The 72,089-nt window shown below is 35.2% G+C and overlaps 2 protein-coding genes across 7 annotated transcripts; one reads left to right on the top strand and one right to left on the bottom strand.

Moving 5' to 3' along the window:
- Window positions 1–11,492: 11,492 nt before the first annotated feature.
- Window positions 11,493–17,462, bottom strand: LOC131145901 (sugar transport protein 13-like). The gene is made up of 5 exons (XM_058095081.1): window positions 17,312–17,462; window positions 16,836–17,161; window positions 13,170–13,294; window positions 12,781–13,072; window positions 11,493–12,628 (listed from the first exon to the last, which is right to left on the bottom strand). Exons 1-5 carry the CDS (start codon window positions 17,460–17,462, stop codon window positions 11,903–11,905), a joined length of 1,620 nt encoding a protein of 539 aa, XP_057951064.1. The 3' UTR covers window positions 11,493–11,902.
- Window positions 17,463–36,495: 19,033 nt separating this feature from the next.
- LOC131145990 (ribosome-recycling factor, chloroplastic) lies at window positions 36,496–64,337 on the top strand. Of its 6 annotated transcripts, none has more exons than XM_058095195.1 (12): window positions 36,496–36,802; window positions 37,411–37,555; window positions 37,757–37,826; window positions 37,966–38,061; window positions 58,748–58,845; window positions 59,493–59,604; window positions 61,271–61,312; window positions 61,808–61,864; window positions 62,039–62,089; window positions 62,793–62,849; window positions 64,039–64,094; window positions 64,223–64,337. In XM_058095195.1, the coding sequence occupies exons 1-11, from the start codon at window positions 36,721–36,723 to the stop codon at window positions 64,054–64,056; spliced, it is 828 nt and encodes a 275-aa protein (XP_057951178.1). In that variant the 5' UTR covers window positions 36,496–36,720; the 3' UTR covers window positions 64,057–64,094; window positions 64,223–64,337. The 6 variants fall into 6 exon arrangements, with proteins under 6 accessions (XP_057951178.1, XP_057951176.1, XP_057951181.1 ...); XM_058095194.1 differs by having other exon boundaries at window positions 36,592–36,802; window positions 64,226–64,337; XM_058095193.1 differs by having other exon boundaries at window positions 64,039–64,337.
- The last annotated feature ends 7,752 nt before the right edge of the window (window positions 64,338–72,089 follow it).

Raw genomic sequence — 72,089 nt, 5'->3', positions numbered from 1 at the left:
AAACAAGCTAGATGAATTATTAGAAGCAGATTATATATTTCTTTCCATGGCATCGTTCAAAGTACTAGTGTTGTTTCAAAGGAAACATGATGGGAGCATAAGATGTGTGTGGACTATCGCATGTTCAACAAGGTGATAGTGTACGCGCAACAACTATCCCGACCATTCCATTAATTATTAATTTATTTGATCAATTAAGTCATGAAAAGTACCTCATTAAACTTGAATTGTGGTCATGCTACTATTAGGTGAGGATATCAAGTGGGGATATATTGAAGATGACTCGTGTGACACGATATAGGGTATATGAACTCTTGGTGATGCCACTCAAGTTGATGAATACGCTTGTGACATTTTGCTCCTTGATGAACCATGTATTTTATTAGTACCTCAAAAAATTTGTCATGGTATACCTGGATGACATTGTCATCTATAGTTTCACTCTATAGGAACACATAAAGGGCATTTATGGAAGGTATTCAACAGGTTAAAGGAGAACAATCATTTTGTGAAGAAAAAGAAGTGTTTTTTTTTTTTTTTGCTCAATAGAGAATCCTCAAATTCCTTGGTTATGTGATTGACCAAGGTCATATTTAGATGGATACGGAGAAGGCAAGAGCTATTGAGGATTTGGAAAATCCCAACAAGAGTGAATGAGTTGCATTCCCTAATTTCTTGAACTTGCCAATTACTATTAGAAGTTCATAGAGGGGTACTCGAGGAGAACTCCCCCTTTAACAGAACTATTAAAGAAGGGTCATTAGTGGAATTGGAGAAAGGAGCGTCAGGGAGCCTTTGATAACTGAAGAAAGTCGTGACGCGAGATCCTGTACTTGCTTTTCCATACATCAGAAAACCCTTAAAGGTATAGATAGACGCTTTAGACTATACCCTTGGAGGAGTCTTGTTATATGATGGGCATCCTTTTTGTTGACTTGATAGGTGATACCCAGTTTTGATCATGACAAACACTCTTGGTATTGATGGTTTGTACTAAGGTTTGCATGTAGGTTCACCCTACGCACGTACTCAAACTGAAAGACATATCATGATGACGTACGGTGTTCGTGCCGATGAATGAAGAAATTTTGTGTTGTATTTATAATTATTTTTCACTTTCTTCATTCTAAGATGTAATATTATTATGGACTGTACACTCATATGACTTGTAATAATTTACACCATGCATGATAGGTAGGTATGCTCAAACAGACCCTAGTTGGACCTTAGGTACCTACACTTAGTACATATAGTTCCCAAACATCACTTATTATATCTAGGAAATTAAATGAAGAAAAATTGGACTTTTAATTTAAAATCTTGAGAGAGCTCGAGTGACCGAACCTGTGGCATTTAAAATGTCTCGGGCGACTGAACCCTAGACAGGTCAACTTGTTGACTTTTTGTTTAGGCGACCGAACCAATTTGAACATATCTTCCTTAATCACCTGAATCCGTGTCAGAACACTTTTCACCAACTTGGGCGCCTGAACCTTTACGTACAAAAAGACCTCGGGCGACCGAACTTGCTAGTTCGGTTAACCTAACTTAGCTTCGGGCACCCGAACCACGGATAGAAACATTCTGACTTTTGTTCAACCAACCGACCCTGACTTTGGGCACCCGAATCTTTAAAAACTGATTTTATGACTAAGTCTATTCGGGCACCCGAACCTCAGATCGGGCACCCGAAACTCGTGGGTTAAATTAATTTTTTACTGAAATTAAAAGGGGTAAACTGGGTTAATTTTTCTAAACTTGTTTTAAACTTTTTCTAATTATCCCCATTGAGTCCCCAATGGTAAAAAATTCCCGCTTGCCTATATATACATGTTCATTTTCTTAGATTAGTAAGGAATAGCAATTTGATTAAGGCCAAAATTCTCTCAAATTCAAAAATCTCTTTTTAGCCTATACTACTCCTAAGCACTCATACACTCCATTTTCTTTAATTTTTTGAGTGTTGTGAGTATTTCTAAAGTGATTGTGCCTAATCTCACTAGCTAGTACTCTCATTTGCTATATTGTTTGATTGATTTTATTTGAGAGTATAACATTAAGTTCTTCCACAAATTTCATTTCATAAATCTTGTGTGGAAAAACTTAGTAGGTTGTGGTTCTTGCATTGTCATTGCAAGTTACCTAAGCCTGTATTTTTGTGTGCAAAAAATATTTTCAAAGTTTGCATTCAAACACTCCTTGTGCGTAGTATATTGAAAACATTTTACTGAATTTGTTTGAATCAACTTGCTAGCATATTTGAAAATTTGATCTGATATTGTGATATTCAAGTATTGTGTTTCAAATCCTGCTTAGATATACACTCTTGATCTAGATTGATTGTCATACCTATTTAAGTGTTTAGCACACATTAAAGGACTAAGCATATTTACATATCATACGTGCTTGCAATATTACTTGAGCTATAATGGTGTACATATCTGCTTATGAAGAAGCGTATTTCTGTGTACAAAAATTTCATATCATTTGTTTTATTCCAGGTGTGAGCCTGAAGAGGGAGACTAGCCCTATGGAATAGTCCCGGTCTGGCTTAGACCCGGTTAGGAAAGTTAGGTGTGCCACCCTGGTAAGACATGTTGTATTAGGTGCCGCTCCACTCTTTTAAATGAGCCATAGTGGAATCCTTATGTTGATGTAGCCAAGGCGGGGACATAGATACTTTGGCCAAACCTCAACAACATATCGCGTGTATCGTTTACTTTTTCCATACTTTACTTTACTGCACGTGTATGTTTATTTATTGATTGCATAAACTAACCATGGGTTGTGTAATATAGTTGTTAAACCGATTGACCTAGGCGATAAAATTTTTAAATACCATTTCAACCCCCCTCTTGGGATTGCACCAAAGTTAAAACTATTGCATACAAGAGTCTTAAGCTTAATGAAGTTGAACAAAGGTACACAACTTAAGAGAAAGAGATACTAGCGATGATACATTGTCTTAGTGTGTGACAATAATGCCTATTTAATTAGGTTGAAGTTTGTGGTGAAAACAAATAATTCGGCTAGTAGTCACTTATTTACAAAGCCAAAGTTATAACCCAAATAAGCTTGTTGGCAAGAATTCTTAGCAAAGTTTGATTCTTTATTTGAGCACATCATAGGGCAGATGAACTAAGCCACAATTGCACTGAGAAAGAAGGCCAAGTTTGCGGCCTTATAGGTGGTAACTCACTTGACAGTAAGGTTATCACGATAATATGGAAGTGCATTAAGGAGAACATTGCCAAAGATCCAATTGCCCAAAACCTCATAAAGTTGACAAAAGAAAAATTATTGATGACACATGGTAACTAAATCTTTATACCTCAAGCTAAATATTTGACAAGTGATCATTCAAGATGGAATCCCACTTTGGCATGACTAAAGTAGAGGTATTACTAGCCACAAACACGTGATGATGAGGTCGAGTATACCCAAACTTATCTCACCTACCAGCAAGATAAGGTGGAGTAAAAGAAAATTATAGGACTACTAGAGCCCCTTCTATTATCAATCAAGACATAGGAGAGTGTCTTATTAGACTTCGTCACCAGTATGCCTATAATGGGAGATATAGGATCTATATTTGTGGTTATAGAAGGTTTTCAAACTAAAGTACTTTCATACCTACACCGAAGTATTATTTGGTAGAGAAGACAATATAGTTGTTTTTTAAACATATTGTGAAGTATTGGGGTGTTCCCAATATATTATCGATGACCAAGACATAAGATTCATTGAGAAATTCTAGTCAAAACTTTTCAAAATCCTTGATTCAAAGCTTGACATCTTTTCAAGTTACCACTAGTAAACATATCATGAATTTATGGAGGGATTCAACAGGCTACTACAAGAGTTCTTGCATCATTTTGTCACTGCCAATCAGAAGAACAATGTGCAACTACTTGATGTGCCTCAATTCTATTTCAACACCCAAAAGATTTCAACAACCAAAAAGATTCCTTTTTTGAGCTTGTTACATGCTAGCAGTCATTGTTACCTCACATAATAGATGAGTTATGCAAAGGAAAAAGTCCAAGAGCAAAGATCTTCACCTAAAAATGGATACATGATGTAGAGATTGCCCAAACCTAACTGGAGAAAGCTTCTAAGTGAGCAAAGAAGTGGACAGATCAAAGTAGAAGATTGTTTCACTTCAACATGGGTTATTTGGTGCTTGTTAATCTCCATACTAAACAAATTAGGTCACTTTAGGGTCGGGATAGGATACTACTTTGCAAATATGACGGTTTAGTCCCCATCGATCTTGGCTAAAATCAAGAAGACATCTCACAAGTTTGATCCTCCTACTTGGAGAAAAATGCTTCCAATGTTTCATGTCAACTACCTTAATCCATTCAACACAAACACTAAATATCCAAGAAGAAGTTAGTCAACCAAAGCACCACTAAAGATAGCACAAGCTAACGGAAGAGAAGTTAAAGTAGACAGAGAGTTCACATCATTAAGGAAAAAGCAACATGAGTACATCATTAAGGTAAAAAGCGACATTAGTTCTTAGTGAAGTGAAAAAAATAAAAAAACCTTGGAGATGAAGAAATTAGCTGGACTTCAGCAAAAGACATGCAACCAATCGTGACCCAAGCTGAAGAGTGCAAGTCTACGAGGACAACGGCCACATAAGTGGAGGAAAATGTCACAAGCCAAGTTTGTTCAGGGCATTATGCTTGCCTATGACTGCTTTTATTGTGTGCATGAGATGGGTTACCATCATGCATGTAAATAATAGTATAGGTTTTATGCTTTAAGTAGGCATAAGACTTTGAGTAAAAAAGGGAGTATGACTCCTCAAAAATTTGATGTTTCATAGTGCTAGAGCTAAAATAGTATATAAAGATCATTAAAGGAGGGTGTAAGTGTTCATCAATCTTATAAAACTCATTAGCATTTGTCATTGGATTTAACCTACTTACCTCTCTCACTAATCACATGTTGTTTATGGAGATGTTTATTAATGAGTTGCATTACTTTAATTTTTTCTACTTGCTTGCCATTTGTTTTCATGAATCACTTAATGCCTCCCTCAGCCCTTGATAACTTGTTTAGTATGTGAGTTTCTAAATTGAGCTCAAGTTGGACTCATTAATTAAATGAATCGAGTTCAATCTTATTCATATTTGACTTATTTATCAATCAAGCTTGAAACAATTGTAAATGAATCAAGCCTGATTTTATTTTAATTTTCTTATCGAATGAGCTTCATAATTAAATATGAAATTATTAATGTAAACAAAAAGAAAAAGACTTAGTTTATAAAAATTAGTTGTCCATTATTTTCAACAATGATTTATGAAAAAAATTTACAAAAATCAGTGGGAATCTTGGAATGTGCTGCACTAATTAAGAAAATTTTTTAAAATGATACATTTTTTTTTAAAGAGAGAGAGAGAGTATAAATGGTTATAAAAGAAGTTATTTCTAAAAGAAGTCTCATACTAGTTGTCTTTCAGCAATTAAAATTTATATTTGAAAAAAAAAAAAAAAAAACTACAAGCAGTTATTAAAGAAATTATTTCCAAAAGAAGCCCCATACTATGTGTCTCACACTGCAAACCATCTCTTCCATATTTGAGTCCAAAACGCCTCCAAAAGTGAGAAAAAAATCTTATTAGTTAAGAAGTGGACCTTTGGGTGAAAGATCTTTGAAGAAGCAAAAGACAATCATTGTTAAACTCCTATACGACTCTCAAAAAATTCAAATTCAATCTCAACCTTTAACAAAAAGAAAAGAGAGGGAACATGTTCAAGTGTTGAAGTGACAGTGATAATATAAATGAAAGGTTTCCCTTATCTATATTGAAAGGTTTTGAAGTTGGCCTTTATCTTACTCCCAGTGGTAAAGTGAGATACATTGATACATTTCCTCAAAAATACATTTTACAACCAAGAATAATAGATTTTAATTTCTTTTAAAATTGTTAAAACTTGATATACATTGTTGGCATGTTATATTACCACTTTACCTAAAAGCTTAAGGTTTTAGGTAAAGTGGTAATCTAACATGGTATCAAAGCTGGTTACTAGGGTTCTAGTCTTGTTGCCTACAATTTAAAAAAAAAATATTGCATTCCTTATTATGGCTGCTATTTATCATGTGTTTATCTTTTCATGGGTTGTCGAGATGCACGTGTGGGCGGGGGAGTTTTAAAACTTGATATACATTGTTGGCCCACAACCTAATAGTTTAAACTTTTAGGTAAAGTGGTAATCTAACAAACATAGTGTTTTTAATATAAAAGAGTTGTTTGAAGCTTATAGATGGGGTAAAACTGCCAGCTTTACTCATCCTTTATTTCACAGGTGTGCGACTATTTTATCTAAATTCAAGACAAGTTGGAGCCCTTACTGTGCCCATACTAAAGTTTTATTCTTTGGCATAAACATGGATGCTGAACTAAAGGATTTTGTGATAGATTTTGAAGTAACTGGTGAAAGCATACATTTTTTTTTTTTATTTTATAAAATTTCAAAGGAAAGAAGGCTCTAAAAGCTATATTTTAGCCCTCTTAGTTTAAACTTGATGCTTCTCTATTGAGTGCTGAAATTAGGTGACCATATTATTATAAATTTTTTATTGCCATGAAAGGGATCTATGTCCATTTTAACTAATACTAATCTCTTGTTTCTTTGGGGAATTAAAAAATAATCAAATTAATCTTCTAATTTTCAAGATAAACCATATGGTAACAATAACTCAAAAGAAATCTACTTCTCTGCCTTATGGTCACTATGTCTAATAAATTGCGTAAGAATATGGATATCGATTTCTGTGCCACTTAACCTGGCCCTTTTAAAACTTTTGTTTACAATAAGCATTCTCTTATTGTAATGAGGTTTGTCAAAACTACTTCTTGTTGGATAAGGAAATAAAAGTCTAAAGGCCTTCCTTTGTACCTCTACTAGACCATCTCTCGAGATACGACTCCATATCTACACCCATATCTAAGATATATAGAACAAGATTTTTTTTAAAACTAAAGGAGGGCGGCACCTCCAATTATTTATTGATATATCCTCACTTTTGTCAGAAGTATACCGTGGCTACAAGACAAGTAATGGGAGATTACAGATAAAATAGACATTAAAGGCCTCCCAAAAATACCACCAATAACCAACCAAGACAAGACTACAAATCCAAACAAAGCTAAATAAGAAACAAATCTAAACAGGCCTAACAAAAAACAAACATAATAAAATAAACTAAAATCAAAAAATTTAAACCAACCAAACAAAAATCGAGAGGATGAACTAATGATGAAGGGAAGTGAGACCCAACCTATCCATCCAAAAGATACCTTTCAGAGAATGTGATAAAAGATGTCGTTCTTCATAGATGACATTGTTTTCCATTTCTCATTCTCTAATAAGAAAATCAGCCGCACTATTGCCTTCCCTATATTGATGGATCACCATGAAGTTCACTCCTTCTATCTCTACCACGAGATCCTCTCAAAAATCCCAAAGATACCACTAGGTACATCTACCTTTTCGAAACCAACTAACAACAATTCTCGAGTCACTTTCAATAATCACATTAAAATAATGAAGTCTTTTGCATAAATGAATTTCTTCTAGGATTGCTTTTAATTCCACACTATTGTTCGTATCATTGTCAAAATAGCTTGAAAAAGCTGTTTTCACCATGCCATGGTAGTACCGAATGATTCCTCCACCTCCCGAAGTACCCGGATTGCCCCTACAGCTCCTATCACAATTAATTTTTATCTACCATGCTAGGGGTTTAACCCACGAGATAATTTTTTCAGGCCTTGCGCAAACTCCCTAATGCTAAATTTGAAACTCTTTCAAAATCGTAATGTCTGATATCTTCAATTTTCGAAAAGAATTAAAGCTCTCAGCTAAAAAACTAACCCAATATCAAACACTTCTCCACATCTGATTTGCTCTTTGGTAAACACCTTCCATTCTTACTTTGCATCTTCAATTCCAGAGGCACACGTAATCAAACACAGAATTAAACCGATTAAAATACCTTTAATAGATTATTTTCGAGCATAGAGGAACCAGTTTGCAATTCTATTTTTCTAGGGACCGTTAGAAAGGAATCCCCAACATCACACTAGCCCTATATCGAACCTCTTAAGCCACCTCGCCTAAAGAAAGAATATGATCAGTGTTTTTCTGTCTTCTCTACATGCAGCAATCACAAGTTGAAGTCATCGATATTCCTTTTGCCTGAATTCTATCATTTACTGTCAAACATCTAAACTAGACTTTCCATAAACACATTGAGATTTTTCTAGGCAATAGAGAATGCAAAAACCAGTCAGTCCACTCAAAATTATCACTTTTTCTCCTCACTGCCACGCATGCCGTTTTTGTAGAGAAATTGCCATCAGGGGCAGGCTTCCAAATGAATATATCCTAACCACTTTTACCAGCTAGCACATTATGTGTATGTGTTATGTACAAGAAATAGGACTAGTTAAATAAATGAGTGGGGAATCTTGAGGCTTCATGTTTCAAAACTATTAAAAACCAAGAGTAGATCCTGGACAAAATGAGAAAATTCTAAGCCCCAACCTCTTTACAAATGCTTCATTTTAATTTCTAGTTTGTCAATTAAAACAATTTCTATGATTGTTTAAACATTTTTATGTTCTGTAAGGTCTTCTTGTTCATATTTTGCTGCTAACAAAAAGGGTAGAAGTTTATATTTTGCTACATTGTAATACTTTGTGCTATTATGATCTAGATATGATAGCTGATTATATCTTGTGATAGAATACTCCATGCTATTGTGCTGTGTTACATTTCTATGCTATTATGATATAGGTATGATGATTGAATATCTCTTGTGATTAAAATATGTTGAATTAGTTTTTGTTATTATGTGAATTGGATTATTTTATCCAGAATGTCATGTATAAATTAAGGGGGTGTTTCTTGAAAAATATAGCATGAACTAAGGGGGAGCATGATATAAGTGTTAAGGTGTTTTCATCATCAAAAAGGGAGAAAATGATAAAGATAGATTTTAATGATTGACAAAACAAGTATTTTATGTCTTAATGTTAATGTTTCACATGATGAAATACTTTAAGGATGTGGTTATAATAAGATTCATAAGAAGTTTGTTAAAAACATTATAAGAGGTTTCATAAAATGTAGTATAAGAAAACTTACAAGAAGCAACTAAAGAAGTCTCACAAGAAGTTTCATAAGAAGTCTCATAAATGATTCTATCAAGTGATATTGAGCAATGATCTGAATGTATCTCTTTTATCTTGGCTAACATTATCTTTTTAAGAGATGATTACTGAACGTATGTGTGATTTAAGCAGTCTTAACCAATGTGTTATATTTGAATTAGGGTTGAATACAACTCAACTATTATGTTCATCTACTAGTTTAGTCTTAGAACTCAAGATATTCTTGAAAATTTATTATTCTCAAAGAAAGATTAAGGTGATGGTTCATTCTCCAATTGGTATGTCCATTGAACATTAATTAAGTATCGTTCAAATGAGATTGAGTTTCATCTATAAATATTAGGGCATGTCTACATCGAAAGAGGATAGAATACAAACACTTGTACAAATAATTCTTTGAATATCCATATACTTCATTTCTTATAGTATTTCTGAATACTTGAGCTCATGGTAAATCATCCTAATAGGCTAAAACATTATTAAGTCTCTCTAGCATTACTGATTCTAATCAAGAATTTTTTAAGCAAGCTAGAAAAGAACCTAAGGATTGCTGATAATTCTTGGCATTTGTGAAAGGGTAGTTTACCAAAATATTTAAAGGCAAGTTGCTTGAGTGCAGTTACAGTACTGTCTTTCAAAAAGTTAGCCAAGAGAGAGATTGAGAGAAATGTGCACAAGACATCTTGTCCTAAGTATATCACGGGGCCATTACCCTCTCCCGAAAAAGGTTTGAGAGAAATGTGCTCAAAACATCTTGTCCTAAGCATATCATGGGCAATTACCCTCTCCCTAGAAAAGTACCTTTTTGGGGAGAGGGTAATGGCCCCATGATATAGTGGTATTAGAGGCAACCCGACTCAATTCGACTCACACCAAGCACCCAAGGGGGTACGTAGGGTGGCCATCAACGATGATCGGGGACATTGCCGGATTGGGTGGGGGAGAATCTCACACCAAGCGCCCAAGAGGGTAGGCAGGGTGACACACCAAGCACTCTGGAGGGGTAGGCAGGGTGCTTTTGTCCCACATTGGAAACAGTTGGTAGATCTTGAGGGCTTATAAGCGTGAACGTTGCACACCCTAACAAGGTACCTTTTGGGGAGAGTGCAATGGCCCCATGAAAGTGTATTTAATTGAACATAGTGAAAATACTCAAGCTAGTCTACTTAAGGAGTGGATGTAGGTTACAATTGAATGAACTACTATAAATTTGTGTGTTCCTCAATCTCTTGCTTGTCGTTTGATTGTATGATTTCATTATCTTGATTCTTATGGTTTAATTAAATTCTCACATAATATGATCTATTCACTGCTTAAGTGTTTGAATATTCTTAAATTTTGATTTGGATTTCATAGTATTTCAAGAATATTTGTTTCTTATCACCCAATTCGCCCCCCACTTTTGTGTGTCGTTATCAAACTAACACCAACAAATTTAATTGTGTGTCATTGTCTTAACCAACTAAGACTTATTTCCATCACAGTGTCAAGGATTAGTGAGAAACCTTAGACCTTTGACAACTGCCATGGTCGTCGCAGTTATGGAGTTGTATTATAACTCTTCCCCTCTCTTACTCTAAACTCTTGCTTTGCCTTACTATGCTCTTTCTAATGTTTTCCTTATCCAAATCTCCTTAGCTCAAAGCTTCTGGTTTGGCTTAAAAAATCTCTAGAATTTAGATCTAGATTTTGATCAAGAATGGGTTCTTATAGGTTTGATTGATTATAATTATCTAGGACTTCCACTTAGGATTTGATTTTCTATGGTTTTGATTTTGTTAGTAGGTAGGCTCATTGATGGAGCTCCTATGCTTTCTCCTTTCTTCCTCTTTCTCTTCTTTGATTTTCAAAGCATGTCCTAGGGGGTAGCACACTAACTCAAGTTTGAGTTAGTTCTACTCCAAAATCCATTCAAGACATTAAGAAAACCATACCAATCGTGCTCAACAGAATATATATATACTAGATGATGCCAAGGATATTGAAAGGGGGAAAGATTAGGACTATTTGTATGTATTGTAACATTTGGGACATTAAATGAATGGAAAACAACTATATATTGACATTTAGGGAAGGCTATATAACCAATCAATAAATAAAATTATTGGACATGGTATAGTAATACTGCTTTTTAGATCCAATTATTTTATTTCAATAGTCTGTTTATTTTGCTTTTATATTTTATAGATCTATAGATTATGCTCCAAACAACATGGGTCAATTTTTTTTTATCATTTTTTTTTTTCTTATGAAATAAGCTTATGTGTAGTAAAAATCAACAACTGTTCAATATAGTACAATGGTTTAGCACGGTACTTTATTTATTCAATGTCTTGTGATCAAACACTCAATTCAAAGTTCTTCCAATAACATTTTCATTAGGATAAACATCAATCCACATTCATATATTACAATTGAGAAATGATATATATATATATATATATATATATATATATTATCACTCTATTATCAGTTATTGTCACTCCAAGATTTTGACAATCTATTTAGAGCACATTTTGACATGAAATAGAGATTTCGTGTGAAGATCTTCGACAATATATATCATATATGAGAGTAAATCATGACAATAGAATAGTTCTTATTACCATTCACACCAGGGAACCAAATAGTGGCATCTTGTACCTTAATTTGTAGTTTAATATGATATAAGTTTTCCAAACCTATTTGCCTCACTTCACACTTCATAGTTGAGTAGAAGCATCAAAGCCATTTATCTTCACATCATCTTTAGCCATTGTTGTGCCTTCAATACTATTGTCTCTGTCCTTGTTGTCTTCGTTGTCATCCATAAATCTCTTCCACAACCAGTGTTGCTTCCACACTCTATCCATCATCTCTTCGATTGGGACATTCTTTGTTTCAGGAAGTAAAAACAACACGAAAAATGACATAACCAAAACCCAACTGCAGAAAAATGCAAAAATGCCGTACTTGAAATGGCAGAGCATCGAGAGGAATGCTTGTGCAATGACGAACGTGAAGAGCAAGTTCACGCAGACTGTGATGCTTTGGCCAGCCGATCGAGTCTCGAGGGGGAAGGTTTCGCTAGGAATCAACCATCCCAGAGGCCCCCACGACCACGCAAAGGCAGAGACGAAGACGCACACCATCACCACCACCAACACTGCATTTCCACTGCTAAGGTCACTGGAATGGTCTTTCACTTTGATCCCCAACACAACGGCTATCACAAACTGGGATAGGAACATTTGGACTCCAGCTTCAAGAAGCAGCATTCTACGGCCTATCTTGTCAACAAAGTAGATTGAGACAACGGTGGATAGGACGTTGACAGCTCCGGTGATCACCGCGGAGTATAGGGACGCATCATTTTCAAACCCAACTGTGTTGAAGAGCACTGGTGCATAGAACATTATGGCATTGATGCCTGTGAATTGCTGGAAAATCTGGTATGCCCAATTCATGTACAGAGAAAATATATAATAGTCAGGAGACTAAATGATTGGGGCTTGGAATTTTTTGAGATAAAAAGGTGAAATGGGAAATATATAGTTTGACCAAAGGGGTAAGATTGAATTGGAACTTGGATGATAAGAACCTGCAGGGCCACAGCAATGACCAGTTGAGGTCTGTTCTTCGGTTTGAGAAGATTTCTGAAGGGGTGCTTCACTTGTTTAGCAACTCTACTCGCCTCGACGAGCTCCATGAACTCCGGTTCGATCTTGTCGGTGCCGCGTATCTTGCTCAACACCTTTCTGCCCTCGTTGTAGTGACCGCGCTCGATGAGGCTGTTAGGGGTGTCCACCACCAAGAAGGCTCCAATGGTCAGCAGGACTGCGGGGATACCAGCAAGCCCGAGTGACACCCTCCATCCCCATCCTCCTTCTATTCTATATATATCGGTTAACGAGGACAAAGGCATGTGGATTAAAATGTGAAGAAATTGCTAAAGAGAAAAATGGCAAGAGTGAAAATTCGGATTACTACTTGTTGGTTCCATAATTGACAAGGTTGGCAAAGAGGATGCCAATGGTGACATTGAGCTGGAAAAGTATGTTCAGCCCTCCCCGGATCCTTGTCGGTGCTATCTCTGATATGAACACAGGAACTGCCTGCACCATCCACCATTCAAAATTTCAAAAGCTTGAAATTATTTATTCATGTAAATTAATTGTACCCAAATTAATCAATTATGTTCAGAGCATGGATTTCGAGTTTCGAATTTGTATTTTTGTATTTAGAAAAAAAAATTAATTTAATTTTTATTATATTTTATGTAAATCTAGACAAATTCAAATTCAAAAACTAAAGTTTAGATAGTTTTTAAAAGTATAAATTTCGAATCTTAATTTTAATTTAATTGAATTTGAACAATAATTATTATACTTTTATATTACATTTTCTTCAAATTCACACCATTCCAAACTTTTCATTAATCTAATATTTGTTAGAAAAGAATATGAATAATTAATAAGCATAAAGCGAGGTTGACTGGCCACCGAACAAGCAATCTGACTGTGTCAGCATTAGCTGGAGAAGAGGAGAAGTTGTGAAACACATAGATTAATTATCATCTACACTTTGTGTTCTTTCTAATTGTACGGAAAAACCTCAGGCCAGTAAAGATAAATAGGCTTTCCATTTGTGCTTCAGAAATAGTGGAGGACAATATGGCATCCCTTAAATCATTAGAATGTGAAAATTGAAATAAATACTCAATTGTGTCTGAAGAAAAATAATGCAGAAACTAAAGAATCTATGCAGTCCACCTCCTTTTTACAACATATATATACAGTCAGATGGCACAAATGGACCAGCAAGGACCCTCATGCCACTACCAGAACAATGCATTTAATTGTGCCCAAATTTCATTCCCATCATCATGTCTCATTCACCATATAATAATGTTTTATTTAGGAATACACAAATTTTTAGATATTTTAATTTTAAATTTATATAGGTTTGAACAAAAGTTAATTTAATATTATAATACATTCTCTCAAATATGATAATCCAATCCTTCAGTTTTCAAAAACTAAAAAAAATGAATAATAAAAAAAAAAACTCCCTAACGTTTAGTTTTATTGACAAAATGAATCTTTCATTAATTGGTTGTTAGTAAATCATGCGTCAAGAATATGTGGGAAAATTTTTTTTTACGCATAAATGATATTTTAAAACGACATCAATTTAATAAAGTTAAATTGAGAAAATGGTCTTTATAATGTCTTCAAAATTGATAAAGTAAATTGAAGACCTAATCTATTCTCAAATTGACGAGTCCAACTAGTCCAATCATTTTGAATCAACCAATGGACATCAATATAACAAAAAAATTTCTATTATTATTTTAAAAAATTTTAAATATATCAAAAATAAAAACTACTAGTAAATTATAAAAAATATCAAGTAATTATAATGCTACAAATGTCTATTAGATATGGTTTTTATAAAAAAATTAGTAATCAAACACATCACAAAACAAGTAAAACATAATTCAATATTTTTAAATTCAAGTAACATGTCAAACAGTGTTAAATAGAAACATAAACTAAAAATTCAAATTATATACTTTACAAATTAAGAATATAAAATTTAAGACTAATTCTTTTGTGTGTGAAATATGTGTGCTAGATGGATAAGGAAAACTTAAATTTATATTAATTGATTGACCTTTTGTTTGAGACAATTTACCTATTTTCCCCAATTTTATTCAAGTTGTTATGTTATTAAATAGGGTAAATAACAAAACTCGGAAAACAAGACGCAATTTGACTAACCGATTGCTTCAAGCTTATTTTTAAATTATATTTTATTTAAAAATGTATATATTTAATCATTTAATTTGCATAAAATTTATAAGTAAATATTATGAATGATTAGAATTTTATATTTTTTTTATATTTTTAAATTTTTTAAAATAATAATTTAATTATGTTGTGATGCTAACTTATGTCAACTAGTAGACTTGAACTAGTCATTTGGTGTTTTATTCACTTATATGCTCGTTTTTCAAGCGTATTGTACTGACCAATTTACTTAATTTAATTATTAGATTAATGTCATTTTCCTAATTTATCTTATCAAAATTGAATTACAGGATAAAATGTCATTTTATCAAGGATAAAATTTTATTTTTTTCACTAGACTTAATGGTTGATTAATAGTCAGCTAAGGGAAAGTTCATTTTGACAATAAGGATAAACCTCTTGGGGGGTTATTTGGTAGTTTTTGAAATCTTATGACGTGGAGTGTCATGTTTAGAAAATTTAGAGGGTATTACTGAATTTTACCCAAAAAAAAACCTCAAATACCCTTTAAAATATACACATTTAACAATTTTAAATAATAACCAACATCAAAATGAAAATAAATATGTAAAATTATATTTTACGAATTTATCTCCTTTCAAGTATATAGGGTGAGCAAACAGTCGATTCGGCCAAATTCGGTTAATTAACTGAAAATTTCGGTTAAAAAATACTGTTAACCGAACCCGACCGAACCGTTTGGCTGAACCGAACCGAATCCAACCGAATTTATTTTTCGGGTAATTCGGTTAACCAATTTTAACCGAAACTAGGAAGGGGGGAAGGTGTATCAGTGTATGTGTATCCAGACTGAAACAAGGGAAGGTGGGGGAAGGTTGAAGCCTTGAAGTCCTGAGTCACTAAGTGTAGATCCATCACCACACCCACGCTAGGGAAAAGCCAATCGAAGAGGGATTCGGGATCGAGACGGGTCACAAACTGGGAAGACTGGAAGAGGGGCTCAGGTGAAGCCGCGAAGCCAGAAGAGGCGATTCGCGTAGAGGGAGAACCGGAGAACTGAGAAGTGGAGATTGATGTGGAGGAAAGGTGGTTGGTTAGGGAGACGATTGGGCTCGAGCGAGCTTGATGCCAGTGAGGAGGAGCCGGGGTGGTTCTCGGTGAACTGCTCTATGCGCAAGACTGTGAAAGAATAAAAATGAGAATGAGAGGGAGCTTGTGTGCTGGTAACGATGGCCAGCGACGACAATGGCGATGGGCGCAGGCAATAGCATCGCCGTCGCGTGAAGATGGTGGTGCGAACTATGTAGGATTGAGCTCGGGTGAGCGAGGGAGAGGCAATGAGGGACAGAGGGAGGGCCTTCTGACTTCTGAGTTTCTGAGAGCACTGAGTCTGAGAGTGTGAGACCGAGAGTGAGAGGGAATAGAAAATTAGAAATATAGATAATAGAATAACAAGATTTTCATTTACTAATTTAAATTTAAAATTTAATTAATTATTAATTCGGTTAATCGGTTAACCAAATTAATGTTTTTTATTCATCGAACCGAAACCCGATTCCCCGAAAAATTGGAATGCATAACCAAACCGACCGAACCAGTTTTTTTAACTGAACTGAACCGACCAATTTCGGTCGGTTAATTCAGTTTTCCCCGAATTATGCCCACCCTTACAAGCATATATACCGGTTTCTAAAATATTTGTCATTTCTTATCGCTAATAAGAAAATAAAAAATAAAAAATTAGTAAGCAAATTTAAAAATTAAATTCTTATAAAAATAAAACTTTAATACAATCAAGTTTACAAGAAAATTTTGAAGTGATGTGAAGAAAAATTATTAGGTTAGGCTCTTCTTAAAGCATATATATATATATATAACAGACCTGATTAGCAAATCCGACTCCACAGCCGAGTAAGATCCTTCCAATGATCAACATGGGGAGGTTTTGAGCAGTGGTGTTGAGCACCACTCCTACAATGAAGAAGATTCTGGCGAGGAGCATGGTGAGGCGGCGGCCAAGGCGGCGGGTGGTGTAGGAAGCAAAGAAGGTGGCGGTGAGGCCAGCCAGGTAGAGAGAAGAGGTGAAGAGCTGCAGCCCTTGATTGTCGTATTTGCAGTAATTGCTGTCGTTGGTTCCTGGCTGCTTAATCCTTCTGTGAACTTCTGGGAAGAATTTCTTTAGAAACGGGTCCATGGATGTCACTCCCCCTGCATGCATATTGTATTTGCCATTTATCAATTAACATGCATGCATTCCCTCCTGCTACATATATGTTTTATGTGCCTCCCTAGCTAGTGTTGCCATGAGCTTTCAATGCACAATATATGATTTAAACGAATTAATAGTAATTAAAGTACCGGAAACACCAACATCATAGCCAAACATAAGGCCACCAGTGGCTGCCATTACGCAGGAAATGATGACGACGGGAGTAATCCGAGCTTCAAACTCTCCTCCGCCTTTCGCCGCCGCCGGAGCTGCAGATGAGAAACCTCCACCACCAGCCATCACTACTTTTAATCACCAAAATGTTTCACTAAGCTTTTTTTTATATACGATGATATATATAGAAAAGCAGTACTATAGCTCTTAATTGCTTTGAATAGAGAGGAATAAGAGCACTAATGATGTCAACATAGAAGAGGCCACGAGTACTGCTGCCACTTTGACAGATAATGCTGCTGCTGTTTTCTTTCTCTCTCTCTTTCTTCGTTTCTACTTATTATTATTATTTTTATATCATGTTCTTCCTCAATCCCATCAAATCATGGGGCAGTGGACGTTAGGAGTGGTTGGATTGTTCTCAAAGGTCTACGTCCTTTTTTTTTTATCTGAAAATTATAATTATAAACCAAATTGATATGTACAGCACCACCACGTATACCTAGGAAAGGATTTGCTAAGTAGACAATCAGAAAGCCTAAAACGGCTGAGAATAACTACTACTCAAAATATCAAAATCTGGGCATCCTCAGGGCAAAAGTCAGGATGACAAAACAATCAAACAAACTCAAACAACCAAAATGGAGCACTCCCCCAAAGCAATCGGCAAGCCAAATAAGGTTAGAATAACTACTACTCAAACAGCAGAACTCATACAACCAGATAGAGAAATTTATCATAAACAACTTTGTAAACGTGGGATTAAATAGAATTGATGAAGGTCTCTAGAAGGATAGCAACTCCCTTAAACTTCCTCTTGTTCCTAGCATGTCAAAGGTTGTAAACCGTAATGGCAAGGCATGTTGTTGGCCTAACAAGGCTTACGACTATTATTTTGATGATAACAAATCAAGATAATTTGATATGTTTCCAAGTTGAAATGTTTCAGGAATCAAACGGTAGAAAGCTCAAGTTCAAGCAAATGAAATAAACAAGTGGTTCAAAGCTAAGCTCAAAGGATGTTAAAGTTCAAAGATTGACATATTCTATGAAAACTTAAAGTTTGAAAAAATATTATGAAGCTCAAAGTATGTTTAAAACTCAAAGAAAGGACTCAAAGTAAGGACATGCATGAAGACTCCAAGAGTTGAAGAATATAGAGTCTTAAGGAAGTTTCCATGTAAGTAATTCAAGTAAAACTCAATATAAAAAGTATTGAAACACTTTTAAGGACAAATTAAAATCTTAAGAAACCATTTTTAAAGATCTTGAAATATGATTTCCAAAGTTATAAATAATGAAGGTCTCAAATGAAAAGAGTTTTCAAAGTCAAATCTTAAAAAACAAATGTTTTTGAAAGCTCAGGCATCTGCCCAACATTCTTAGGCGACTGACCATTTTTGTGTTTTTTAAGAACTGGCAAACAGAAAGGTGTCAGGCACCTAATGATAGCTTGACAGGAGTCTGCCTTGTCATCTGAAGAGCCTGCCTGTGTTTTGACAAGCGACTGCCAGTATTATTACTTTAAAAAAAAAACAGAGACAGACACCTGACTAGTCTTGCCAGGCGACTACCACTCGAGAGATTTTTAAAAATGCTAACGGGAAAATTTTTAAAATTGGTTTCTTGGGCTCCAATCTTTTTGTAAACTTGACCAACACTCCAAGTAAACTTGGGGAGCACGGAAATAAGTTTTTAAACTCTATAAATGGCCCCCAAGACAGGGATTTTAATCACCAAGAAATATTTTCAACAATCTAATACTCCCAAGTGCTCTCAATTCTCAAAAGTTTTCTTGCTCACATCTTGGTGGTATCTTAACTGAGTTCTTGCTAATCATCTCACACAAAATTGTGCTTTCAAGTCTGAATCTTTCAATCAAAGGAAGATTAATTCAATGATAGAATTTCGTTGAGTTTCAATTTCTTTATATTGAATCTACATTGAAGTATATTGTGTTGATTGTTGTACTAACCTACTCTGTCTAAGAGTGTATCTTGTACACAAGTTCTCTTCTTTTTGTTTCTTGTTTCTTGATGGTTTAAGGCTATTGGATCGTTGTAACCAAACGTAGGGTATTGCTTGGAGAGGGATCTCTACCTATAAAAGAGGGAATTGTAAACAGCTTACTCCACCCGAAAAGGAGTGTCTAGTGGAATTCTTTGGTGGTATTGGCCAAAGGGGAGGACGTGGGCTGGGGATAAGCTGAATTTCGTAAAAATCTCGGTGTTCTTCTTTCCCTACACTTTATTTTCAGCACCTTTATATATTGTATTGTGTTGCATGCTAAGTTCAGGTCGTAGAGAACAAAATTGAAATTAAAAGAAGACTCTTAATAAAAAGAAAGTACGTTTTGATTAACACTTTGCGAAAACCCAAAAGGGAGTACGTTGGTTAATCGTTTGCGAAAATCTAAGTTAAGAGAGAGCAAATAATTTCATTCAAATACAAGGCTTGCAATTACTCACAGGATTGCTAAAGCAAAAATTTTCAAAAGCTGAAATTCCACAAGTGCTGCAAATTGTGGTTGATTGAGTATTTTTGATTAGTTATTTTGAGTTATTAGTTGGTTGATTTGTAATGACCTAATTTTCATGCCATTTATTATTATTTTCTTATATATATATATATATATATATATATATATATATATCAAAAAATTAAGCTACCCCGATACCCTGAATAAAATCTATAACATCATCCCAATCTAAGTGGGGACCTTGGAACCTGAACAATCCATATAATTTCCTATGCAGCGGTAAATGTAAAGACATACATCCCCATATACAATACCAGAGTTTTAGTATTCCCAAAATACATACATAGAACGTGAACATCCCCCAAAAATTTTCCATCTGATATCCTAGAGATCACTCAAAATCCATCTTTCTAACAATACTCATCCTATAAACAGGGTAGTACTGCAATCCCTTCTACCTCCGAGCCTGATATGTTTGCCTATCTAGTTCACCTGAAAAGTGATAAATTACTGGGATGATACAACGCTCAGTAAGGCAAAGTATGTTGTTACCAGTGTGTAGCAGCTGAGTTTGTATAACTGTAATATCTGATTAAAAGTACTGTATGCTGTAAACAACTGAGTTTGAAAAAACACACATAAATAAATCACAGTATAACGCACACCTATATTGCTTAACCTAAACTATTTTTTTGAATATTCTATTTAAATACTTTTAATATTTATAAGTATGACTGCAGTTTCTGTAATTCTAGATATAATAATAATATTTGAAAAAATTTCCCTCGATGGATAACTAAAAGTCATGATTTAGCCCCTCATGACAGGGTTGTGCGGCCCGTAGGTGAGACTTAGCACTAGTTGGCCGACCAGGATAAGTCAACTGAACTCTGATAGTCAGATCGACCACTTTAACCCTAACTAACGGGGAGCCTGTCCACAACAAATGCACGATCGACTGCTGAAAATTCACATACTATCTGAGATATGTGGTTGCACTTTGAACTTGAATAGCAATGCTACTGTGCTCTGAAAACTGATCTGGTCCATCAGGGTTTGATACTATAAATATATAACTGATATATCCATATTACTGATTAACCATGATTATGTTTAACTAAAATAACCATAACGAAGTAATAAACTGATCTGAAATATCTGTATGTTATGGTTCTGAATCTGTACATCATGGTTTACTGAAACTGAATTCCATATTTCTGTATAAGCTATAAAAATCGTAAATTTGCATATATCACAATTCTGGCTAATACTGTGTATCGTGTTCTCTATATAAATTGTATAATCATGGTATTGAGAAAACTGAACATTTTAACTGGGTAGAATTACATAAATCCTGATAACATGAAAACTGCATAAATTCTATACTCTACTAATAACTTCTCATGCTACACAATTAATTAAATAATACACATATACTCAAATTTGTAAATCAATATAACTTTTCTTACTCTAAAAACACTCATAATAATATATCATATTTTACTGGTAAATATTTCTAAATTAGCTGGTACAATATATCTCCCTTACCTATCTGACTGGGAGGTTTTCCTCCAATTCCACCCTCACGTCCTCGACGTACCAACCTCAAAATCCTGCAATTCACGTTTTCCCTCAGATTAATTAACTCATTTCCAAAAATAATACCCATATAATCTTCCCTAGGCTCCATATACTCCAAATTAATATTTAAACTAATATTTAACACCCTTACCTAGTTTCCTGAACTATGCCTGTAGGGTCCTGAAATTACACCCACGGCGCGTACCCAAACCCCAAATTCAATAACCCTAGTTCAACCTTAGAATGCCCAATATTCTAATATTTCTAAATCTACATTAATTAAATAATAATTAGCCCCTTAATAATCCCCTTATCCTAATTTTGGGGTTATGCCTACGATGACCCCACGAGAAATCCGCTCCATTATACTTGTAAAGAATCATTCCTAGATTCTAGTGGTGGTGTTTGATCGTCAATTAGGCTTAAGATTTATGAAATATTGAGGTAAGAGGGAGAATTTAGCTTACCCCAAGAGATATGCCTATGCCGCTCCTACGATGAATCCGCTCTAGTAGAAATGTCAGTGGCAGAGAATGGAGTATAGTGGTATTTTCTGATTTTCAATCAGACAAATATCAACCAAGAAATTTAAGAGAGTGAGTGAGAGAGAGAAAGATATGGAGGAACACGCAGGGGGCGCTGCCTTCTGTTGTGAGTGAATTGAAATTGAGCTTTCCATTTGAAATCTCTTCCTTCCTTCAGGAAGGATCCTGAAGGTATATATATTATATTATGTATTTTTATATTATATTATATTATATTATATTAATATATTATTATATTATATTATTTAATTAATAATAATAATAATTTAATTAATTAATTAATTTTATTTATTTATTTATTATTTTTTTGAAATCGCCCCACTAATCTTGTATAACCATTTTTGGGGTTATTACATTCTCCTCTCATAAAAATTTTGTCCTCAAAATTTATATTCATCAGCTTCCCATCCTTAAAGAGAATACTTTCAATTTTATTAATTATCCTCATTTATGATGGAGGAACACCGTGATTACAAAGAGGGTTCTGGAAGATTACAACTATTCAAAATTCTCTCAAAGTCATTCACATCCCAAAACCAAAAACTCTATTTATCCTACGTTACACTATACAAATCCAAATACAACATTATTATTCACTCTTACTCTAACCGGTTCAACTCTAAGCTCCACTGAATAAATGTGGGTGCTTCTGGGCCATCTGTTCTTCTAATTCCCACGAAACTTCTTCTACTACATGATTGCCCCACAGTACCTTTACCAGTGGAATCTTCTTCGTGCGTAACTCCTGTTCCTTCTAGTCTAAAATCTGTAGTGACACCTCTTCATAAGCTAAGGTATCACCTAACTCCAGTGCTTCATAACTGATCACATGGGAGGGGAATGGGACGTATTTCCTTAGCATAGACACGTGGAATACGTCATGAATCCTAGGTAGGACCAGTGGCAATGCCAACCTATAGGCAACTGGACTCACTCGTTCAAGAATCTCGAATGGTCCAATATACTTAGGGCTCAGCTTACCCTTCCTCCCGAACATTATAACTCCCTTCAACGATGTCAATTTCATTAATACATGGTCTCCTATGTCAAACTCCAACTCTCGCCGGCAAGTATCTGCATAACTCTTTTGTCGGCTCTGTGTGTTGTTCTAATCTTGCCTTTGATGAGTCTGACTTTATCCTAAGTTTGTTGTATCAGCTCTGGTCCCCAAAATCTATTTTTCCCCAATCTCCTCCCAGTATAACGAGGATCGGCACCTTCTTCTATATAATGCCTCATACGATACCATCCCAATGTCGGTGTGGTAGTTGTTGTTACATGCAAACTCGACCAGTGGCAAATACTGCATCCAACAACCTCCAAAATCCAACACACATGCTTGCAGCATATCTTCTAGAATCTGTATCATCCTCTCCATTTGCCCATCTGTCTGAGGATAAAAAGTTGTGCTAAACGACAATTGAGAACCCATTGCCCTTACAAACTCTTCCAAAAACGAGATGTGAACCGTGGGTCTCTAATTGATACTACGGATATTGGGATGCCATGGAGTCTAACTATCTCCTAGATATATAACTCATCCAATCTGTCCATGGAGTAGTTAACTCTGATCGACAAAATGTGGGTAGTCTTCGTCAATTGATCCACAACTATCCAAATAACATTCTGTCCATGCAACGTCGGCAATAATCCCGTGATGAAATCCATCGCTATATGCTCCCACTTCCACTCAGGAATATGGAGTGGCTACAATGATCCCGTCGGTCTCTAATGCTCAAATTTTACCTACTGGCATGTCAAACACTGATCCACATATTGGGCTATCTCCCTCTTCACGTTGCTCCACTAGAAAGACTCTTGAAGATCCCTGTACATTTTAGTTCTACCCAGATGTATAGAATACAGGGACTGATGTGCTTCCTCCAAAATAACCCTCTTGATCTCAGGGTCGGTAGGAACGCACAATTTGGAACAGAACCTCAAGGCTCCATCATTTGAGATGCTGAATGCTGTCTCCTGACCATCCTGTACCTTCTCTATAAGCTCTACTAGTTCTGCATCATTCCTCTGAGTTGCTTTAATTCTATCCCGTAGAGTTGGCTAAAAAACCAGGTTAGCAATAAATTCCTAGTGATCACCTTTTATCAGCTCCACATTGAGCCTCTCTAGATCCATCTGGATTTAGTGCTGAATCTCCACTGCAGATACAAATGAATCCATCGATTTTCGGCTCAAAGAATTATCTACCACATTAGCCTTCCCGGGTGATAGCTGATAATGCAATTGTAATCCTTTATCAGCTCCAGCCATCTACTCTGCCTCATATTTATCTTTTATCAAATCTCCCAAAATATTTGTATGAGTAATAGCTTTGAAGACAAGATGCACAAATATCAAATATGATCTTGTTAAAAAGTTTGTCTTGAATATTATAAAGATCTAAATCTATAAGCTTTCTCCCAAATTTTCAATCACAATATGATCTTTGTAATATGCAAATTTATATATATATATATATGTGCGTGTGTGTGTGTGTGTGTGTGTAACAACCCGAAAAATTTTAAATAATTTGAAATTATAAGAAGATAAAAGGGGAGGAGGAATAAGTTGGAAAAGAGTGTGGCAGCAAGCATTCGTTGACGAATGGATTGGTCTCGTCGAAGAATGTTCCACTTAGCTCGTCGATGAGGTTACGTGTCTCGTCGACGAGGAATTACCGAGAAGGATTTTTATAGACTGAAATTCGTCAACGAGTTGGCTATCTCGTCTACGAATTGTGTACAAGACTCGTCAACGAATCCCGGTGTATATAAAGTGGAATTTTTTCATTTTTGAGCAGAATTCTTGTATGCTCATTTTCTCTCTCTAGAAATTCGACCATCCTCCCTTCTCTCTTCGATTTCAGGCCGAATTTTCACCGGTTCGACAATCTAAAGCTACCACGACGCTTTTGGGAGAGTTCTCTACAAATCTGCTGGAGTGGATCATCAGTAGAGTTAGTTGGGGATTCATCCCAGATTTAAGGTAAGACTTTTTATGCAAAATTTGGCTTTACCCTAGTTGTAGGAAATATTATATGCAAAGAAATACTAAAGTTTTGTTTTGGGGGATGTAGATTTCAAGGTGTTGAGCGGGGAACCCTGCGGGTGCAGGACTGATCATTTTAAGGGACTTTTCGGGAATTAGGTAAGGGAAAACATTTTATAATAGCTTTTAGTAATTGTTAAAATGACTAATTGTGGGTAAAAATCCTACATATACAGGTATAATTTTTCTGAACCAAATTGATTTTGAAAATATTGTTTTAATTATATATGTATTAAATTGGGGAAAATTTGTGTGGTTGAGACCATTTTGACAATTAAATGATTATGAGCATAGTGGAATGATGAATTCATTAAGATTGTGAATGTTATTTGGCTATAAATCTTGTTTGGTTGAATATATTGGTTGGATTATGAACTTTGTTTGGCTAAAAATATTGGATGGTTGAGTATACTGTGGTAATTGCGTGGACAAGATTGATTAGTCAGGTGTGTTATTGATCTGTGATGTAGTTCATATAAATGACGATATAATGTTGGCAGTCGTATGAGGAGGTCGTTATATCGTACCTGGTATAACCGTCATATAACGTTGGCAGTGGTATGAGGAGGTCGTTATATGGCCGTTTATACTAGGAGGTAAACATTGACAGTGGTATGAGGAGGTTGTTTACCTATTTACCATGAACGGGTTGGTTGGTTTGTCCTATGTGGACATTGGTGATGTGTGATGATTAGTCCTGTGTGGACACTGATGTTGTGTGTTGATTAGTCTTGTGTGGACACTGATGCTGTGTGATTGGATCCTGAGTAGATTAATTATGATATGAGCGTATGCATGAAATTTTGTGAAGCAATTGTGTTGGCTTTGTACGAATGTTAATAAATTAAGTATTTTGGGTAAAGTAGATTATTCCACCCGAGAGCTTGCTAAGGAAGACGAGTACTTTGGTAGTTATTCATGGATACTAGGGTAAAGGAAAGCCATTTGTATGGGCGAGTGATCTTCCCCATTCTCGATGTCTCTACCTGAATACATAACCCGAGGGCTTACTGAGAAAACTGAGTGCCCTGGTGTTAGCACTAGAGCAGAGGGAACCTACTTGTATGAGTGGGTAGATTTCCCTATTCTCGAAAATTAACAATAAAATATTGATGATTGTGAATATGCGAAAGGATGATAATGACGTTGATTTTGTGTGATTATGGGTATGACATCTGGGTTACTTGTGGACTGTGTACATTTTAGAAGGATATTTTAACTGTATTATAAATACTTCAGCCACACAGTATTATAAACTATTTATTCCTTACTGAGAGGTGTCTCACCCCGATAAATGTTAAATCTTTTCAAGTTATCCAGGTGATCGAGCTTAGATAGCTCCAGGGTGGGATAGTTTTGTGAGTTAAATATAGCAGATCGAACATGTTTTTGTTTATGTTAATTTATATATATCCTGTTTTTGTAATAAGAAGGATTAGGTTGTAATTATTATGGATCAATGTATGTAAATATAGTACTCTAGTATTTTCTTTAGAGGTTATTTATTATTTTTCGCTGCGTGAATGGTATGAGAGACGTGTGTCGGTCTCTTAACGCATCGGGCCCCGTGTGGCGAGTCTAGGGTGTTACAATATATATATATATATATATATATGATGTGATTACCAAAGATCAAAACCTAATATAAGATTTTTCAAAAAAAATCCCTCAATGATATATATATAGTTATGAACTTCTAAGGATATTTAATCAAATGGTTTTGAAGTATCAAAAATATCAAGTCTTTAACTATATACACACTTGAATCAGAACTATTTAATCAATGGCAAAACCTTTCTCAAGTAGTGATCTTGTCAAAACAATCTCTATATGTATATGAACACTCAAGATCAATCTCTCTAATAATATTCAATAATAAATGATGAGATAAGAAACTCTTGAAAATAACAAATGGATTTACCAAGCCTTAATACCAAATAGAAATCAAGATGTGTATATGAAATCCCTTCGTTTTTCTGAGTTGATTTGCCCAAGCTTGATGAGTATAAGTTGGAGTGCAGGCAATCATATAGCAATATGTTCAAGTCTCTCAATTCTATTCCCAAAGGATGGGGCACTAGGATTTAGATGTTGAATATATAGGTACCTTACCCTTAGAATCAATCTTAACCGTTGGATCAAAAAATAGTTCAAATGTTTTCTCATTAAAAATCAAAATTTTAAACTTTCCCGAAGGTTCAGACGACTGAGGGTTAGGGCCCAGATGACTGAACTTCCTTAGAGCTTCAAAAAAATTAACTTGGACATAGGGTCAGATGACTGAAGTTGGGATTCAATCTTCTGAAGTGTTGGGTTCAGACGACTGAAGTCCGAGTTCAGTCTTCTGAAGTGCTTCTGTCAGGTTCTGTGTTTCACCATTAATTCTTCAGATGAATGAACTTAATCTTCAGTCTTCTGAAGAAATTCTTCAGAAGACCGAGCTTAACTTTGGTCTTCTAAAGTTCAATCTTCAGACGACTGAACTTGAAGTTCGGTCTTCTAAACTAAACCTTTCCTGAATTTTTTTCTTTTTAGTTTCAAATATCTATTTTGCTCTATTTCTTTGCTATTTTATAAAAATATTTTCCAGGGTTTTAAAAATATATCTAAATCCATAAATATCCCCTAACAATGTTCATGAGATGCATGAGTCCTAAGATCATTTTAGGGCATATGTTGAGCCTCAAATTAAATCATATGAAATATGCAAATACATTCAGTTCTAAATACTCATTCACATGACATTCTTGAACTTGCCGTTTGCATCTTCATTCTTCTACTCTTTTCATTCCATGGATTGTGCCAAGTTGTGTATGCTTTATTCTTCATGGCTTCCATGACTTGTTATCCTTCTGTACATGCTATATATTGTTCTTACTCGCAATCTCAATGCACAGATCAAATACCAAGTAATTTGTCATTATCAAAACAGGATTGGACTCGTAGAGTCAACAAACAAATTATAGAAAGACGTTTGTATGTTGTCAATTTTCTATTTTTGTTTCTAGCTTTCAACTATTTCTAAAAAAAAATAGAAAATCAAATTTTATGATTTTCAGTTATTCTAACAACCTATTGAATGAAATTTTTATATCCAAGAATAGTTTTTTTTTTAATTAAATCACACATTTTATATACACTTTTTAAATTAAAATTAAATTAAAATAATTATATGAATTTGGATATAATTAAAATAAATACATACATAAATTTTTAAAAATAAAATTATAAAATATTTTTACTATTTTTTAATTATCATGTACAATAAGATTGTTATTGCAAAGTAAAATTTAAAAATATAATGATTAAGTAAAATAATTATAATAATTTTATTTTTATTATAGTATTTATTCAATTTGTATTATTTTATAATTTTATTATTTTAATTATATTTTCATAATATTATTTGACTTAAAGATAAAAATAAGTATTTTTAAATTAAATTATTTTAAAATTTACAAATATTAACTAAATAGATGTTGTTAGAAGAAGTGTAGAAAAATAAATTGAGATGAGATATAAATTTTATGTGGTTCGGCTATGCCTACTCCACGGACGGATGTGATAAAAACAATTTCACTATTTCGGGAGGAATTGCAAGATGATTCGAAATCGGCCTTATACAAAATATCTCTCTTCTTCTCTCATCCTTTTTTAGATGCCTGCTCTCTTCAAATATTTTTTTGTCTATATCAAAATGAGAGAGAGAGAGAGAGAGAGAGAGAGAGAGGACCCTTTTATAGGGCAATAAAGATAGTACATTGTTTATGATGTTGAAAGATGAAGGAGTGGAAGATGAATGAGTAGAAGATGAAGGGGTGATAGTCATTTATATTTTTCATAACACTCCCCCTTGGATGTCACCCATATATTAACTCCTTCTGTTAAGATCTTTAAGATGTCTCATTTTAATGAGATGAACCAATTTCTTGAATGTTGTAGTAGGCAAAATTTTGATAAACAAATCTACTAGATTATCACTTGATTGGATATGCTAAACATCTATATCACCATTCTTCTAGAGTTTATATATATAGAAGAATTTTGGAGAGATATGCTTTGTTTTGTCACCCTTTATGTATCCTCCTCATAGTTGAACTATACATGCAGCGTTGTCTTCATATAAAATTGTTGGAATACCCTTGATTGATTGAAGACCATAATTTGCTTGGATATAAGAAATCATTTATCTAAACCACACACATTCTCTACTAACTTCTTGGATAGCTAGTATTTCAGAATAATTGGAGGATGTTACTGTAACCGTTTGCTTTATTGATTTTTAATATATAACAGTTTTTTCGTAAAGAAATATATATCCAGTTTAAGATTTAACATTGTGAGGATCAGATAGATATGCAACATCTGCATATCATACTAGTTGAGATTTGGAATCAAATGAGTAGAATAAACCCAAAATAGATGTACCTCTCAAATAGCGTAGAATGTGCTTAATTCCATTCTAGTGACGCCGAGTAGGAGTAGAGCTATATCTTGCTAATAGATTTATAGCAAATGCAATGTGGGTCTTGTACAATTGGCCAAATACATCAAAGAGTCGATAGCACTTAAATATGGTACTTGAGGACCAATTAATTCCTCCCCCTCATCATGAGGTCGAAATGGATCCTTATTAACATTAAGTGATCGCACCAACATTGGAGATCCCAAAGGATGAACTTTGTCCATATAGAATTGTCTTAATATCTTTTTGGTATATTTAAATTGATGAACAAGAATTCCACCATTTACATGTTCAATTTGTAGGCCAAGACAATATTTTGTCTTTCCTAAATCTTTCATCTCAAATTTTGTCATTAAATAATTAGCAGCTTTAGTGAGCTCTTGTGGAATCCCAACTAAATTCAAATCATTAACATAAACAGTAATTATAGCAAATCTAGATTCTGATCTTTTAATAAAAACACAAGGACAAATTAGATCATTTATGAATCCTTCTTTCACAAGGTACTCATTTAATCGATTATACCATAATTGCTTTAATCCGTATAAAGAACGTTGAAGTTCAATTCAATATAAATTTATGAATTTTGCTTCATGAAATTTAAATCCTCTAGGATTTTCATATAAATTTCACTATCCAACGATCCATATATATAGGTATGTTGTTACTATGTCCATAAGACGCATGCTCAGTCGTTCAGTAACTACTAGCCCAACTAAGAATCTGAAAGTGATTCCATCCAGTTACGAGAGAATATGTCTCCTCATAATCAATTCCGAGCTTTTTTGAGAAACCTTGTGCCACAAGCCTTGCTTTATATCGAGTAATTTCATTATTTTTATTTCGCTTGCTCACAGATACCCCCTTGTAACAAACATGTTGGACATCTTCTGGTGTATGGACTACAAGTCCAACAATTTCTCCCTTTAATAGAGAGTTTAATTCTGATGTGATAGCCTCTTCCCATTTTGGCCAATCACTTCTATATCGACATTCATTAACAGATTTATGTTCAAGATCCTCATTACTTCTATTAATGTCAGTAGCTGCTGCATATACTGATATGTTATTGACAACAACTTTATTTCTATTCCACATTTTGTCCATGTAATGAATTGAGATCTCATTATTATTTCTAGGTACCTGTCCCTATTCAAGAGATGTCTCTTGAGTAGTTTTCTCTTCAGGAGATTCCTCTTCGGGAGGCTCCATAATAGGGATTTCATTTTCAGGAGAAATGCGTTTGTGAATGTCGAATGGATTATCCACCTTTGTAACCTTTTCTGCAATATTTACAGATTTCAATTTTCTCCTTTTGGAAGTTTTATCTTTAGCACCAACAGGCCTTCCACGCTTAACTTACGGATTAGGTTCATTAGCCGACTGTTGTCCTTTAAGGACATCAATACGTGCTAGAATATTTGCAGCAGATATATGAAATTTTAATATGACCATGGTATCTACAAAAGAATCTGGTAATTGATTTGCAATCCCTTGCAAATGTTTAATCTTTTAAATTTCATGTTCACTTTGATTTGTGCGAGAATCTAAATGAGATAAACTCATAGCATTCTATATGATTTCATGTTGTGCTTCAAGCACTAATTTTGCTCCCCCTAATGTAGGGAATAGTGCTTCATCAAAATGACAATCTTGAAATCGTGTTTTAAACAAATCACTTGTTAAATGTTCAAAATATCTAATAATAAAAGGGGAATCAAAACTAACATAAATACCAAACTTACGTTGAGGACCCATTTTAGTTCTTTAGGGAGGGGCAATAGGAACATATACTGTACAACCAAAAGTTCTTAAATAAGAAATGTCAGGTTATTGCTAGAAATTAATTGCATGGGTGAAAGTTTATTGTAAGCAGTTGGCCTTATGCGAACTAAACATGCAGTATGAAGAATAGCATGTCTCCAAATAGATAAATGCAAATTGATTCTCATAATCATATGTCTAGCAATGAGTTGAAGTCACTTAATAAAAGATTCAACTAAACCATTTTGTGTATGTGTATGAGCAACGAGATGTTTAACATCTATTCCAAGTGACATGCAATAGTTATCAAAACTTTAGGATGTAAATTCACCAGCATTATCCAAATGAATTGATTTAATTGGATAATCGGAAAAATGATCTCATAATTTAATCAGATGAGAAAGAAGTCTAGCGAATGCAATATTATGAGTAGAAAGTAGAGAAACATGTGACCATCTAAAAGACGCATCAATTAAGACCATTAAATATCTAAATGGTCCAAATAATGGATGTATTGATCCGTAAATATCACCATGAATTCTTTGTAAGAAACTAAGAGATTCAAGCAAGTAGTACACATGAACTCACTTGTTAAAAGAATCTTCTGATTCTTTAGTGGATGACCATATGAATTTTCTGTAACGACTTGCTTACATTAATGTAAAACGGAAAAAAAAAAATGGTCAACCCGAAACTGTGGGTATCGGGGACACCTGTCATTCACAGCGGAAACCTAAGCAGCAGTAAGTATAAAATTACAACCATCCAACCATAAAACATAATACTGGAGTCTACTTACGCAAAAATAACATACATATATGATCAATCTCCTATAACATACCAAATACAACTAGGATCTTACAACAAAATAATCTTATTCCTAGTACAAAATCTTACCCTCCTAGTGGGGTAACTCAACAAACTCAAAGATGGCCACGACCCGCCAGTCTCTCAGGGTCTCCTGAAAAGTTAATTAAATTCTGGGGTGAGACACATCTCAGTAAGGGAAAATAAACTAAATACAACTGTGTGACAACATGAACATTTAATGCAATTATATATATATATATATATATATATATATAGTACACTTCATATTTCTGTAAACGTTCATTATATCGTACTGAATAATCATATGCTTTCATATTTGCTAATAAATCATATCGTTCATAAAATGTCTGTTATAACTGATAATATCGAAAACATACTCAGGATGAATAGCTAGCTAGTGTCATGTATTACCCCTCATGACGGGTTATGTAGCCCGAAGGCGGGACTCGACAATGGCTGGCCAACCATTATCGAGTCAAAAATGTCTGTAAGTACGATGGGCCCGCCACATGCTGGTCCGGAATGCTAGGTGGACGTCTACAACTCTACACTAAAAGCCACATCGACTATTCATCTCCCACCCTCTCCTGGGGTGGTTAGCACAAGTTTGAACATAGATATATGATCTATATAGCTACGATACCGAGCTCCTGAAACTAAACTAAACTAAACTAACATCTGAGTTCTGATAACATATAATACATGATATTATAGTATTTTTCATAATTTCATAAATACGGCCTCGTGCCGAAATCATTTCATAAATGCGGCCTTACGTCGAACATTTCATAAATACGGCCTCGTGCCGAAATCATTTCATATATATGGTCTCGCACTAAAATCCTTTCATATATACGGCCTCGCGCCAAACATTTCATAAATACGGCATTGCGCTGAACATTTCATACATATCATGCTGAAAATAATCAATTATCATGTACTTGTCAAAATCATCATAATATACTATATCTTTTCATAGTTCCTGAAAACATGTTTAATTCATAAAATTTGTCATATCATTACTTTTCATAAAAATAACATTCATACCACACAAAATTGAATAATTTCGTACATTTCATTCTAAAATCTCATTTTCTGTATAATAGTAGTATTTTCCTAATAACATACATTTTTTCAATAATATTCAAATATCATGCATATTCCCTGAAAATTTCTTTGCTGATAATAATAATAATAATAATACGTGTGGAAAAATAACTGCTTTAGTTTATTCCTTTACTTGGCAATTAAAAAGCCCATATGTATTTCTGGACTCACACCTATAGGATTTCCTGATCAATACCTTGAAAATGAAAACTCCCAATACTAAACTTCAGTATTTCCACTTAAATATCATTTCCTATAATTATGAAAAGACCAAATTTGGTATAAAAAACCTTACCTCAACTTAGGGATGAATTTTAATGGAGTTCCACCGATGATCCGCTTTGGCAAATATGCAGAGAACTTCTCCAAGAGCGTCGTGGTGGCTTCAGATCCTCGAACCAGCGAAAATCCGACCCAAAATCGAAGAGAGAAGGGAGAGAAACAGAAGGGAGAGAGAGAGAGAGAGAGAGAGAGAGAGTGAGAGTGAGATTTTCTTAATTTTCTGCATTTAAATGCAGGTTTTTGCTATTTATAGGGTCGGATTCGTCAACGAGACACGTCACCTCATCGACGAGTCCTGTAGAAAGTTTGTCGACGAACCTGCACCTTCGTCTTCGTCGATGAATTTCAGACTTCCAAAAATCCTCTCTCGGTATCTTCTCGTCGACGAAACTTGGCTTCGTCGACGAGGCCCTCTTATATCCTCATTGATGAATCCCCTGTGTTCGTTGACAAGGACTTGATTAATTTTCTTGGTTATTCTCCCAAAATACAATGTCGTCGACGAAGTCTGCTGTCTCCTTCTGTTTCTGTTTCCATTTCCCTTCCTCTTTATTTAAATACTATTTTTTATTATTTAGGACATTACATTTTCAATGATTCTTCGCATCATTATATCTCCAAGATGTCCAAGACGATTATGACAAAGTGTTAACTTTGGGTCATTACACTTCTGGTGCAAGACATTATATAATTCAACTGCTTTAATCTTTTTATAATACAATCTAGAAGATAAAGTTGACAATTTTTCTACAATTTGTTTCTTCCCAAAAACAATAGAAGTAATATAAAGGAATTCGTTATTGTCTTCATTTGTAGTTTTAATGTGATATCCACTGCTCAAATATTTAAAGCTTAACAAATTTCTTTTGGATCTATTGGAATATAAGACTTCATTAATTTGAAATCCAGAGCATTCAATCAACTTTGTAAAACTAGATATTGTTTTAACATTTGTTGAAAATATATTCAAGTAATGGAAATATTTTCTATCTCAAAGAATTGTGTGTTGTAACACTGTTAGCTTAAAAAGCTTCTTCCAAAGACATCTTAGAATCAATCAAACCTTAAGACAATTCACACTATAACACATATTTTAAAAACCCATTATTATAATTGATCATAGCGTCAATAAATACGATAATTTATTTATTGAAATCAAAATATAATATTACTTACTTTATATCTTAAAATATTACATCATTATTTTTGTCTTGATTTATAAGGAAATCAACAATATTTAGATAAATAGAGTTGGATGGTCTAGCATCAAGGTCTATTGGAACAACATTATCAGCAAACTTTGTTTCAACTTTTTTTACTCTTTTCCTTTTATTTTATAGAGGTTTGGTATAGTTTTACCAAGTGTCTTGGCGTACAATAGGTACGCAACCAATGACATTTTCCTCTACATCTGTAACATTTATTTTCATGATGTTTGGGTTGTTGATCCTGATCATTATTCTACTTCTGGGGGCCATCCCTCTTCTAGGGTTCATCCCTTTTTTGGGCAATTGCAGCCTCATGTCGATGCCAGTGATTATTTCGACCACGACCACAACCATGCTTGCAGCCTCGTCCTCGATCACGAGATGTATTTATATTCACTTCAGGGAATGAGGTTGAACTATTTGGACGAGTTTGGTGATTTTTCATTAAAAATTCGTTATTTTGCTTAGCAATAAGAAGACATAATATTAGTTCAGAAAATTTAGTAAATTTCCTCTCCCTATATTGCTACTGTAGGAGTACATTAATGAGAAGGAAAGTAGTAAATATCTTTTCAAGCATGTCTTCATTAGTAATATTTTCATCATATAATTTTAGTTTCGAGCTAATCTTGTGCAGAACTGAGTTATATTCACTGATTGTTTTAAAATTTTGCAACCTTAGGTGCAACCATTCATGTCGAGCATTTGGTAAAATCACAATCTTTTGATGGTCAAATCTATCCTTTAAAATTTTCCATAAGATAAGTGCGTCATTTGATAGTGAGGTATTTGGTCTTTAATTTTTCATCAAAATGATGACAAAGGAAAATCATACCTTTTGCGTGATCCTGTAGGGATATAGTATTTCCTTTTAAAATAGTGTTTTCCAAGTTCATTGCATTTAGATAAATATCAACATCAAGTATTCATGATAAATAATTGTTGCCTTTGATATCAAGAGGAACAAATTCAACGTACTTAGGTTAGGCATCTAATAAATTAATAATAATAAGACAATTTAGAAAAATAAAAATATAAAAACTAAAATAAAACTAAGATAATAATAGATATAATAACTTTCACCCTTTCGGGGGTACTTAAATATGTTTCTTTAAGAACTTTTTTTTTTCCCCTCAATTTGTTCTCTTCAAGAGTATGATTTCAATTATAATTTGAAAATGAGTAATAATTTATCACATCTTTCGGAGGTTAAATGTACTACCTCATCTGGAGAATAAACTTCTCACCTCTTCAAGAGGTCGATTTTAACATATCTTTGGGAGGTTAAAAATACACTCTTTAAGAGATAAATAATTATCATATCTTTCGGAAAGTAGATACATAACCTCTTTAGAAAGTTTATTTTTTTGGGAGATTAAATATACAACTTCTTGAGGAGGTCTATCTTACCATCTCTTTTGGAGATTGATACTTTTTAAACTTTAAAAGACATTCTCTTCTAGAGAATATTAGACTCTGTGAAGTAAAATTTATAAGAAATAAATTAAATAGGATTTAAAGAAATATTTCAAAAAGTTAGAGTTTTGTGTTGATAATGTGTTATAAAAAGTGTAGGAAAATAAATAGAGATGAGACAAAAATTTTACGTGTTTCGGTTATGCTTATTTTATGGACGGTTGAGATAAAAAATTTCACTATTTCGGAAGGAATGATAAGATGATTTGAAATCGATCTTATACAAAATATATCTTTTCTCATCATTTTTATATATCTACTTTCTTTAAGTATTTTTTTTTTGTACGTATCAAAATAAGAGAGAGATGACCCTTTTATAAGATAATAAGGATAGTACATTATTTATGGTGGTAAAAAATTAAGGAGTAGAGATGACTGAGTGCAAGATCAACGGATGACATCCATTCATATTTTTCTTAAGAGATATTGAGTTTTGGTTTTTTGTCCCTATATTTTATTTTTTATTTTCGTTTCAAAGCCATACGAGATTCTCAAATACCGAACTTCTCCTTATCCGGTATCCACTTAAAATGGTCCCTCTCCCTCTCTCCTTTGCGTTCTGACTTTTCCGACTAGTTCTACTTCAGCTCCAGTGGCCATGTCGTTCTCTCCTGCAACTCCCATGCCGTCTATCTACCAAGCCCGGACGAACACTCCCACGTGTCTTCTCTCCCTGCGAGGTATCAAGTCCTCACTCGTAAACCTTGCGCCGTTTAATCACATCCCTCTGTCTGTTATCATCACGTCTTTGATTTGGGTTTGGTTTTTTCAAGTATCATACCCATTTGAGTTCATTCAGCATCGTAGAAGCGAAGATTTAACATTTTGGGAACCCTTTTTATGTCCTTAGTTTTAGCTGGACTGAGTCTGGATTGGCTTCGTCATTTCTGTTGTGGGATATGATTTCCAAATTTGAGTTGAATGTGGGTGAATTTAGTGATCGAGTTCATATTTTATAAATAGGTTCATGACTTGTCAATTCACTGTTTGTTTCGAGGGAAAATGTAGTTGAGTTTTCCCTTTTAAGATTTAAGGCATCATTTATCTTGAGGGGCATCTCAAGAATATACATATGTATGAAAAAAAATATTTTTAAAATCAATTTACTCTTGGAATATGTCAATTTCTTTGAAAATATTTCCAGTGCAGGTCAATTCCGTCATAGCAAATGAAGCGAAAATCTCAATTATTGTGTTGGCTGAATTATAGAATTATTTTATTAGCTTGTTAAGGGATCAATGTTAATCTCCTCCTTGTGGACGCCTTTATAATGGAACAATTTTTACAGATTCTTATCACAGAGGACCTGATTGTGCAAAAAGCTACTCTGGTTGTGCTTCATGGAGATCTGCTGCAAATTATGCGGGATTTCAGGAGGGTGGTGGAAAGCTTTCTTTAATGCCCATCATTGTGAAGCAATATTCAGTAAAGAGGCAAGTTCATTGCCCACTATTCAGCATGTTGTATCTTCTATTATCTTGCATACGAGTGGTTATGGTTTTATACAACTGATTCAGTCATACTGTACCTTCTGTTATCATGCATCCAAGCGGTTATGGTCATGCAATTGGATTCAGTCATAGGTTGCTCTGTATGTTGATATTCATGTCACATATTTGTTGATTATTCTTCAGAACAGGAGTTTTTAGGTGTGCAACTATTGAGGAAATTGAAGCTGAGAAATCTTTGATTGAGAAAGATGTGGTGAGTGGGCAGCCAATGCCTAACCTAGTGTAGTCTGTCAGTTTGTGCCTGGGTTGGATTAATGTTAAGGCCCTTGTGGCAGTTTTATTTGTTGAAACCTCTAATAGCAATGTCTTCTCTAATTTTTTTTGTTATTCAGAAAGGAAGGATGGAAAAAACAATTGACACAGTTCGATCTAATTTCAATGCCATGAGGACAGGGAGAGCAAATCCAGCCATGTTGGACCAAATTGAGGTATGAAATCATGCGCATGTTTGCATTATCTTTTTCATAGTTCAATTTCTTTTGTCCTTGTTTCCAAAAGATATCCAAGTAAACTTTATCGAAGCCACCAATGTAAACCATCAAAAAATGTGCACAAAATTGAAACTCCTGCACTCAATTAAGGCTGGTCAGGCTCATTTGCTGCCTGATAGTGCTAGTGATGATAAAGTTCAGATATTACCTGGCTATAGTTTTCATTTTTCTTATCAACTTTATAATGTTGTGTCTTTTGGTTCAATAAAATTAAAATCTCTATTTTTGCCTTTAGTTTCTTTGATAGCATAAATTTAAATTTAAACTTTTTATTTTTATTTTTTATTTTAATTTTTTATAATTTAAACAAATAGCCTGTGAAAAATGACAAAAAAAAGGATGCAGGCCCTTATGTTTTCCTACCCAGATCATGCTGACTAGTAGTTTAGATTTTTTTCTTTATAGTATCCCTAAATGAAACAGATGAGATAGAAGATTGTCTTTGCAGAATCTCAAATAGGAGTGTGGTTACAAGAGGAAATGTTCTTGTCCATACTTGGCTGGTATCGAACTTGGAAGGTAGCAAGTAGATAGATGCTAGATATTTGGTTGTGGGTGTTGCATTCTCTAATTCAGTGAGATAGTGTTTTAATTTTTTATCTAGAAGAAAATGTTAATTTCACATAAACATATGCCTCGAAAAGTACATGATGCACTTTTATAGTTTCAGCAATTCAATGTTTAGTCATTGATTGGGCCATTTTGTTAACAATTAGAGCCTCATAAGCCACCAATTCTTTGCTTGTTAATTTAATATTTCAATTAAGAGCTTATTTCCATTTCTTTCTCTTTGAACCAATCTTTTAAATGGTGAACGTTCGAACTGAAGTTGTGGGCCTTTAAGAAATTTTATTTTATTGAAAAGTAAATAAAAATAAAATGGAAAAATTAGCAAATTACATATAAAATTATGGAAATTAACACAGATTGCTCAAATAAACAAAGAAGGTGAAAATTATAAGCTATAACATTTCAAAGTTCAAATTGGGGTAACAAGGATTGAACTAATTTATGGTATGTAGTGATTGTGCAATTTCCAAGATGCTATTAATTAATTACACACATACATAACCAAAAAGTTAATAGTATGCATTGCCCCCCCCCCCCCCCCCCCCCCCCACAAAACAAAAAGACTAAAAAAGTGTCAAGACAATACCGCAGATCCACATATATTATGAGCATAAATACTATTTGGATTTCAGCCTTTGAGTGAAATAAAATTTCATTTTTTCTTTATTTATAAATACCATAAATATTCAGTAAGGATAAAGTGGCTGAAATTTGCATGCTTAGGTGGATGAGTGGTATAACTTTAGAGGATAGATTAAGGAACATATTCATAAATAAGTTAAGCATAGGACTAGTAGAAGATAAGATAAGCAAGAGACAGTTTAGATGTTTCGGGCATTTGAAATGCAGGCTAAGTAGAGATGAAGAAAATGCCTTTGATCAAGTGAATTGACGAAAAAGGATTCATATAACTGACCTCTCTTAGAGGAAATTAAGGCTTTTTATTAGTGTTGTGTTGAAATATTTAGTTACAAAATATGGTAAATAAACACCAAGATAATGTCTCAATACCAAAATGAACCACAAGCTTAAATTCAATTCAGATTTCCACCTTTGAGTGAAATAAATTTCATGTTCCCCTCCCCCCTCTAAATACCATAATTCATTAGCGAAATCTGTACACTATCATCCAAAATCTAGTGTTTTGTGATTTCCATTCGTTTGAGAGTCGAGCATAGTTAGTTGCTTTGTTTTGCATCATGTAGGCCTCAAAAGGAAAAGCTTTTGGTTTGAGAGAGAGAAAGAGACAGAGGTTTGGATTTTTGGAAGGGTTGGGTTTTTAGTTTGAGAGGAGCATTGCTGTCAAAGACATGATTTGGAACATTGATTATTCTAGATCCCACAAAATCGCTCAAAGGTAGGATCATGTAGGGTTGTTAGATTGCTAGATCGGATAATGGAATTCGGTAAAAAAAACAAAAAAAAAAACAAGTCATAGCAGAATTGGGATTCTGCTTATGATTCTCAGGAGCTTGCTTTAGCTTTGTACTTCAGACCTATTTGATTGGACTAGGGTACAAAGAGTTACAAGTCTCAAATAAAAAGAGGAAAAGAAAAAGGAAGCAATTATTTTATCCAAGTCTCTCATTGAATCATTAGTATACATTTGAAGGAGTTTTTGGTCTTAAACTTTCCCTACTAATTTTGGAAAAGTATCTTATCTTTTGTAATTTTCTTTTCTATCTCCATTTTACACTCTGTTGGGTTGAAGGAAAGTGGAGATTGGAACCTCTTATCACTTTCCAAATTACACATCCAAAAAAGAAGGGAAGTAACTTAAAGAGGAAAGAGAAGCTAGTTTCTCTCCACTTTGTTTGGTTTAATAGGTGAGAAATTTGAGGAGAGAAAACAAGAGTCGAACGTTATTTACTACAATACCTTTACAAGCCCATTTGTGAGAGTTGTATAAGGGCGTTTCAGTTTTTCAGTTTTTGAGTAGTTTCTTACTAATTCTCTATGAGGGAGAAACAAAGTAGCCACTTTCCTCCTCTTATGTTTTTTGATAGAGAGAAATTTATTGAGAGAAAGAAGAAGGATACAATGTGGAGGACATGGCCACCCCCAACCAAACTAGAAAGCAACAAAACAAAAAGGAAAGGCCACCCTCTGTGGCTCTTTGGGATCTTATGATCAAGAGGGCTGGTAGGAAGATCAAGGGGTGGAAAAACGGCTACTTTTCCCTAGGGTTTTGTACCATCCTCAGTCGTGCTACCCTCTCTAATTTTTAAATAACAGCCGTGGCCATTATGTAACGCCTTTACGTAACGGTTTTTTGGGTTCTCGATACTGTTATGCACCACGAAATCGGTGGGAAGAAAAAATCACAGCCATAGCGCCGATTGCAACTGCTACATAAAGGTTGCTATGGCCTTTACGTAACCGCTATGGACTGTTACAACAAATATATATCTATATATATATTTTGACCTTTTCTCTTTTGTTTTTAGCCCCTTTTATAAATCATTCTCAATATACTATGAGAAGAGAAGGGAGGATGATAATGATACAAAATTTACTGCTTTTTTTTTTTTAAATACTCACAAGATATGCATTAAAAATATTAATTAACAATTTGATAACACTAATTTGTTAACAAAATATTTTATTTTGATAATATTAGTAATTTGATAATTTATTTCTGTTCTACATTTTTCAACTTCAACCTTTTTTGTTTTTCCTAAGTTTTTGTCATGTTCAAGTTGATATTTTGTTTATTTAATGATAAATTTTAGGATTGTACATTATAATTTTAAAGCTTAGGTTAAAGTTATTTAGTACAACTTGTTAGTTTTAATTTATTAAATTTGAACTTATTTAAAAAATAAAATAGTAGAGCTTGTTTACTTTATTAAGTATTTGAATTATTCATATGTCTTATATGTTTAATAGATTCATGGAGTGTATAATGTATTTTGTTTTATTGATTAATTTATCACACATAAGAATAATGAAAAAGTAGTGCACACAAACACACAATTTTTCTGTTAATGGTGGTTCAAAACAAATGTAAATTTTTGCCCTTACCAAACAACTTATTGGCTTAGTTGAACTAAAAGATCCAGAATACACTTAGTTGAGCAAAAAGATCCAAAATAAACTAAAACTCTTTTTAAGAAGGGTGAAGACCTTAGAACATGCAAATATACTAATATACGTAAGGTTGTGCATGCTTGAAAAAAATTCATGGCCATTACACCTGCTTCCCGTTATGTAACATCCGCTACTCCTGCTTCCCGCTCACCCATTACCATTACACTATGCTGCCCACTAACGCTATTTAAACCCATGCTAGTCTCTAATGTCACTATTTATGTCTACCTCTTCTTAGAGTGCCCAAGAGTGTGGCTAAGATACTTGAGAGGATGATGCATGACATTCTTTGGTCGGGTTCTAGGAGAAAAGGAGAGATCGCCTTGTTAGATGGAAGGTTGTATGTAGACCCAAAGGAAGGGGTGGGGTGGGGTGGGGAGCTAGGGCTTCGGAATGTAGTTTCCAAAAACATCATTTAATTGGAAAATGGTTGCTGGGGTTTCCCTTTGAGGCAAATTCCTTATGGCACAATGTGATAAAAAATAAGTACAAGATTTATCAGAATAAGTGGGACTAAAGGTAGTGGCTTTGTTTCTCATGGTAGCCCCCTGTAAGTTCTGTATCAGATTGCTAGCTTTTTCTTTCCGTTCGCCCATTTTAAAGTGGGTAACAAGGTCTATTTTTGGGAGGATGCTTGGTGGGTGAGGGTTTGTTACTTTCTGCACGATACAACTGTCAGCGCCTTGTTTTCTTCTAAAGGGGGCTCCCCTTCTTAGGATTTCTACTTTTTTGGTATCTCAATGAAGAGGGGTTGATGAGCTTACCACTTACTTCATTCAATACCTTGAATCATTTTCAACCATATTTCTTTCTTCACCTTCTTAAATCGCTCACACCTAGTTTTTTCCCTTGGAGCCACATTTTTTGGAAGGCTATGTTCACTTCAAGATTTGGACTTTGAAGTGTGACTTCGAATAGGATTAACAAGCAGGCTGTACTAGACACTCAATCTTGATTTGTGTGTGATGTGGCAAAGTTCAATTACTCATCCATTCTTACATTGCAGGCTTGCTAACCATCTATGAAGTGCTCTTTTTCTTGATTTGGTGAAGCTTGGGTGGCCCCATTGGGTGTTGGGCACTTTTTGGTCATGAGAAATTGGGGTTTTAGCTAGAGCAAGGAGGGATAAGTTCTATGGCATAAAGTGGTTTTTGCTATTTTGTGGACTTAATGGGTTGAAAGGAATGCAAGAGCCTTCATTGATCGCACAGCCTCCCCAGGATTATTGTGAGATAGAGCAATGTTCTTGGCTTTTCTTTGGGCCCCTTCATTTGGGTTTTTACGAGGTGTGCTACTGCTCAATCTTGTTCGGGATTGGCAGGCAGCATTTTTGTAATTTTTTTCTGGTTGTTTCATTTTGTTCCTGGGAGGACATTTTTTTTTCTCCCCTTATTGTACTCTCTGGTTGCTATAGGATCATAATGTTGGGCATAGAAACAACATACCAAAAAGTAAAAGTTTCCGAAATGAGAATGCTAAGTTGGATAAGTGGTATAATGTTAAAAGATAAATTAAAATATGAAAATGTTCGTGGTAAGTTAGGCATAGCACTTATAGAGGACAAGATAAAGAAGAGGCGGTCTAGACCCAATGTAGGCAGTGAGGAGTGAGGTAGTTACTATTAGTGGTAGTAGAAGGGGTACTGGTAGACCTAAAATAGCTTGAAATGAGATTGTGAGTATGGATTTAATGGCCCTTAAATTATTGGAGGAAATTTACCACAATCATGTAAATTGTTAGAAAAGGATTCATGTAGCCGATCCCACCTAGTGGGGCTTAAGGCTTTGCATGAGAAACAATCTTACTCTAAATCAACGTAGGAGAAGTAAAGGTACTCTTGAAGACTCTAGGATTTTGCTCCAGCTAGATGCATCAAATAATCATAAATACTGCATATCTTCCAGGAGCTTTCCTTTTTCTTTGCTCCCCAAAATTTCTAAAAGAAGAAGAAATAGTCTATCCAAAGAATATGGAGAATGGGCAAATCCAACTCTCCACCAAAACACGGAAATGATTATTCCATTTACACCTTGAAAAGGGACAATGAGGAATTGGAGACTGATATGGGTGAGATGATTAGTAGCCTTGAGTTGTTTGCTGAAGAGATGATGCCTTTTCTATGTTGTTGCATTGAGTTTCTTTTTTTTTGGACTGAAAATTCAGAGAAGGATGTTGGGACAGTCATGATAGACAGCTTGGATTGGTCTCCTGTTCAGGAGGATGAGGCAGAGTGGTTATGAAGACGAGGAAGAGGAGGTGAAGAAAACAATTTTGAGGAAAAGAAGTGAGGAAAAAAGCAATATTTTAGATGAAGGAAAAAGTTCATTTTGTTTGATTGTTTGTTTGTTTGTTTCTTTCCATGTTTTTGGGGACACCCTGAAGGAACTTATTGAGTGTTTCTAGCATGGTTTTGAAAGCAGTAACAGTCTCTGAATTGGTCAGGGGCACACTTTAATGGCTGTGGCCATTGTAGATGTTACATAACAAGTAATTGACACTGCATCTGTGAATTCATTTTTGCATTACCAAACTTTAGATTTACATGTTTTGGTTCCATAATTCTACATACTAGTGCTTTAAATAATTTTTAGTAAATCTAAATGAATTTAGATATAACATATTGGATGTCATCTTGGTTGCTTGAGTTTCTGTTAAAGCTTGATATAGATCGTTGGCCCAAAACCTAACAACTTAGTTTTTAGGTAAAGTAGTATTCTAACATGGTATATCTGAGCTTACCAAAAGATCTTGGGTTCTAGTCTTGTTGCTGGCATTTATTGTGTGGTGTTTAAAAAATCATATGTAAGTAATGGGTGTTATTTATTGTGTGTTTATCTCTCCACGTGCTGTTGGGCTGCACGTGGGGAGTGTTAAAGCTTGATATACATTGTTGGCCGACAATTTAACAGCTTAAACTTTGAGGTAAAATGGTATTCTGACAGTTTCTATTGGTGATAAGAAGCATGCATTTGCTACTTTTAATTACTTTATTGATTATAAGTGAAGTTTAAACTAAGAAATCATAGATATAAAGAAAATATAAATGTTATCTTTTGTACTCTTTTAGTCTTGATTGAAAATTTTTTATCTAAAAAATATAATATAGAATGTTCATATGCTAAACAATTATAAAAATGCATAGCAATAAAATGCATTTTTGTCTGCAAATTCGGTGTAAGAAAAACACAATAAATAAATTAAATGAAAAATATTATAATATGAAAATATGTAATTTAATGAAAGAATAAGTTAGGTTTATTAGAACACTAGTTATTAATAAAAAATACGCACTAAATGTCAAAGAAAAATAATCCAAAAAAAGGAAAAAATTATAAAGGAATTACTAACTAAAATAAACCAACTTAAAATTGAGTTTCTAAACTTCAATAAAGGGAAAAGAGAGGAAAAATGCAAAAAAAGGACTCAAAAACGTACTTTAGTTATTCATAGTCAAATAGCATAAAGGCCCATAGTGGGCTGTAACAGCCGTTATGGTTTTGAATCGGAGGACCTTTGAGATATAACCTTTAACAGTATTAGAAGCCACTGCTAGGTAACAACCATAACGTTCATAATGCACCAGTTTTTAGAACTATGGTTTTTGGAGAATTGTTGCAAATAGTGTGGTGGGTAGGACTATTACTCGAGCTTAATTACTATTAGAGGTTATATTTGTCTTTTATTATTATTATTATTATTGAGTGGGTTAGTATGTTAATTAGTGAGAGTTAGTAAGGGCATTACTATCTTTATAATGTATTTAAATTTGTATTATAAATAGAGGGAGAGACCTATCTTCAAGTTGGGTCATTCATTTTTAATCAAATCTTAACATGGTATCAGAGCATGTTCCTATCTAAACCCTATTTCCCTCAACCATCGCTAGACAACACCATTCCCGCGGCTGTTCTTCCCTAATCCACCTCTATCCCATACTAAATCACAAAACCAACCATATGCCCATAATCAGACCCTCACCCCCCCCCCCCCCCCCCCAAAAAAAACGACCCGCCCCACAAAACCCCATTGTCGGAGGGCACCCCATGCGCTCCACGCGTTGGCCAAATGCCGGCAAGGCCGACCCTATGCGCCGGCACGTGAGAGCAATTTTGACCACTTTTTTTTTTTTTCTTATGCCATGCTCCGATTCCTTCTTTAGACTATATTACCAAACTGTTAGGCCAATTTTTTGCCCAAAAATTCAACCTTTTTCGACCATGCGCTCATGGTATCCTGTTAATTTCTGTTCAGGGTTTTGAAGGCTTCCTTGTGAGTTTTTTTTGGAGTCGTGGCAGTGTTTGTATGTTCAGTTGTCAGCAAGGTCTTAAATTTCGATTTTGACTCAAATTTCAAAGCTCCAAAAGTAAGAAAATTTCAATGAAAATTTCGATTTTGATTTGAATAAATAATGGAAATTAGTAGTAAAGCTTGGAGTTCTTTGTGAAACTTTAGAAATGGTTAACAAACATTGTCTATAAGTTTTAGGTGGAAAATTTGTAAAATAGTATGTATATCGAATATATTAGTAAGATAATGTACATTAAACATATTAATTTAATACAAATGAAATTCATAAATCATTTAAATATTATTTATTATACAAATAACGATAATTTAGACATGAATGGTTAAATAAATTGTTACTGTAAGTTTTTTTTTTTTTTTCATATAATTTCAAAAGCACTTGTAATAATCTTTTATGTTGATAAAATAAATAAAATAAATTAAGATAGAAATTTCACTTCACTCCTAAATTTCTCATTTGAATTATGACGAAATTTCATTGTATAGTTAAAATTTTGACAAGTTTCACTAAAATTTCAAGATTTTAATAAATTTTGGATGATTCGTTGAGATTTCGTCGGAAATTATGCAAGACAGAAATCAATTACCATTTCAATTTTGAGGGTGACGGAAATTGAAAATTATGATGGAAATTTCGATAATTTTGTGGAAATTTAAGACCATGGTTGTGAGGCTGTGGTAGTGCTATATCTGTCGGTGAGTTGTTCACCTTGTCCGTTGTTGTGTCAGCGCTTCACATAGTTTGTGATTGTCTCGATTAGTTTTGATTGTTCTTGGTTTTGGTGTGATTTCTAATTTGTGAGTGTTGGGATGGAATCTATGAATCCCAAAAATTTGTTTCCTACATCGTTGCCACAAATAACAACTCAAAAATTGGATGTAAAGAACTATGTTCAATGGTCTAAAGTTCGAATTTATTTAGCAAAATTAGGGAAATCTCACCACTTGCTCCAATCCGATTCTTCTGATGAGAAGACAAAAGACATGTGGGTTCAAGAAGATGCCTTGATTGTTTCCCTTTTATGGAATTCAATGGAGCCACAGATTGCACGGATGTGTATGCATCTAGATAGGTGCAAGGAGATTTGGGATTATGTCAAACTTCTTTACTCCAGTAACATTACACGTACGTATGATTTATCCCAGGAGTACTTTCAGTTACAACAAGGAGATAGGAGCATTGCAGATTATTTTGGAGAGATGGAGCATATTCATGAGGAGCTTAACGTTGTGCAACCTATAACTGCTGATGTTTGTGAGATGCAAAAGCAGAGGGAGCAAATGACAGTTCTTCGTGTTCTGGTTGGCTTGAGACCTGAGTTTGAGGCAGTTTGGTCCCAGAAACTCAGTAGTGCTGAGCTGCCATCATTTACTGATGTTTATTCTCATGTCCTTCGTGCTTCCTTTAGCACACATTCTCTTGCTCTTGCATTTGGCTCTGAGAGGACAGCCTTCGCTACACAGAATAGTTATAGTTATTTACCAAACAACCACAAAAGTTATCTTGGTGGTTCGAGTAGTTGTAGTGGAAGAGACAGACGAGGCAAAGGTACTTCTCGCAAGTGCACTCATTGTGGACATAATAATCATAGTATTGAGTAGTGTTGGGATCTTCGTGGCAGTCCTTCACGTGTTGCCAATGCTGCCACCATTGATTTCACACCTTTGGGGGCAGCCAATGCAGCCACCACCACCTTCTCACCTTTGGGGTCGAGTGGGGGGCAATGTATTGTCTCTATGTTAGAGGAAGAGTATTCCAAGTTCCAGCAGTATCAAGCATCACAACAAACTTCTATTCCCATTGCATCTCTTGTCCAAACAGGTAAGCACACAGTATGCCTGTCATCCAGTACTTCTCGTCCTAGTCCTTGGGTCGTAGACTCTGCCACCATTGATCATATCATAGGTATTCCTCCAAAAGAAACTGCAACTATAATTTAGTCAAAACTGCTGGGTTCTTCCCCTACACATGACCAAAGAAAATCCACCATAACCCTTTTAAGCTTTTAAACAACCTCTCTTGGAATTGTAAAAAGAGATAAAAGAGTAAAGAGGAATTATAAAAAGTACAGAGGAATGGATTTTGATGTATGCTACTTATATTTAAACCATCTTTTGCCATCCTCATCCCATCACCAGATCTCTTTGCCAATTATACCACTTCCTTTGGATTTTCCTAAAACCCCTTTTGTTGTATTTCTAGTAGAACTAGCCATATTATCCCATATAGTGTTTTCATCTGCATTATCTTCTATAGCCCAACTGCCTCTTTTATCTTTTTATCATTAAATTCAAACATTTTTTCCCTTTAGGTATCACCCTCTAGTTCTGTTACTTTGATCTACTTTACCGTTTCTCTTTCATTTTCTGATACATTCATCTAACACTAAAATTGTACTACAGTGAAAACCTTCAGCCAAGAAAATTTAGAATCCTCACACAATAGTTTATCCACCTTCCTCATTAAGAAGAAATCTATTTGACTTTATTTTGCCTACTCTTCAAAGTTATTAGTCATCTCTTCTCAAAACACATGTTAATTTAGAGGATATTGACAACTCTTAAAGTTCATGTCATTGGACTCAATTTTGTCTCCATATCTGTGTTCATCCTCTCATAACCTTTGTTGTCCATCCTAGGTGACCATTTAAATCCAAACCTAATAATATTTTCTTACCCCTTACTATCCCCTGCACAATATATCCTCAGAATCATGTAGAGGATATAGCAAACTCTAAGATCATATAATTGGACTCAATTTTATCTCCATATCTGTGTTATTTAGGTATTCTGTCATAAGTCATAGCCTTTGTTATTTATTCTAGTTGACCATTTAAATGAATCTGTCTGTACGAATTTTTTCTCACCATATTTTTTAGATCTTTGTGCACAATGATGTCTGTTTCATTCTTATGTTTTTCTTTCTAGCAGATTAAAGTTTAAATAATTTCTTTTCATTTTCTTCTCTTTTTCCCCTTACCCTTTTAGTTTCTTCTAATCGCTATGCTCTCAGTTGCCAACTTAATCCTATTATGCTAGTCTTTTGAACTAATCTTTTCACCTTTTAACATTCAGAATAGTGTGGGAAGCCTTGCATACTTGACTCCATATTCTACTCACTGACCTAGCCTACTCTTGTCTGATTTTTGCTCAGCCCCGGTGAAAGTGCAATCTATCACTTGTAGAGAATGCCAAGCAAATAATCTGTGAGGATCTAAATCATAGAGCTTTGACCAAGTTTGAGTTGCCTTATTAGATGCCCTCATGCAACCTTCCTCCTTTATCTAGGCTTGGAACTGGCTGGTGTGGAAGGGTATTAAGTTATAGCACCAAGTGCAGTAGTTAGAATTGAAATTTAATGTGGTGAACTGAAATTTATCTCAGGCTTGGGATGGGTTGTGCGAGAAAGGGTTATAGCACTATGCACAACACAGGCAGTGTTGAAATTTAATGTGCTAAACTGAAATTTATTTTTAAGGGTAAAAAAGAAAGGACATTGCACATTAAAGCATATTATTGTTTTTTTATCAGAAAGAAAAATTTTTTAGAAGGGCATCAAAGGGATGCCTCCCAAGTAGCAACAAACAAATGGAAATCACCCATGCTGCAGGGTGTCAAAAGATTCATGATTACAGGTGTCATCCAAAAAAACCACTATTCCAGCTTGTTACAGTAGCAATCGTATGGTCTTTACTAATATACAAGGGCGTAGCTAATCCTTCGGAAGCTCTCTTATTTCTTTCCCTCCCCTCAAACCAAAAGATGGCAAGGGGGATGAGGGACAAAGCTTTCCTCCTTTCCTTGGTGGAACAGATGTCTTTTTATGTCCATAGCTCTCCCTCCACTCTTCTGGCAGTAACCCTCGTCTGCCTGGTAAAAAAAGTGGCCCAATGTTGGATAGTATCAAGCATCTGCAGCCATGAGAAAATGTAGGAGAGAAGGGGAAAATAAGAAGGAAGAGGGAAGAGAGGAGAGAGGAGATACAAGGGGAATTCACACGTTTACTTCCAAATTCAAATTCAAATTCAACAAGAACCACTCCTACATGGTTTTCACACACTATTTATAAGATACCCTCTAACACATGAAATTACATAAATACCCCGAAACTTACTTGAAACTACTAACATACCCCAAAAATACACAAATATTACAAACAAGTCCCCAAATACACATAATCTTATATTAGTTAACCTAAACACACATAATAAACTAATTAATTAAACTCAACAACCATTCTCCAATTCTTCTCCATTGATCTCCAGCAAAGGTGAACCCATGGTTTGGCTTCTTGTCCTACATCAAATCTCCCCTAGCTAGAAAAATTCGACCTCAATTTTTGAAATGTTGGAGGATTGGAAGTAAGAAGCGAACTTGGACTCTTTTAAAGTCAGTGCTTGAGTGATGCAAGAAACCATGTTCCATTGGCAGCACCATAGACTTGGATTGAGAATTGGCATCAATGAGTGCATCGGGAATGACAAACTCAACAATAGGAATGTTTGAAAGACTTTGGATATCTTTAAACGCATGCATTTCCTTCCTTATAGTGTCTTCAAGTTGAGTAACTCTGACAAATTCTTTGTCTTGGTTGGTCAAAATGATCTCCTTACCATTATAGTGGAAGAAACATGTTCTCATATCCTTGAGTCATACACAAATCATCCAACCAATGAGAACCAAGGAGTACGTGATCAATATTCATGGGTATGATATCACACCTAACATTAGTGAAATATTCATCCATTTGGATAGGAGCGAAACATCTTTCACAAACATGTAGAGTTATCAACTAAGATATCTCAAAAGGCTCGAGGTGAGGTTCTGAATAAAGTTGCATACGACTGACCTTATTTGTAGAAGCCATATTCATAGGACATCTTCCATCAATGATGATTTTGCAAACATTTTTTCCACACTTGAGGAAGGTGTGAAAAAGCTTGAAATTGTGCCCTAGGTATTATAAATGGAATTCCTTTATTCATGTATCCACTGCAACTATATGTCACCAAAAGTCTTTACACAATTTGATCGCAAACTTTAAATCTATACATGTGAAACCACAAACTATCTTCAAGTCACCTTTAATCTTGAGTATCTTAAAGAAATGAAATAAATTCACTCAGAAAACTCACAAATTGCAGCAATAAAACCTGTTTTTTGATGCTGGCAGTGACAATTTCTAGCATTTTGTGTCAAATTATTGCGCTTGCTTGCAATATATTGTGTCTGCAGTCAAAATATTATGCTGCAGATCAAAATATCTTGGAGAAAAACCAGAGTATCGTGGCTGGAGCAATTTCTCATGAGCTTGGCAGTTGCCACTTGCCAGGGTATTCCAAAACCTTTTCTCATGTGCACCGCAGGCAGCTACTTTCCGGTGATGAAGTTCGGGGAGATGATAGATCAGCCGATCAGGCAATGGGTTTTGCCATGGTGGTGGCGGTGGTGTGAAGAAATAAGTCCAGGAATTTGGAGATTTTGAAGGGGCGACAGCTGGGGAATAGTTTTTTGGCATGTGGAGCCAGCATGGTTGCACAGTGATATACTTTTGGGAAGAGGTTAATCAGAAGTCTCTATCAAGTGGTCATGGTGTTGTCGGGAAAGTCTTCTGGGAAAGGAGTGTTTGAAAACTGAGGGCTGAGGGTACAATTGGAATTTGGTTGGAAATTGCAGATTATTTTTACTAAACTTTCAGGGCGTTGAATAATTGGGTAAAATGGAAGACCTAAGCTCAATGATAGGTCTCTCCCTCTATTTATAATATATGCCAAGTATAATGGGAATGACCATAAGACCCTTACTAACTTACACTTCTTACAAACCAAACTCTAACAACTAATAATAATGCTAAATGACTAAATACCATTAACACTCCCTCTCAAGCTGGAGCATATATAGCATATGCTCCTAGCTTGTTACAAATGAATTTCACACGAGCTTGTCCCAAGGCTTTAGTGAACAAATTAGCAAGCTGAAACTCATACTTCATATGAGTGGTTGTAATGAGCTTTTGTACAAATTTCTCCTGAATAAAATGGCATTCAACTTCAATGTGCTTTTTCCGCTCATGGAAGATAGGGTTGCAGGCAATATGAATAGCAACTCGATTATCACACATCAACTCCATAGGCTGAGAATGTGGAAAATTTAGTTCTTTCAACATGTTCTTTAGCCAAACAAGTTCACTTGTAGTGTGTGCCATAGCCCTGTATTCTAACTCAGCGCTCGACTTGGCCAACCTAGTTTGTTTCTTACTTTTCCAAGACACCAAATTTCCACCGACAAAGATACAATACCCAGTTCCCAGTGATTTGTTCTCGAGGAATCGAGAAACTGACTCACAACACTTGTTGCGAAAGATATATCTGGTCAGGTGATTGTGAGATAATTCAACTTTCCAACAAGTCTCCTATACCGACCTGGGTTAAGCAACAAATCACCCATATCTAGCACTTACTATTGGGATCCATGGGTGCATCAACAGGTTTGTATCCCAATAGCCCTGTCTCATCTAAAAGATCAAGAACATAATTTCTCAGTGACAATACAATTCCTATACGAGATTTTGATATTTTTATACCCAAGAAGCACTTCAATGGTCCCACGTCCTTGGTATGAAACTTACTATGTAGGAAAAGCTTTAGGTATTGGATGTCGCAATCATGACCACCAGTGATCACGATGTCATCCACATAAACAATAAGCAAAATCCTGCCAGATGGGGTATGACGATAAAAAGCAAAGTGATCTACTGCACACCGATAAAAGCCAAACTTAAGTACGACAACACTAAAACGACCAAACCATGCCCTTGGAGATTGTTTTAATTCATACAATGATTTCTTAAGTCAACATACTGAGCCTGGCCTCCCCCCTGAGCAACAAACCGAGGTGGTTGCTCCATATATACCTCCTCATAAAGATCACCATGTAGGAAGGCATTCTTCACATTTAACTGATGTAGAGGCCAATGACAAGTGGTGGCTAAAGAAATGAACAAACGTACTGAGGCAAGTTTAGAGACCGGAGAGAATGTGTCTAAATAATCCAAACCATACACCTGAGTCCCTTAGCAACGAGGCGGACCTTCGAACGAGCCACAAAACCATTAGGATTGACTTTCACAGTGTGCACCCAGTGACGACCAACCATAGACTTATCAGGTTGAATAGGTACCAAATCCCAAGTATCATTATCATGTAGTGCACGAATTTCTTCAACCATTGCTGTCCTCCATCTAGAATGAGATGGGGCTTCAGAAATAGATTTTGGAAGAGCGACGGAAGATAAAGTACTAACAAAACAGTAATAAAAGGATGACAAGAAATCATAACAAACAAAATTAAAATCGAATCTTGGGTACAAGTGCGTTTACCTTTTCGAATAGCTATAGGAGGATCAACATAATGGGAAATAAGATCATCTAACAAGGGAACTAGAGGCATAGTAGTAGAAGCTGAAGGAGGCACTTCCCCCTTGAGTCTCTGTGTGTATACTTGCAAATTGGGATGATTCAAGCAACGAGAAGAACTCAAACTGGATGAGGATGTAGGAGCATTGGACATAGTTACTAGGTTTGGATCTGGAAGGCAAGGCAGAGGAGAAGACTCATTAAGGTCAATAGAACTCAAGGGATCGGTGTAGTATGGTGTAGACTCAAAGAAGGTGACATCCGCAGAGACAAAAATTCGATGTAAAGTGGGACTATAACATCGATATCCTTTTTGAGTATAAAAATAACCCAAAAAGATACATTTAATAGCACGAGGATCCAACTTATCCATTCCTGAAGTTAACTGATGGACAAAGGACACACAAATGAATATACAAGGAGGAAGAGAGAACAAAGGAGCCTTAGGGAAGATAACTGAATATGGGATTTTGCCGCCAAGGACAGAGTATGGCATTTTATTGATGAAGGAGCAAGTTGTGAGTACAGCATCTCCAAAAAACTTAAAGAATATGTCTGTTTTTCTGCTTCGCAACCCCATTTGTTATGGAGTGTGGGCACAAGAGGACTAACAACTCGGAACGATCTTTCATTAAATATAACCAAGTCGTCCTCAAGTAGCCGTCAACAAGAAAAAAACAAAATATCGAAACCCCAACTTTGATGTGACACGACTAGGACCCCAAATATCGGAATGGACTAGCATGAAAGGACTAACCACTCGTTTGGTGACTCGGGAAGCAAAGGGAACATAATGGTGCTTGCCCGATTGACAAGACTCACATGCAAGATTACACATAGAACTTAATGTTGGAACCTACTATTTCAACTTGTCCAAGGACGGATGGCCAAGGCGACAATGGATTTGAAGTGGTGTAGCTGCGATTGTGCAGGAAATGGGTGGAGAAGGCGACTTAAAGTAGTAAAGTCCACGAGCCTCACGTCCTGTGCCAATTGCCTTTCTTGTCTTTAGATCCTGAATAACAATAGAATCAAGAAATAATGTGATAGAACAATTTAGTGTCTTCGTAAGCTTACTAATTGACCTAAGATTGAAAGGAGATTTAGGAATGTATAAAGCAGAAGAAAGAGAGATGGAAGGAGTAGGATTTATTATTCCTATCCCCTTAATAGCAATGGTGGACCCATCAGCAAGGGTAACTTGAAGTAGATTTTTAGGATACTGGAGATCAGAAAAGAAGTTAGTTGCACTTGTTATATCGTCAATGGTAGCAGGATTGATAACCCTAGGACTAGTAAGAAGGGTACTAGATGATATACAGACTGTAGGATTACCTTTCTGAGCAAAAGACGCAGTGTGAGAAGATGCTTGTTTAGACGACTGATACTGTAGAGACCTTGAATACTCCTCCTTTGATATAGTCAGAGTACATGGTTCACTGAAACAAGTGATTAACGAAGGAACCATACTTTTGGGATTTGCAAACTCCATCCCAACATTCACAAACTCGAATCAATGACCATAAGATTAATTGTTGGAACAATCAGAACAACCACGAACAAGGTGACCAACCATGAACAAAACACAAATAAATCAGTACAAGACTGCCACAGCACCAAGAAACTCAAACACAGCCCCAAGAAAGCAAATCACAGCACTGAAACAATTGGAGAAGTGAACCACTGAAACTACCTTGGAGAAATCAATAACTTATATAATACTGCCATAGCCTCACGAAAAACAGCTTATGAGTACTGTCACTGCTCCAAGAAAGTCACCAATGACTGTTACTAACACCGAGCAACAACTGATGAATTACCATAAGTGCATGGTTAAACAAAGATTGAATCTTTGAGCAAAACACATGTCCAACAGCTTGATATTTTGCTATATGGAAGGAATTAGATCATTGAATCAAAAAACACAGAAAATCTCACTGTTTCAGACCCACTAAACTCAATAACCATTGATAAACTGCTTCACGAAGCATCAAACAACCATTCCTTGGGTGCCACACTTGAACAATTGAAAAAGGTGAGATCTTTGGGCAAAAACATCACAAAAAACTCCAAAAACATGTTAATGGAGAGATTGGATCACTGCTGGATCATTTCAGGTCAAAACCATGCCTGAAAGTGGCTTCATGCGCTGGTGCGTGGGGTCGGCCGTGGCAGCCTTTGTCTTGCGCGTGGGACACTGTCTGGAGGTGGGGTTTCAGAGGGGGGCAGATCGGCAGTGTCTGTGGGTGACTATGGTGTTGGTTTTGACAAATCTATGATGGATTTGATGTTCTTGAACTTGCAGTGTCGCCCAGAAAATTCCAGTGACTGGTCTGAGTTTCTGTTGCTGCTGGCTGTTTTCTAGGGTTATAGTATCACTGAAAAATCTTCTACAATTATAGACATGCAGCAAATTTTAGGTTTCAGGCTTCCGTTCGATGGTGGTGGTAACACTTAGGGCTTAGGTTTCAGAATCATGCACTGATACCATGTTGAATAATTGGGTAAAATGTAAGACCTAAACTCAATTATAGGCCTCTCCCTCTATTTATAATATATGTCATGTACAATGGGAATGACCATAATACCCTTACACTTGTTACAAACCAAACTCAACAATTAATAATAATGCTAAATGACTAAATAACCATTAACACAGGGCAAAGAGGATTATTGAAGGGGATGTAATCTGGGATTGGTATTTAGATTCCTGAATGATTTCAAGATGGAAGATTTTGAGAGAGAGAAATACAAGAGATTAGAGAGAAAACAAGGAAGAGAAGGGAAAAGAAGGGAAAAGAAGCGAACTGTGGGAGAAAATTAGAAACAAGAGAAACAGAATCAAGAGAGAAAAAGAGAAAAAAAGAGGGAAGAATGCTGCTAGGCAGCGGAGGACTAGGGACAGAACAGAATTACAGAACAGAACAGAAGGAAAGGAGGAGGAAGAAGAAGAGAGGATGGAGAGTAGGAACAGGAAAACAGAAAAAAGCAGGGTGAGAGAGAATGAAGAAGAGAAGAGGAGGAGTGAAGGTGGAGGGATTGAAAATGGAAGAATGGTGTGATCATGGTCGCACTCTTATGCCAAATGATGTGGTACAGCATCAAGGATCTGCATCCATGAGAGAATGTAGGATAGGAGAAGGGAAGAAGAAGAAGGAAGAGGGAAGAGAGGAGGGAGGAGGGGGAATCAGATGTGCACTTTCAAATTCAAATTCAACAACTATCCTACGTGGTTTTCACACGCTATTTACAAGAAAGCCTCTAACACATGAAATTACTCTTATAACCCTAAACTTAAATGAAACTACAAAATACCCCTAAGAATACAGAAATATTACAGACAAGCTCACAGATACACATAATCCTATACTAATTAAACTAAATACAAATAATAAACTAATTAATTATGCACAACATTTGTCCAAGTTGGGAGTGTTTTTTTGTAAATTTTTTTGAATTGTTGACTCACTCTCATAATGCTCTTCTTTCCCACTCTTATCATTTCGTCTGGAAGGCCAAGGCTCCTTCAAAAATTAAGGCTTTCAGTTGTTTGGTTTTACTCAATAAAATCAATTCTAATAACTTGCCACAATTTAGGAGGCCTTTTATGGCTCTCTCTCCCGATGTATCTGTGCTCTGTTAGAAAAATTCTGTTTCTTATCTTTCTTTTGCGCTTTGAATTTTCTTGGAGGATTTGGAATATGCTTTTTGATATTTCTGGAGGGAGCTAGGTATGCCCTTCTTCAGTTGGTGAATTGTTAGCTATCTCTTTCACAGGCTTTGGTAGGAGAAGGATAAGGGAGTCCTATGGAAGTGCGGAATACTTACAGTTTTATGGGGGTTATGGTTGGAGTGTAATGCAAGGGTATTCAATGGGAAGAAATTAAATTGGGTGCTGGTTTGGGATAAAGTTCAGTTTTTGGCCTCACTGTTTTGCGCTAGTTTGGGTTTTTTTCTGAGGAATTAGTTTCTGCGAGTTACATAGAGATTGGAGTCTATTGGCATGTTCTGCAGGTTATCAAAGTTAAGAATCTTTGCTCCCAAGCAAAGAAAGCAACCTCTGTGGGGGCTGAGCATGATTCTTTTTTATTTTATTGTTAAAACCCATTCCCATTCATTCTGATTTTTCTGCTTCTGTTTCAGCAATTTTGTCCTGATCCTCCTTTTCTTCCGAAAAAAAAGGAAGGAGAAGAATTTTCATCTTCAGATTCTTCGATGGGAGAGACTGAAAGAAAATCAAGTGGTGATGCCTATATTTAGATTCATTGTGGACTGTACATGGCATGTGTTGCTTGCATTTGTGTTTTGAGACCAGATTTGGGCAGACTTTTCACTTCAGAAATGCCTCAATGCCTACATCATTGTTGTTAGAATCTTATGGTTCATGGTTCATTCTGTTTGATTCCTATCAAATCCACCCCAAACTGGTTTGAGTCTTACTAGAGAATCAAAAAATAACTGAATCATTGCTGAAGCTCTCAATTTACCTCCTGAATCTAACTAATCGATCTGAATGAATTGATTCACATGATTCTGAATCTATTAGATCGAGTCAGATCCGACTGGTTTAAAACCTCAGAAACGAGCTTTGTTTTATTTTTTATTTTTTATTTTTTTACACGATTGCCTTCCATTTCTCTATTCGATTATGTGCTGGGAGAAAAATGGTGGCTATGGCGGTACTCAGATTTCCTTGGTTGTGAAGAGAAAGTACATGTGTGAAACTAGAGAAAGTATACGCATGAAGTGTGATTTGTTTTCTTTAATTTGTTATTAAACACCCAAAGTTCAGTTTTTTATTGTTTTTTCTTGATTCTTTCCCTTGACAACATAAAATTCAAGTTTTTTTTTAATTGATTTTTCTAAACTCTTTCCTTTACTTTTTATTGTTTAGAAAGCATACAAATAAAATATGATTTTCTTATTGTTAAAATTTGAATATATTTACTACTTTGCTTGTTGTATGTATATTAGTATATGCATATCATTTGTAACAATTTTGGAAATTTATACGAAATCTTATGCTTTGATTTGATTCTTGATTCTCCTTTCCCAAAATTGGGAATTTTATTCGCAATAGGAATCTTGATTTGACAACTATGACCTGCATATAAAAGCCATCAGACATGAGATCAGTCTTGCAATACTTTTTTCTTTTGCATGGTTGCCTCCATGAATTTGTGACTGTTTAATCAAAGTAATTTTGTTTTCTCATAGAATAATTGTAAATGGCTGCCTGTTTAGGTGGAGTACTATGGGACGCCTGTAAGCTTGAAGGGCATTGCTCAAATCAGTACTCCTGATGCAAGTTCTTTGCTGGTTCAGCCTTATGATAAATCAAGGTACAGTATTTAGTGTTCTGTAAACCAGACGGACAATAAGATAGAAATTATTGACAAGAGCAAGATCCATGCCTCTCTTGCTACACTGTAGCTGATATCACATGCACAGAGTGAGGAATACCACTCTATATTTTTTTCTTAGAGAATACTTAACGAAAAAAAAATCACCATAAAATTTAAATTAAGTTGTGCGCGCTTCAGGGAATGTCTCTTTTTGGGAATAGAATGATGATAGCTTTTTGATAGCTTACAAATGAAAAGTGTTTTGTCATCTAAAGCAAAAGACAATATGAAAGTTTGTGTTATTCCATCAAACATGCAATAGGATTGGAATTGACATTTTCATGTGAAATGGAACAATCATTCCTTGTCCATTCCATATTATTGATTAACAAAATTTTTTGCATCGTCATTTGCTTTATGATGATAATGCATTTTCATTTGTAAGCTATCAAATCCCTAAATTCCATGAATCAAATGTGATCTTAGAGAAATCTTCTTTAAGCTCTTTACTCTTCGAATTTCCGAAGGAATGAGAATGAAAATGATAATATGGTTATGTTGAGGTACAGTAATTTACCAGTGTAATCAATTTTATTTGTAGACTTGGCAATTTATCTTGCCTTTTAAACTTTATGATTTTTCAGCTTAAAGACTATAGAGAAGGCAATAGTTACCTCTAATCTTGGTTTGACTCCAAATAATGATGGAGATGTGATACGATTGTCTCTCCCTCCACTGACATCAGATAGGAGGAAGGTAATCTTTTTTATTTTTTATTTTTTCATTTTCCATTTCTCTCTGTTACTGATCCATCAACATGTGAAACGTAAAGAGTGCTGTCCAAAATTTCAACTAGCATTGAAAAACTATTAATTTTTGATTGTCTTTATGGACCATTATATTTATATTGTTGAAGTGTAAAATTGAATTCTATTTCATGTGCATATACATATGTACATACATACATACATGCTTGTATTTATATTTGACTACATGCATATGCATGTGTATGCGTTGACACGGTGTTTTAAAAGGCAAAAAAGGTGTAATGCAGGAATTTTAACCCTAATAAGGTAAGGCTTGAGCCTTTTGGGAATTTTTATGTATAAAAATAATAAAAATCACATATATATTGGCAAAAAAAAAAAAAAGGAAAATTGCAGACAATTAAAAAAAAAAAAAAAAAATTATAATGCAACTTGTAAACTTCTTATTGGTCATTTTGAGCATATGGTCTTAAATTTACTCAAATAAATTACAGTAACCAAATCTAACTTTGAATTCAAAAACCTAAATGTGTAAGCTTTAACCTGAAAAGCGCAAGAGGTGTGCATTTTGTAAAAATGTGCTAGCATTGATGTATTATTCCTAAGCCTTTCAGGACCTTGGTATTTTAGACCAAGTCTAGGGGCATTCTAGGCATGCGTTGTCTTGAGGCAAGCCTCAAAGTGGGTCCTGATCGCACCTTTAAAACGAAGTGTTGGCATGATCCATCCCAGTTGCTAATCAGTTGTAGTTCAAGTGACCTTAGGTAAAGCTTGGCCATTTAGGTTTCAAAGTTGTGATTTTGATGTTATTATGCCTGATGCCTGCACTGAGATTGTTGCTCAGATAGTGGCTTGATACATGTAGTCTGCAAAACTTTTTTGCCAAATATTTTTTATTATTCTGGGGCAAGAATGTCTCAATATCCTTGTGAATAAGTATGTCATTTGAAATATGCTTATTTTCTGTTCATTGTTTTAATGATGTTAATTCTTTGTTTTTATCAGCCTTCTTTTTTTGACTGGATTCAATTATTCAAATATAGTTTTATTAATAAACTCTTTTTGTAAAAGATTTTATCCGGATTTTGGTGTTAATTTATTGTGAAATGCCATCCTTAAAACACAAAAGTGTATTCTTAGCACAAACTTACGTAATTTTTGTAAAGAAACATCAATTCCAAATCTTTGTCATGGTCCCTGTTTCTCGTGCAAGAAATTTTTGAATATCCTTGTGGATATAGGTCTGCCCCAAAAGATATACCTACTTCTGATACATTGTTATTATGATTTTAAGTTGGGTAGAAGTGCATGTAGATTGTAAACATTACTGTGTTATTTGCATGATGTTAGATGGTGTTTGCAAATATAAACCAAAAAAGGAAGGGGGAAAAAAAAAAATTTAGGCTTGATATTCTCCAGGTAAGAAATATCAAGGAAACCAAATGCTCGGTTTAAGCATTGAACCTGTAGACATTATGTGGAACTGAAATGTCATAAATTTGTGAAATGGTCAGGAAAGTTCCTTAAAACATACTGCTACAAATATAGATCATTACCTATCTCTGCTGTCTTCTCATTGCCTTCCAACCCCACAAAGTTGGCGTTCAGTCTTTGTTGTTGTTGGTTATCAATCTTTGCTTGTTTACTTGTTGCAGGAGTTGTCAAAAGTCGTAGCTAAACAGGCAGAGGAAGGGAAGGTACTTTTGTATCCTTTGTATATAGTTTGAGTACTCACCCACAGCCAGATTGTAGTAAAATATTATTAGAAAAGTTGGTGAGATATGCAGATTCTTTCTGGGTCATTAAGTTGTGGTTATTGACACATACCAGTTTATATTAAATGTATAAACTTGCAGTCTTATTTTGCTCGAGGCTCATAGTGCTCTAAGTCTTCAAACATTCCAAAAGCTTAGAGTCCACCTAGAATTAAGTGCAGTTTAATCATTGTTCAAGACTTGAAGAATTGTAATCACTATCAAAGATACAGTAAGGTGCTTAGGGTGTGTATTGATTTTTGATCATGACTCTAATTTACCTAAAAGCATGTATTGAGCAATAGCATTTGGAATCGATGAGGTGGTGTGCTTTCTATTTTATGGCCCATCTAATTTTATGCATGGTTTTCCTACTCCAGATCTGTCTGTAGGTTGATCCAGGTCTCCTTTTCACAGAATTTCCTATGCCATTTGTAGGTTGCATTGAGGAATATTAGAAGAGATGCCTTAAGGGCTTACGAAAAACTTGAGAAGGTTTGAATATTTATTTATTTATTTTTCAAACTTTTGCTTAATTCTCTCTCTCTCTCTCTCTCTCTCTCTATATATATATATATATATATATATATATATATATTTCAACAGTTTCTTTTAATTTTTTTTTTTATAATAATTTTGTAAGGATTCCTTCTTGCTACCTTATTGCAGGAGAAAAAACTTTCCGAAGATAATGTGAAAGACCTATCAAATGATTTGCAGGTAAATAATCAATTAGATGTTTGTAAAATTCATTATGTTGGGTATAGTTAGACTATGGGATTAGAATAGCTTCTTCTACACTAAGGTGAGTATGCAATTTTTTTGCTGACAATGAGGTCACTTTAATATGCATGGACATAATCATTGAGGTGATCTCTGGAAATGTGAGTTGCTTCCAGAATTCTAGAAGAGGTTAGATAGGTTCATCTCAAGGGGTTGTAGAGAAGGATTTCCTAGTTTTTCCAACTTTGTGAGCACCTTTCAATTTGAAATTTGGTTAAATTTGATATCTTGATAAGAAGCGGTGCTTATCCTATTAGTGTGGCATCCCTTCCCCCCGGGCCGCTGCACAGTGGGATGAAAAGGGCACTGAAAGAAAAAAAAAAAGAAAAAAAGAAAAAAGAAAGAAAGAAAAAAAGATAGAAAGAATGGAAGAAAACAAGCAACTACAAGAAAAATGGGAAAAAATGAAAATATATGCAAAACATGCTCCCCATTACTCATAGATAAGCATTTCATTGGAGTATTATAAATTGCTCTTTGTAGTAGTCACTTCCAGACATACCATCATTATTGAATGCTCTCTATGCTATATTTTTAGGTTCTTCTAGTTACATGTCTTGTTCTTGTCAGTGACAAAAAACAGAATGCTCCCTTTTCCTGCAGTATTCAAAGCGCTTGTATCTTTTCCTTTTTGATGCAGAAATTGACAGATGAGTATGTGAAGAAGATTGACGTCATCTACAAACAGAAGGAGAAGGTATTATAGACATCAATAAAACACACTCTACAGGAAACTACCTTTTGTAAATTAATGTGGGAGTTTAGTCGTTTATTAATTTTTTTTTTTTGTTTTTTGGTCTTTCGTTGGAAATGTGTCTAATGCATGAACCACAGCTTCAAAGATGGTTGAGCCTAGGAACTAAAACTTGGGGAAATTTTAATGAATATATTCATTTCAATAGAAATTTCAATTTTAATTTAAAGAAACAACTGAACATGTAGTAGATTAAGGAAATTGTGAAAGAAATTTTGGGGAAATATTAGAATAGATGATGGTTGAGTAGTTTATGAATAAAATGAAAAGCCTCAAGTTTTTTTTTTTTTTAAATTTCAATTTGAAATTTAGCAACCTGAAATTTTGACCAAAATTCCAAAATTCTTGAAATTTTGGCCTAAATTTTGCAAAAAAGAAATTGTAACGTTTTCATTTTGAGCCCTTAAGAAATTTTGACAAAATAGGGGGAGAATTGGACCGTGTTCAGAATGAGGTTGCATGGCTCAGGCTGGGTTGGATCAAACCCTATATTACATGTATCATTTATCCATGAGCTTGGGTGTGTTGATTGAGTCATGACAGGTTAGATTTTTTTAAGCATAATCAGCAGCAGCATATATTTTGGTGCTTGTTACAATGAATGTGTTCAAAATCCCATGATCTATTTATATGGGTGAATGTTGGTTTGGCTATGCTGACTTGGAATGGATTTAGATTAGGTCCGCTGACATGCTTAGGATGTGCAGCTCCTAATAGAATGCCCAAGCAGAATAAAGTGGGTGATAGTGGCAAATAACTAAAAATCAAAAAGACAAAGGTGAAATGATAAAATTGTAAAAAGATTTGAGGCTCCACTTGGTTTGTTGAATCGTTTGTTTCTTTCGGAAGTTTTTCCCTATTATTTGGCTGGAAGTAGTTTTGATGTAGGTCAATTAAAAGGTTCAGATGCTCCTGGGCTTTAATATGAGGTGTTAGTATACCGCATGCACTTTAATCAACTAAAGAAAACTACATTAAAAATAGCCATTGATTACTCCTGAACAGCCCACCTAGCACAGTGGACCAACCTATGAATTGCAATCGCTTTTTTTTTTTTTTTTTCTGCCTTTTTACCCTTGTGTGCAGTTTCCATTTTCCTATTTACCCTTTCTGACGCATATCCATCTTGCAGGAGTTGCTGAAGATTTAGCGTGGTTGAATTTTATTATGCTGCACAGATGTATACAGGTGAGCAGTGAGCGTTCTTGCTGGTGGGTGATAAAACTAGTCATTGATGGTCTCACCAGATTTTTGTTCGCTTGTTATACCCTTTGCTATTGTAATTATTATTGTTGTTGGTTTTTTGGTGCATTTAGCAGTGTAAAACAAGTACAACTGATCAGATCCTTCCCCTACAAACCATGTTTGAACCTTTTGTTTGGGACACGAAAGAGTAATAGAAGGCAAGAAAGAAGAGAGTTGAACCATAAACTCAATGCATGTGAACCATTACTAGGAACATAATGTAAACAATGTGTTTAGAGCATATTGATTGTCTGCAGGTGGTATCCATATCTTCTCTTTATTCTGAACATTGAATCCATTTTGGCATCTGAAGTGTGAAAAGGACTACTTGATTGGCTTGGCTGGGTGGGATTAAGATGGGATAATGGTGGTTGTTTGGTGGGTGGTGGGTGTTTTTGTCGGTTTCTTATTCCTTCTCTGATCAACAAGAAATTAAGTTTAGAGATAATTTGCATTGACTGATCAACAACCATGGCTATAAAAGAGGGAGAAAACACAATTGTCCCCAAATGGTTCCAGTATGGGCATTAAATTTAAAAAGCGATCTTTGCGTATTTGACAAAACAGAACTATCATGAATTCATGGAAAAGAGACATTTAGAAAGCAGTAGTATGGGATTTGAAAAATAAGAAGCGACAGAGAAATTGTAAATAAAGCAAGAAATTGACAAATTTTCTAGTCTATTTCATGTCTTTCCTTTCCTTACCAACCTTAGTTAAGATTGGATGGAATAAAGAGAAGATTTCTTAGGGGAGGACTTTAAATATCACTTTGTTAAATGGGTAATGGTTAAATGACCATATGTTCAAGGAGATTTGGGTTGAAGTCCCTCTTCACTTTTAATAAACCTTCCTTGGGAAATGATTATAGAGGCTTACGAAGGAGATACCACTTTTAGTTTCAAAATATGGGTTAAGCATAAAAATTGCATAAAACACAATGAGGGGACCCTGTAGAGTATTAGTTTGGAAATTTACTAGGAAAGGTGTGATGACATTTTTCCCAATTTGTGAGATTTCAAGTGGGAAAGGGGTCAATGTTTGCTTTTGGCATGATGTGTGGGGTGAGAATAGTAATATTAGAGCTGCCTTTCCTTCTGTCTACAACTTGGCTTGTAACAATAGTACCCACATTAGTTATCATCTCCAAATTACTGATCAGGGAATCTTTTGGAATATTCCTTTTACTAGGAGTGTGATAGATTGAGAACTTCATGCACTCGCAGACTATAATAGCAATCCCTATAATTTCCATTACCAAAACATCATCATCAAACCAAAATAGGTTTTGGATAAGAATGATGTTTTCATTGTTAAATCTTTCTACAAGAAGTTCTCTATCTTATGGCAACAAATTGCAACAACTCCCTTGGATTCATATTTGGAGGACAACAACCCCTTCAAAGATTGCCTTTTTTGCTTAGGAGTTCACACATGAAAATATTTTAACCTTGAACAATATACAGAAAAGGCGGCTAGATTTTCATATTTTTTTTTTTTGAGTGGTTGACGCAGAATAAGTCAACCACATTCTTCTCCACTGATTCTGGACAAGGGACTTGTGGAATATGGCTCTATCCTTGATTAGATATCAGTGAGTTATTGCAAATTTTGTTGAAGGGGAGAATTAGGCTTGGAAAGGCATCAAAGCTACCAAAGATAAGAGAAAGGCTTTGAATCTTATCTCTCTCGCCATCTTTTGGTGTGCTTGGAAAGAAAGAAATAAGAAAGCTTTCAAAGATACAACTACTATGCTTTAGATTTGCAAAGAGCAGTGGATTGCTATTGTTCCCAATTGGCATAGTGGGCAAATTGTTAATGATCATAATGTAATCCTTGATGTTTGTGACACTTGGTTGATGTTTTCTACCTTGGGATGGAATCCCCTTTATGCCTCGCTAATAAAAAGTTTCTCTTTACTGATTGTTGCCACCAAAAATTGGTCGGATTAACTGGATAGATTATAGTCTTGACCACCTGCAAAAAATGAAGAAAAAGAGGCTTAGAGGACTTGGGGTGTGCCCTCTAGGATTGCCTCTGATGCCTAAGGTAAATTGGAAGGGCATGATATGACAATAGTATGAAAATAAGTTGTTGTAAAATACATTACCTCTTTCTGAAGTACCATTTTTATAGTTGTTATATGACTTCCTGCCATTAATTCCCTAATTAAGGAGGGGTTATATGGGAATTACATACTTTAATGTAAGGAGTCATTGGATTTACAGGCCTTTATTCCAACCTTTATTAGGGGATTATGAGGGTTTCATTATCCCCTTTAATTGTCTTCTAATTCCATGTCTTCATTGACCTATTGACTATGTGCAATGATCTTATCACTACCCTTTGATTAAGGGAATTTTATGCTCCATCAGTCCCCTCCTCACTACTAAGCAAAGAAAATACTTTTCTTAGCTTACAAGAAGTTTTAAGATTATATATATTGACGTTGAATAAATCTCCTTTACCTTTGACCAGACCATGGTTCTTTCTTACCGAATCTGAAATCTTCAAAGTTGATTCCTGATGCATGGGTGATTTACCTTTTGGCGACGTATCCAAAGGAAACATTCTCGGATTCTATTATGAATCATCCTTTTTTGTTGTAGAAGCACTCCAAATATTTTTTTTTCCATCTTTTTCTATAAGACCAAAAATTTCTCCATTGGTACCATTTGTCCTAGCGAAGAGACATCAAGTTCCATTGATTGAATTGATAAAGGTGAGCGATCTCTAAAAGGATGATAGGAAACAAAATTATGAGAGACGTTCATCATTGTAATTTGTTTAACCCTTCCAATCTTCCCACAAATGGCACCAAATTGTTGGCACAAAAAATTGGTCGGATTAACTTGCTCGATTACGATTTCAACTAGGGGTGTTCATTGAAATCAATCGGAACCCTTTAGCGAACTAGACCTAGTCCAGTTAATCATCAGTTTGGTTCGGTTATCCGATCTGAACCAATTTTCAAACCATTATCATTTTTTTTAAAAGAAAAATGAGATATTTTACTTGGATTTTGATTTAGTGCGTGCATTTATATAAATTAATCACCTAAAACATAGTTGTGCATACTATTTAGTAGCTCCAAGATATTTTATATATATATATATATATTATATAATAATATAGAATATAAATAATAAAAATTTTAAATAAATACATATATCAATTTGGTTCGACTAACATTTGGCTCAAAAACATAAAAACTAAAGCTGAAATGATAACCAAAAATTGTAAAACAAACAAAAAATAAACCAAAACTAAATCGATCAAATTGGAAAACCAAAATTTTAGTTTGATTTGGATCAAATTTTTGGATTGGATTGGTTATTTTGAACAACCCTAATTTTAATCACCTGCAAAGAATGAAGAAAAAGAGGCTTGGAAGACCCAAAGTGTGCTTCGGGGATTACTCTAATGCCCAAGTTAGGCAAATTAGGAGGATATGTTATGACAACAATATGAAAATGGGTTGTTGTAAGATACCTTACCTCTTCCCGAAGTACCCTTTCTATAGTTGTTATATGACCTTCCTCCCATTAAGTTCCCAATTAACGAGGGGTTATAAAGGAGTTATGGACTTTAATGTTGGGAGTTGTATTAGATTTATAGGCCTTTATTCTGATCTTTATTAGGGGATTACAAGGGTTTTATGATCCCCTTTAATTGTATTTTAATTCAATGTCTTCATTGGCCTATTTACTTTGTGCAATGGCCTTATCACTACCCTTTGATTAAGGACATTTTATGTTCGATCACTGATCAAAAAAGGAAAAAAAAAAAAAAAAGAGCTCCTTTCTCATGTGCTTTGAAATTTCACAAGTAATATTACAAGGAAAGCTACAATCTTTAAAAAGTTATTATACTAAAGTGAACATGAAATCAACACAACATAAATAAAGTGTTGGGGATGTGGCTCATATTTTGAGTGGAACACATGTATCGGGGAAAAAACCATGAAGCAGGGGACCAAGAGAGAGATACAAAATGCAGCCATGGAGGGCAAACCGTCGAGGTTTCAGGCAGTAGTTGCGAGGTATTTATTTCTGCTCCAAACCGCCAATGGTTTGAAGTAACGAATTTTTGAATCTGAGATCAATAGATTGGGCTAATCGAAGGGATTTCCTCTGGGGGATTTCTACATAAGTGTTTTAGATCAACTATAGGCATTTTCTAAGCATTAGATTGTTATATAAACATTATTATGTAAACCTAGAAAGGATTAGGCTTGTAAGCTTCATTGTTCATACTGAAAGCGACCGTTGCTCCCGTGGATGTAGGCAAATTGTCGAACCATGTAAATTCGCGTGTTTTGATTATTTCTTTCATTGATTCTCATTGTTGAGTGATTTCCAGGTTCGTGCAATTCATCATCAAATGCTTGCTTGCTTGTTCCATTGATTATTCGTGAGAGTTCGTGTGAGGTCTTCCGCTGTGCACACTCGACATCGACAATTGGTTTTTAAGGGTCGATTATTGAGAACAAAAATTGGTATCAGACCCGAGTGATTGTAAGTGTGGTGAACAACAATTGGTATCAGAGCTATTGGTTGTCAATGGCTAAGATTTCTTTTGCAAGGTTTGAGGTTGGTAAGTTCGATGGAACGAAGAAATTTGAAATTGTGGCAAAGGAGGGTGAAGGACTGGTTGGTATAGTAAGGGATGGTGAAGGGCTATATGGAAAGAAGCCAGAAAGCATGGACGACGCAAGTTGGAAGGAGCTAGAAGCAAAAACTGTGTCCACTATCAGGTTATGTCTGACCGATGACGTGTTATATCCCATCATGGATTTGGACTCACTAGCATCGGTTTGGTTGAAACTGGAGCACCGATATATGTTTAAGTCATTAACGAACAAGTTGTATCTTAAGAACAAGTTACACTGGATTAAGATGGCAGAGGGTTCGGACTTGACTCAGCACATCGACACATTTAATTAGATCATTAGTGATCTAGGGTGAGTTGATATAAAGTTCGAGGAATAGGACAAAGCGTTGATGTAGCTGAATTCCCTACCTACGAGAATCTGGTTACCATGCTAACTTGGGGGAAAGAAACCCTGGAGTTGGAGGATATCATGAGTGCATTGCTGGGGCTCCATTAAAGGAAGAAGGCCAGCAATGAGGGTTCACATAGTGAAGGACTTGTGACGAAGGGTAATTAGGATTATGGGAGAGGCAAGTACTAGAGTGGATTAAGTGGTAATAAAACTCAGTCCAGGAGGAGGAAGGACGTTTGCTGTTTTAAGTGAAAGAAACTAGGGCACATAAAATCAAAGGGTCCAAAGTGGGAGAAGGGAGAGGCAAAAGCTCAAGAGGTTTCGTTAAAATCTGCAAATGTAGTGGAAGAAGGGGACTTAGGGAGCTATGATTGTGAGATGCTTTCTGTTTCATTAGGTTTAGAATGCCTCAAGGGCTCTTGGATCCTAGACTTGGGATGTTCTCTCAACATGATGCCCAAGAAAGGCGGGTTCATCACTTACAGATTGGTGAGTTCTGGTTCTGTTCTGATGGGAAACGATGCGGTATGCAAAGTTGTCGGAATGTGGGGTATTATGATTAAGATGTATGATGGTGTGGTAAGGATGTTGTGTGGGGTAAGACATATACCCGATCTACAAAAGAACGTGATATCATTGGGTGCTTTGGATTGTAACAGGTATAGTTATAAGTACAAAGGAGGGACGATGGTGGTGTGTGATGGCGTATTGATGGTGATGAAGGGACAGATGATAGAAGAGAATCTCTATACACTGCAGGGTAACACAGTTGTAGGTGGAGTTGCAACTGAGAGTTCTGAGTCAGATAATGTCGTTTTTTGTAATACAACCACACATAAAGCGAAGGGCATTCTTAACTACATTGTTACAGATGTTTGGGGATCAGTGAGGATAGCATCACGGGTTGGACATGGGTATTTCGTGTGGTTATCACGAAGGTCTGAGGGTATTTCGTGCGGTATAAGTTGGAGATGTTTTCCAGATGTAACTTGTGGCTGAGGTGGAGTACTAAACCGGGAGAGAGTTCCTCAAGTCAGATATTGGTGCTAAGTACGTTGGTGTTTAAGGAGTTTTGTGAGCAAGACATGGTGTATGCAAGGCTTGCAAGGGACTTCTTGGTGATGTTCGCGAGTATGAAGTGTTTCTTGGTTGATCGAATGCCAAAATTATCACTAGATGGGAGAGTTGTAGGAGAGGCTTGGACATGTTATGTGGTAGACTTTCGAGGTCCAATTGTGCATGTTTTTAGTGAGGTGGGATCTAGGCTTGGTGTGATATCTAGACAATGCATCTTTCTGATATATAAAAAAGATGAGTTCAAACTAGATGATACAATGGAAAATAGGGTGGTGATTGGTAAAGACATGGTTTTAGGTGATAAAACCATGGAACATTGTATTCAGGTAGATAAAGAGAAACGGGAGCTAGAAAGTTGCAGTAGCAGCAAAGAGTATGCTGTGCAAGTGGAGTTAGAGACTCAGGGCAGAATGACTCACTCGAAAAATGAGCAGCGCGGAAGCTATCCCAAGTATAGGAGTTACGTCGTGTAATATTTAGCCCAAGGGTTAGGTCGTCTCCTTAGGGAATGCGTTTTAATCTCAAATTTTACGTTCGCCCAATCGAAAAATAAAAGTTACTGAACTCAGTTCAGATTTAGATTTTCAAGATGGTTCAATTTCACTTTTGACGAATTAAATGACACGTAATTTAAAAACCCTAAACCTAACAAGCACTGAATTAACGAGCAAAGATGGAAACTCTAATCTACTCAAGGAAATACTGAAACACGCGTTAATCAAAGATGGCAACCTAGAACATGGAATTAAAAACACACAATAGAAGCTAAACCAAACACACACACGCGCAATAAAAACCGGACCTTTAACACAAATTAAAAACTCGAACTAAAATTAACTATTAACGATTTAACCGATAACAGAATACGATAAATAAAAACATAAACTCTAATAAAAACTAAACCTAAATTAAACCGAACTTCAATCAAAAATCAAATTTTACGAAAGAAAGGCAACTAAATTACTTTCTAAAATAAAGACAATTTTTTTTTCCTTTTTGTATTTTATTCAAGAAATCAAACTTAACATACTCAAACATAAAAAAACAAAACCAACAAAAAAACAACTTTAATGGAAACATAATACTCAATAAAACAAAGAATTTAAATTCCCTAAACAATAACAATTTGACTTAAACTTTACTTGGAATAAAAAAAACAACTAAACATTGAAGGAGAATGGAAGAAATAGGAACAACAAAACAAATAATAAACTAAAATAAAATAGAGGGAGAGAGAGAGAGGCAGCCATGGGAGTGTCCGGAGTAGCTGGCCGTAAGCTTGATCTGCAGAGTTGGAACAACATGGATGGTGGTGGCTTCGGGTCTCCATGGGGCTGCTGTGCACAGGTGCTGTCTACTGGAGCTGCTGGTGCTGCTCGGGTTAGAATGGTGGCTTCTGTTGCTCTGTTCTGGGAGATGGTGACCGAGGGAAGCTGGTGCTGGCAGCAGGTGGCTGGCTGTGGAGCAGAGGAGAAGAAGATGGTTGTTGTCCTCTGCTGTGGAAGGCCGAGAATGGGATTGTCTGGGGCAGTGGCTTGTGGTCGTGTGCATAGGAGGGCTGGAAGAGAAAGGAGATTTGTGAGTATTGGAAAACAAGGGAAGAGAGAAAGAGGAAAAGAGAGAAATAAAATAAAACAGAGAGGAACTAGGGCAAGAGAGGGAGATAGCAAGCAAGAAGAAAAGAAGAACAAGAGAAGAAGAGGAAGAAGAAGAAGAAGAGGAAGAGAATGGTGCGGCTGGGGCAGCGCCCAACAGGGAAGAGAAAGGGAAAAAGAGAGAATAAAAAGGGGAGAGGGGAAACACAGCCCTAAGACCCGGATTATCCAACCCAGCAACTTGACCCAATTGGAGCTGAC

Source organism: Malania oleifera, chromosome 13, assembly GCF_029873635.1.
Source record: "Malania oleifera isolate guangnan ecotype guangnan chromosome 13, ASM2987363v1, whole genome shotgun sequence".
Classification (NCBI taxonomy): Eukaryota; Viridiplantae; Streptophyta; class Magnoliopsida; order Santalales; family Ximeniaceae; genus Malania; species Malania oleifera.
This window is presented reverse-complemented; position numbering and strand designations above follow the sequence as displayed.

Coding starts and splice junctions, on each gene's coding strand:
- LOC131145901 (XM_058095081.1), bottom strand. CDS start 17,462: ATGGCTGGTGGTGGAGGTTTCTCATCTGCAGCTCCGGCGGCGGCGAAA. Junction 13,295..16,835: donor GAGTCGGATTTGCTAATCAG/GTCTGTTATATA, acceptor TGGATGGTGCAG/GCAGTTCCTGTGTTCATATC. Junction 13,073..13,169: donor GTCAATTATGGAACCAACAA/GTAGTAATCCGA, acceptor CGATATATATAG/AATAGAAGGAGGATGGGGAT.
- LOC131145990 (XM_058095195.1), top strand. CDS start 36,721: ATGTCGTTCTCTCCTGCAACTCCCATGCCGTCTATCTACCAAGCCCGG. Junction 36,803..37,410: donor GTGTCTTCTCTCCCTGCGAG/GTATCAAGTCCT, acceptor CAATTTTTACAG/ATTCTTATCACAGAGGACCT. Junction 62,090..62,792: donor ACCTATCAAATGATTTGCAG/GTAAATAATCAA, acceptor TTTTTGATGCAG/AAATTGACAGATGAGTATGT.